General features: G+C 42.6%; 1 protein-coding gene across 2 annotated transcripts; it reads right to left on the bottom strand.

Annotated features, from left to right (window-relative positions):
• Nucleotides 1-2,634: 2,634 nt before the first annotated feature.
• Nucleotides 2,635-46,534, bottom strand: MSRB2 (methionine sulfoxide reductase B2). Of its 2 annotated transcripts, XM_004280950.4 has the most exons (5): nucleotides 46,345-46,534; nucleotides 36,861-36,961; nucleotides 31,514-31,590; nucleotides 25,512-25,659; nucleotides 23,869-24,627 (listed from the first exon to the last, which is right to left on the bottom strand). In XM_004280950.4, exons 1-5 carry the CDS (start codon nucleotides 46,460-46,462, stop codon nucleotides 24,523-24,525), a joined length of 549 nt encoding a protein of 182 aa, XP_004280998.1. In that variant the 5' UTR covers nucleotides 46,463-46,534; the 3' UTR covers nucleotides 23,869-24,522. The 2 variants fall into 2 exon arrangements, with proteins under 2 accessions (XP_049561328.1, XP_004280998.1); XM_049705371.1 differs by lacking the exons at nucleotides 23,869-24,627; nucleotides 31,514-31,590; nucleotides 36,861-36,961; nucleotides 46,345-46,534 and adding an exon at nucleotides 2,635-2,918 and having other exon boundaries at nucleotides 25,512-29,623.
• Nucleotides 46,535-68,540: the final 22,006 nt, after the last annotated feature.

Raw genomic sequence — 68,540 nt, forward strand, 5'->3', positions numbered from 1 at the left:
GAGAGGATAGCCTCCACCTCAGCGTAGTTAACTGTTCTGGGAGCTCCGTCATGCTGTTTGTTCATAATGCAATCCTGACCCCCCCTCCCGCTTTCCGTGGTGTCACTGTCAACACCTCTCTCCCCATCCCATCCTTGTGCAGAGGGTTTTCAGAGTCTGTGAGCTGGATGTTACATGGCGCGATGATGCATTTCATTTGTTAGTGGGAGCGCATTGTTCTTGCTGCTTATGATTTTTTTTTTTTTTTTTTTTTGGCCTCCCCACGAGGCAGGCGGGATCTTAGTTCCCCGACCAGGGATCGAACCTGTGCCCCCTGCAGTGGAAGCACAGAGTCCTAACCACTGGACCGCCGGGGAATTCCCATGATTTTTTAACAGCTTTTCTGAGGAATAATGAACATATCATACAAGCCCATTTAAAGTGTACAATTCAGTGGCTTTTCATATATTTAATATAGTCACTCTATACTATATCCATCGCCACAATCAACTTTTAACATTTTCGTTATCTTCCAGAGCAACTCAACACCCCTTAACTGTCACACCTCTCCCCAGCTCTAGGCAGCCACGAATCTGCTTTCTGTCTCTAGAGATCTGCCTAGTCTGGATATGCCGTACAACTGGAGTCATGCAGTATGTGGTCTGTGTGACTGGTTTCCTCCTCTTAGCTTAATGTTTGCAAGGTTCATCCATATTGTAGACGTATCAGTACTTTACTCCTTTTTAAAAAATTCGGAAGTACGTTATATAATTTATTTTTAACTTTTAAAAATTGAATTACAATATTACATTAGTTTCAGCTCTACAACGTAATGATTTGCTATTTTCATAGATGATACTCCATATAAAATGATTATAAAATATTATTATTCCTTTTTTTTTTCAAATAATACTCCATTATACAAATATATCGCATCAGTTGATGGACATTTGGGTTGTTTTCACAGTTTGGCTATTATGAATGATACTGCTGTGAACATTTGTGTACAAGTTTTTGTGTGGACGTATGTTTCTATTTCTCTTGGGTGTACACCTAGGAGCAGAATAAAGTAACTTTAAACTTTTGAGGAACTGCCAGACTGTTTTCCAAAGCGCCTGCACCATTTTCCGTTCCCACCAGCAGTGTGTGAGGGTTCCAGTTTCTCCACACCCTCGCCAATGCTTGTTATTATTTGTCTTTTTGATTATAGCCACCCTAGTGGGTGTGGAGTGCTGTCTCATGGGTTTGATTTGCATATTCCTGCTGGCTAATGGTGCTGAGCACTTTTCATGTGCTTGTTAGACATTCGTGTATCTTCTTTGGAGAAACTATTTAGATAGTTTGTCAATTAAAAAAATTGGGTTAATTGTCTTTTTATAACCAAGCTCTAATAGTTCTTTATATATTGTAGACACAAGTCCCTTATCAGATATATAATTTGCAAAATTTTTCTCCTGTGCATTTTCACTTTCTTGATGGTGTCCTTGGAAACACAAAAGTTTTAAATTTTGATGATGTCCAGTTTATCTATTCTTTCTTTTGTAGCTTGTGTTTCTGGTGTCATATCTAAGAAGTCATTTCCTAAGGTTATGAGTTTAAAAAATAAATCCTCATCTATCATCTAGTATATTTTTTCTCTTTTCTGTACTGGTGTCGTCCTCTAATTTCACGAGCAGATAACGTCTGTCCTTATGAAAGTGAGTAATAAAATGCTGACTGGCACAGGCCTGAGCACTGAGTGTGGTGGGCACAGCTAATTTCCTATCAAGTTTGCTTTTTTCCGTGGTAGTGAACTTGTCACCAAGTACATGGCTGCCCAGTGAGACCTCATTTTCCAGCAGTTACCTGTGTCTCTGTGACCAAGTTCTCTCCAAAGACAGGGCCAGTCCCAACTGCACAGAGGACCACAAGGCCCTTGGATGGAAGAGCCTGGGTCCCTGGATGACCACATGAAGAGAGCTGCCCGCTGGCCCAGAGCACTCACTCCAGGCTATTATATGAGGTAGAAATAAATATTTTGATCTTTAAGTCATTGAATTGCGGGGCCGGGGGGAGTCTTCTTGTTACAGCAGCTTAGACCTACCTAAGACATGAGGTAAGTTGCATGTTACTCCATTCAAGTTTTCCTTAACTGTGAATTAATTGGCACCCGTAGGGTATAGTCAGTGTGCAGGTACACATCTGCATAACCACCTCTAATTCCCGGGCCTAGTTCTTTATGGTAATGTGGCTGGAGTCCAGGTGGTGGCATCACCGTCCTGGGGTTCAAACCCCAGTCTCGGCTTATACCACTCATGACCTTGGGCAAGTTACTTAATCCTCGTCAATCTGAGGTCACTTTTCCCAACTTTAAAATGTAGGTGGTAGTAGTACCTGTTACCTGTTTCATGGGGCATTTCTGAGGATGAAATGAGCTCACACATATCTAGTGCTTAGAGAGAGGCTGGCACAGGGAAAGTCATTGCTTGCTCCTAGCTTTCATTATTTTACACCTTGTTCACGAGGATATCATTTATTCCATAAAAATTGATGAACTCCTGTGTGCCTTGCACTCTGCTGGGTTCCGGGGCTAAAATTTTCTCGAGAAAATCCAGACAAAATTCTTTCCTCAAAGCTTTGACAGTTTAATAAGGAATTCAGATTTTAAATAATTATATAATGGAATTGGAGCTATAATTTGTTACAAAGTGTGTGGGATCTCAGAAGGACCCACTAGCCCCTGGCTGTGCGTTAAAAAGGTTTAAGGGTGGGTACCAAGAAGGAGGGAGAGTTTTTTTTTTTTTTGGCTGCGTTGGGTCTTCGTTGCTGCACGCAGGCTTTCTCTAGTTGCGGTCAGTGGGGGCTGCTCTTTGTTGCAGCGCGCTGGCTTCTCACTGCAGTGGCTTAGTTGCTCCGCAGCATGTGGGATCCTCCTGGACCAGGGCTCGAACCTGTGTCCCCTGCATTGGCAGACGAATTCTTAACCACTGCGCCACCAGGGAAGTGGAAGGGGGGTAGTATTTTAAGAAGCTGGTTGAAATTCAGAGGCACCATTTTCCCAGCAGTTCCTGGCTACAGAATGCCTAGCCACGGCCAATACCAACGGGAGGATGCTGTTGACCTCGATGAACAGTCTCCTAGGTCTCAAGCAGAACAGAAGCAGGAAAGAAGTATTTGTCTAGGTGATTCTTAATGCAGAGCCAACCCCTATCACAGCATAAGAAGAAAAAAAACACTGTCAAGTCCCCTTTAAAACAGATGCTTAAAATATTAGTTGAAAATATATGAAAAGTGATCAGCTTAACCTGGTAATTGTTTATATTTATAAACCATTCTCCCATCCCCTAGCCCCCCAATATACCTGAGGATTTATTTCTCACTGTGCATCCAGTTAATGGTCTTCCTAAGGCAAGATTTCTCTAATTATTCTACTCCCTATTAAGAAGGCAGAGAATCTTCACATTGTTGAGTATGTCACCACAGCAGCATTACTTGTTTGTTTAAAGTCTGTGGGTAGCTAAGTAAGAAAATACAGAATATACAGTTCTGCTGCTATGATTACTTCTCATTTTTTTAACATCTTTATTGGGGTATAATTGCTTTACAATGGTGTGCCAGCTTCTGCTCCATAATAAAGTGAATCAGTTATACATATACATATGTTCCCATATCTCTTCCCTCTTGCGTCTCCCTCCCTCCCACCCTCCCTATCCCACCCCTCCTGGCGGTCACAAAGCACCGAGCTGATCTCCCTGTGCTATGCGGCTGCTTCCCACTAGCTATCTACCTTACATTTGGTAGTGTATATACTTCTCATTTTTAAAGGGGAAGGACGGTGGCCAAGAGGTATTCGGAAGCAGCTTCCCAAAGAGGAATCCCAACGGGCAGTGAATGGTTCTAAAGCAGTCATTTGGCTCCCTCTAGTGGACCTTTCCAGAATTACTCATTCCCCCACGTATAACCCGGTTACACACAACAAACACACTAGTTTGGACAATGGAAAGATGCAGTGCAACAGTCTACCAACCGAAACTCTCAGCTATATGCCAAGGGTGGGAGAATTGGCTAATGTCCTTAGGTCAGTCTAGCAAGAGGAAGAGCTTAATGGAAGAGAGAAAATTGATTCAACTCTATTCCATGCAAAAGAGACAGGGCGTTTTTGCAATATTGATATGTCAGTTTTCTAGTTACCAATCCCACCCACATCCTACTGCCTTAGTCTACAGCAAAAAGCCCATTCAGATTCAGTACATCTCAGGGTCTTGCCACCCTCAACCCTCTCCCCCCACAAAAAAGTGTTCAAGGGACTTGTAAAGGTGAGTGGTGCCCTCTATTGGCTCAGAGAAGTCCTACATGTGAGATTTTTTTTTTTCTTCATTTGGAAAAATCAGAATCTGTGCCTACACAGAGCTGTTTCTGAGCCTTTTAGAGTTCCAGGGGAACCCCCCCTCCATATTAGTTGTACCTTTATAAATAGGTTGATAAAAGATATTTAATGATAAAAATCAATGAAGTTCATGCACAATTTGCATTCTGTTCATCGTGTGTGCGTGCATGTGTGGTTTCTGAACTTCAGCCGGTCAGTGGGATATAGATCACAGGGGTCCAGAGAGCCTGACCCCTGGAGGACAAAAGCGGGTCAGGTGAGACACCGCTCACTACCTGGGCATTTCCTTCCACCTGTGGGTCCCCTGAACTCCCTCTTCAGCCCCCAGGACTGGGGGCCATTTCCCGCCCACTTTTCTATGATGCTATATTGTTAGATGGGACCATTGTGCCTGGAGCCCGTTGTGATGGCCGTGTCATGGGATGCTGGGGAAGGGGCATTTGTCCTTGGCCACATCTAGCTGTCCACAGACCTTGGCTTCAGTCCACTGACCCAGAGCAAACCGGAGGCTAGGTGTTCTCATATCAGCCCCACACGTATCTCCTCTCACCTGACTGCAGGGGAGGAGGGTTCACATCATCTCCAGGCAACCTCATGGGTGACCTTACAAATGCAGCTAGCTCTGGCTTAATTCAGCCATTCAGTTTTTAAAAAATGTGTTTAAAAAAAAATGGGTTTGACGTACCTACCATGCACGAGGGCCTGGATGCTGTGGCAGTTGAAAAGTCAGTAGAACACTGTCCTTGCTCTCACGGAGTTTCCTTTCTAGAAGACAGGTGGTGTATTCAAGGAGAAATCTAGTGACTAACACAAGCAAACCTGGAATATGGCACTCACCGTCTTGTTGTATTGAAATCATCTGTTTAAATGCCTGTTTTTTTTTTTTTTTTTTAAAGAGGATGTTGGGGCTAGGAGTTTATTAATTAATTTATTTTTGCTGTGTTGGGTCTTCGTTTCTGTGTGAGGGCTTTCTCTAGTTGTGGCAAGCGGGGGCCACTCTTCATCGCGGTGCGCGGGCCTCTCACTGTCGCGGCCTCTCTTGTTGCGGAGCACAGGCTCCAGACACGCAGGCTCAGTAGTTGTGGCTCACGGGCCTAGTTGCTCCGGGGCATGTGGGATCCTCCCAGACCAGGGCTCGAACCCGTGTCCCCTGCATTAGCAGGCAGACTCTCAACCGCTGCACCACCAGGGAAGCTCCTAAATGCCTGTTTCTTAAATGAAAGAGACCTAGTGCTTCCTTTTTCCCTCCCTCCCTCCCTTCCCTTCTTTCTTATCCACCAGGCACAAGGCCAGGAACACTGTAATGATCAGAGCAAATGCAAGTAGAGTGGGCTGGTTAGGGGAAGACTAGCTCACATATGCTGGTGGGGGAGGTGGGAGGTGGTGCCTCCCCTTCCAACGGGTGTTTAGCTGTGACAATGGGTGTCATACTCAGCACTGTACAACCATCTAACTGGGACTCCCCCCTCCCCACAATCAGGCCACAAACAGCCAATCCAGGCTTCTCTGCTGCCATCCTTTCCCTTATTCTTTCTGGTTCCACCCAGTCCCATCCAGCCCATCGATAGTTCTCGTCTTGCCTTTCTTACGTTGATTCCAGTTTGCCACTGTCATGAATATGGCGCTGCTGTGGCCTTTCTTGTATGTGCCTGTCGGTGCAGGCAGAGACGACTTGGTTAGCTATTTACCGGGAGTGGACCTGGTAGGGGGTAGGAGGTGGGTGTGCTCAGCTGTAGTGGACGCTACCTGTTCTGGTGACCTTGGCTGCTGAGACGATTTCCCCCCGCTTTATCGTATGTGTTTTGTGGGCCATGAATTCGGGCAGGTGGGGAGGTGACTAAGGTCACTGAGGGTCGGCGTCACGTGGTCTGGGGGCTCCCCCTCATGGCTAGTGCACGTTGGGACAGCTGTGAGGCTGGGACCGTTGGGTTCCTCAGAGAGGCCTCTCCCCACCTGGCAATCTTGGGGCTGGCGGCGGGGGAGCGACTGTCGACGTGGCAGCCGCCCTTCCCCTCCCCTCCCCCGACCCCGGAGTGAGTGGTCAAGACCCAGGCAGAAATCTGCCAGCTGCTTCTGGTGGAAGTTACAAGTTGCAAGTCACGTTTTGGGCATCACCTCTGCCACCTAAGTCCCTGTGTCCCTGCGGCTCAGATACCCGGGATGGAGGGTGAGCCCTCGCCCCCGCCGTCCGCCACATCCACGGGGGAAGGAGCAGAGGGCTTGTGGCTCCTGTGATTTACCGCACAGCCTGACACTTTCTTTTTATAAATTTATTTATTTATTTATTTTTGGCTGCGTTGGGTCTTCATCGCTGCATGTGGGCTTTCTCTAGTTGCGGCGAGCGGGGGCTACTCTTCGTTGCGGAGCACGGGCACGTGAGCTTCAGTAGTTGTGGCTCACGGGCTCACTAGTTGTGGTTCATGGGCTCACTAGTTGTGGCTCAGTAGTTGTTGCTCCGCGGCATGTGGGATCTTCCCGGACCAGGGTTCGAACCCGTGTCCCCTGCATTGGCAGGAGGATTCTTAACCACTGTGCCACCAGGGAAGCCCCCTGATACTTTCTTAAAGTGGTCTTGGGAGGTCTCTGGGAGTTCGAAGGCAGCCAGGGAGTGGGGGAGAAGCCCTTCCTGACGCTGACGCTGGGGGACAGAACGACCTCTGCTCCAGCCCCTTGAGGCTGGGCGTCCTGTGACTTGCGCTGCTGATGTCCCCACGCCGGCCGTGGGCCAGCAGCTGTGTTCTGTCAGGGCCCCTCTGCGACTTTTTACGAGCTGACTGGTTTTGATGTCCCCAACTCCCTGTTGCTGCTTCCTGTGTTAGGGTCTTATCTTTCAAGTGGCCCAGGAATCCAGCATCTGGCTGGGATCACAGTGATGGGGCCCAGCCGGGATGATCACTGAGACGGGGGCAAATCTGGTGCTGATGAAAACAGCCTTCTTGCCTCTGCCGGGCTGGCGCTGACATTTCTGCTGCGGCAGTAGTTTCACTGCCATGATCTTCACTGGAAGATCAATCTGGGATGTTTGATCCAGGATACATAACTGACCAGGGACGCTGGGGCCTTGCTTGCCTCCTATCATTGGAATGCTCCTTGTTTTCAGGCCTCTTCATGGACAGGGTTAGGAAATTATTATTTTTTTAAGATAAAATGAGTTTTATATGATTACATACTTGAATTTCCAACTCAAATCGAAAACTATAGGCTTTTTATGTCACCTTATCTATCATCCATTGGTTTCTCCTTTCTTCCACACCGAAAATCCCAGTTCCCAATGACACTAACGTAATTGCTCATCTGCCAACACTATGATACGAAAATAGCTTAATTTTTTCTTCGGCAGTTCTTTTTGTCCTAGGTAATAGCCCATTATGGAGAGACAGTCAGATTACCATGTTTTAAAATTACAATTGTTCCTCTCCCTATGGCAATGCCACTAACATGATAGAGATTTAGGTTCATTGTTTCACTTTATTCTTATTTGGGGACTGATTTTTTAAATTTAATTTTGTTTCATAGTTATGGAAAAATTTTCATGGTTTCTGACACAAATCTACAAAGGAAAGTTTATTTGGAGAAGTTGCCATCTTTGGTAGATGAAAGTAACCTACTATACACAGCCCTCCCCACTGTTACACAGCCTGGAGGTCATTTCATGCTGGCAGTGGAGACAGGCTTCATTCCTGTCTTTAATTGGACAGTACTCCTCGTGTGGCTGCATCATAGCTCATTCAACCGTCACCTGACTGATGTGCACTTAGATTGTTTCCAGTCTTTTGCTTTTACAAATGGCGCTGCAGTGAAAATCCTTGTACATTCTCTTTTTCTTATTTTTGCCAATACAGCCTTAGGGTCAATTCCTAGAAGTCAGATTGCTGGGTCAAAGGATAAATGTACGTTTTCTGGTAGATATCACCAAATTGCCCCTTATGGGGTTGTGCTGTTTTGTATTCCCCAACTGTTTCTCCACAGTCTCACCCACAGAGTATGTTACTGCATTTTTGGACTTTGCCAATCTCAGAGGTGAGAAATACTATCTCAGTGAAGTTGCTAATTTGCTAATGTCATTTTTTTTTTTACCACTGAAATTAGAATAAAGAGGTAAGAAATGTTTCGTCTAGATAATATTCTCTTTAGTTTAGCATTATAGTCATCACAGGTACGAGGGCTACATCCAGGCTTCACTAGCCTGTGGCTACAATATTAAGTCTCATTAACTTTTAATGAGGTTCCCTAAATATAGCTTAAAAGGGACATAGCTATCCTTATGTCTCCCAGTTGTTCTGGGGAGTCTCCAAAGGGGACCTTGAAGGCAGCCACCAACCAGCCTCTTTGCTGCAGTCACCAAGCTGGCTGCTGGCCTGCTCCCTCCCCTGCTATGCAGCTCCTGCCGGTGCAGGGTCCTGGGGTGCGATGATGCATCAGTGGTGGCTGCTGTGAGGACACCAGCGCTGACCACTTCCCCTCCCCCACCCCCGCCTGACCACGAGACAGTGCTAGGACACCGGAAGAGGCTGGTGGAAGGGCTGCCCCCAACACTGTGCTGGACTATCTCCTGACTCCTCCCCTAATTTCTACTATTCTCCTAAAGTATCTCCGGAAGACCTCAGTCTGCTTTTGGCCGCTGATTCTTGTCCAGAATCTTATAGAGATTTTCACGAAAAGGGATCCTTCCTTGGATGGTTCAAACTCCATCCAAGAGGACTTCCTCTACTCTATAACGCAAACGCATACGTGCATATGGATGACGCAAGCAGATACGGAAACATGGGTTAGGGCATCATCTCCATTCACAGCAACTGGTCAGCCCCAAACGTCCTGTCCCACAGGCACCTCCACGCATCTCACGAGCACATGGCAGAATACACAAGTAGCTGGCTCTGGCTTGTAACAGGAAGGCAGGAATTACTGATGGAAAACCAACTTACATCAGTTTAAAAGGCAAAACAACTGACAAAGTGGACAAAATTACTGGAAAGTACATTTAAATACAGATCACTCTGAAGTGCACCAACATTAACAATTACGATTACTAGTGATTCAGGGCTTCCCTGGTGGTGCAGTGGTTGAGAGTCCGCCTGCCGATGCAGGGGACACGGGTTCGTGCCCCGGTCCGAGAGGATCCCACGTGCCGCGAAGCGGCTGGGCCCGTGAGCCATGGCCGCTGAGCCTGCGCGTCCGGAGCCTGTGCTCCGCAACGGGAGAGGCCACAACAGTGAGAGGCCCGCGTACCGAAAAAAAAAAAAAAATAAGAGAATACTAGCGATTCAAAAGTTTCGTTTTGATCAATATTCTTTCGGAGATTTACTTAGAACCAGAGAGGAAATTTTAAATTCATGGAAAACACTGTTAAGCAAGCAGAATTAGGAAAAACATGCCACACTTGGGAAACAATTTTCTTAAAAAATACATGAAATTCACAGGACTCGTAAACATTATGAATCTCAACCAAACACTCCTACATTTTTCAGAAACAAATCACGGTAAGTGAAAAAAATGCTTAAAGGCTCATAAAGGGTTGCTAGAATTTTTTTGTTTGCATTTAATATTTACTGCTGTTTTTTTTTTTGTTGTTGTTGTTAATCGTTTATTTATCATGAGAAACTATTCCTTAGTCCAGATATTAGTAGTTCATAGTTCAGGAACACAGGTAAGTGACAAACTTCCATGGAACTCAACCCAAAGAAATTCTTTATATTCCAAAATCACTTTGCGCTCTGAAAGATACCAGCCTTCCTCATCTCCTCAGAATCTTTTACGGAATCATAATTTCTGTAGAAATCTGCATATGTCTTCTTTCTTGGTTCAGCCCCAGCAAACTTATAGAAAGCTGCAACTCCCAAGGAGACAACGAATGCTCCAATAATATGAAATTGCAGACGCTTGGCCAGAAGGCCACGCATCTGAGGTTTTGTCAAAGAACCGGAAGCCATGGTAGTTCTTCTCCTTGACAGCTCAACAACGACGTCCTTGGAGAAATCTGCTGGTTTTTTTTCTTTTACTATTTTTACTGCTCCATCTTCTACAATTGGTTATTCGGCGTCCTAAGCTATCATGTATTTGGTTTTAGGTCGGAGCCACTTTTGTTAAGTGCAGACCACTGAGGGGGTCCCTGGGTTCCTGGTGGCTTCCTGTCTATGGCAAAACAATGTGACTTTTTGTGCAGACATTCTGGAAGCATCGCTGAACTGAGACTGAACCATGGTCTAGATTTCACTGAATCCACTGAAGTCATTTTGGAGGTGGTTTGGTCACCATGTCACCACGCGTCATGGTGACAGGGGCCCCTCAGGCTGCCCTTGCCCATCCCACCTGCTTGTGGATTGCCCGAGGGTCTCTGGCCCGGGAAGGACACCCCAGGGAGCAGCTCTGCCCCTGCAGTCATTCCCATCCTGGAACCTCGCTTTAGCCTAGGATCTGGGGATGACACGTGTCTTAGGCTCAGTGGAAATGGTCACCCCAGGGCCTCTCAAAGGGGCTCATCCTTCCACTCCTGGCTCAGACCCCGGGCCCAGGTGAGGTAGGCTGCACTCCCGCTGAGGATGTTTCTTCTCCATTGCACCTCATCTTGGTGACTCTCCTCAGTGCCTACCCCCTGTGCAGGTCACCCTGCCCCTTGCGGTTTTTGTCCCCCTCTTCTTACATCGTTTGGGGCACCCATAGGGACAAGGATGAGGCCAGAGAGGCACCTAGATGTGAAATTTCAGCATCGGCTGCCTCTTGGGGTCTGCGGGTGAGTGTCTCCTGGCTAGTGTGGGCCCTCTCCCACCTCGTACAGCCTTGGCCGTGCTGCAGGTCTCGGCCCCAATCCACAGTGTTCGGGCTCCGGGGAGATGGGTGGGTCTGAGACGATGCAGGATGGCCACCCACTTAACGTGGAACGCTGCTGAAGACGGAGCACAGTTTTTGCAGCTCTCAGAGACTCCTGGTCCTGACTGTGGCCTTGAAAAGTCCTCAAGTCCATTCCTCTGCCTGAAATCAGGATTGTACCTGAACTGTTGTACAAATTTAACATCGTAGAGAAGCCACCTAACCCAATTTCCACCCGTGAAGACCGCCTGGGGAAGAGGCTGGCGTGAGGACTCAGGAACCTCGGGTGTCGCTATCGGCACAAGCTACTTCAGTCTCTCTGGGATTCAGTCTGTTTAACGGTAAAATGCACAGGGGTTGGACCCGGCGCCTTTTCATTCTCTTCTCTCTGTGGCATTTTATGGTGTTTGGAGTCTGTTACTCTGGGAACAGTCAGTCCTGATAATAGGATGTTATCTGTAGGCAAAGCTCATTGAAGGCTGTGGCCGGCGTCCAGGGAGAGCACAGGTGTCCCGGGCTCTCCGCCAGCACTCGCCCCGGCAGTTGGTTTCTTATCATTAGTCCCCGGCAATGGAGATTGGAGGGGAGTGCTGGTGACCCCCAGAAGCACGCCAGGTATAGGCATCAAGTCCAGTTCTCAAGTCAACGACGCACTAAGAGATTCAGGAACACCAAGAGCTTCCTCAACACTTGAGATGCCTCCAGCGACTCCAAGAGCTGGCAATCGGTGAAGATGGTGATCCCCAGCGAAGCAGTGCCCGGGGCTGAACTCAATCTAGCAGCGGTGCTTATGGAGTGATGTGTAGAATATAGATGCTTTTAATTGCTAATTGTTCTTGAGACGCCTACCAAGGTTTTTTGTTTTTTTTTTTAATGTGGCCTAAATGTTCTCCTCACAGGCACAGTGAAGGAATTACAGTTTATTCACAGGATGACACTTTGCTGATTGAAGTACAAAGAAGGGTAATCAAGGTTAGTTTTGTTTTTTTCATCCGGCTTTTAACATTTACAAAGAAAATGATTTCAAGGGGTACACGCTAGAAAGAAACAAGCTCTAAACAGTTACCAATCAGTCAAATACTCGGATTACTAAGAATATCACGCTCCACCCTCATCTTACCACCCCTCCCCCATAATCAGCATCTAAATGCAACAGGAATTACTCTTTTGTTCATGACTCTCAGGGGAGACCCCAGGACCCTGGCTTGGGTAACTTCATTGAGACAAACGTCCCTCCCTGACCCAGGCAGGGAGGCAGCCTTGCAGGATGCCCCCAGTTCAGATGAAATGAGCAGAAGTCTCTTTGTCTCCCATCCCTGTTCCCCAGAACTAGACTCGGGGGCCCCTCTAGAGTGAGTTTTAATATGGGAGAAAGGTCAGCAAGTATGAGGACAGGAAATTGGACCGATGTGGACGGCAAGCCTGCAGAATACCGGTTCTTTGATGAATTCCTCTCTTGCTGGTGTATTGAGAAAATGGCCTTTTCTTGGAGTCCTGAGGCTCCAGTGATGTCTCACGGGGCACCTTACAATGTCAGTGGGTTGACAGACCTGGGAAACTCAAGGTCACTGGTGATATAATGTGTTCAGATTGTCCTTGCATCATGGGGGATGGATAATGCTGTTTACGGCCTATGCCAGGGCAGAATCAAGCCATGATAACCCTTGAGAAACATCCTTGGGCTATTCCTAAGGACAGGCTTTCTTAAACCCCTCAGAGCAACGGTGAGCTCCAACATACAGGAAGAAGCCCTCCAGAGTCATCAACCAGCCTTTAGACTGAGGTCTATACCTTTTTAAGGCATGAGTGCCTATAGGTCACATTTTTTTTGAATTGATAGTTCAATTTTATTTATTTATTTATATTTTTGGCTGTGTTGGGTCTTCATTTCTGTGCGAGGGCTCTCTGTAGTTGCGGCGAGCGGGGGCTACTCTTCATTGCGGTGGGCGGGCCTCTCACTGTCGTGGCCTCTCTTGTTGTGGAGCACAGGCTGCAGACACGCAGGCTCAGTAGTTGTGGCTCACGGGCCCAGTTGCTCCGTGGCATGTGGGATCTTCCCAGAACAGGGCTCGAACCCATGTCCTCTGCATTGGCAGGCAGATTCTCAACCACTGCGCCACCAGGGAAGCCCTATGGGTCATATTTTAAACTCAGTTTTTTAGCCAAGCCTAACTTCATGATTCAGAACAAGATGTGTACACAGGTGGCAATGTGACCTGTCTGCTCCACCCTTTCCTAAGTCCAATTCTAGCCAACGGAACTATTAAGATCCTTCCATCGCTCCAAAGAAAACCATGGTTCAGAGGAACATACATGAACCAAGAAGAAAGTCAGAGAGCAGCAAGGAGGAGCTACAAAAAGCAGCCCTGCATCCTCCGCTTTGCTGCTGTTTTGTTTTTTATTCTAATTACTTGTTTCCAAATGTAACTAACCTCTGCCATTTTCCCTGGGATGGAGTCATGCTTCTGGTTCACTGTCTTGGTTGGGGTGCGCTGGGGGGCACAGTTTGAGGCTTCTGCTTGAACCTTTGTATCACGATTGTCCTTGCTCCACAGATGGGGTCCTGCCGGCTGGGAGGTATATGCGTCCTAAGTCCTCGGGGGCCGGCTAACTGACCTATGGGCTCAGTGATCCCCTGGTGAATGAATCTGGGCCAGGCCCACGTGCTCTGTGTATCCCCACTGTGACCACGGTGCTTTTGGGGTCCCTGGAATCAGTGACAGCTCAGATCCCGTATCCAACAGACCTCAAAGTTCGAGGTTTTCTTCTCTCCAGTGTACAGTGACTACAGCACAGGGCTCTGTGTCCCTTTGGGGAAAGATTAGGGGAATTAGTACCACCTTAAAGACTTAAAGGATACGGGGTGGCGTCCCCAGTTCAGCTCCACTTAACACACCATATTGGAAAGAACAGACAGCCACTGTATATTCAGACCCTATGTCATTCTTCTTTGGTTCCTCTTCCGCCACACAGGTCTCCTCAGTTTCTAAAGAACACCCCTCCACGTAACCTTTACAGTGTGCATTTCCTGCTGTCTGGAATAGCTTCCCTCATCTCCAGTTCTTTCCATGGTACCTTCTTAGTGAGGCATCCCTGATCACCCTATCTAGAACTGTAACCCACCCAACGTGTCCTATCCTCTTTCCAGGCTTAATTTTTCTCCATAGCACTTAGCACCACCTGAAATTTTATTGTATTTATTAATTGATTCTGTTGCCAGTCTCCCCTACTAGAATGGATGCTCCAAATGAGGACAGGGCTGAGATACCGTGCTGTTGACGGCTGGGTCTCTGGTACCTAGGAAAGAGCCCAGCATAGGGCAGGTACCCCTTAAATATTTGTTAAATAAATGACTGAATGGATGAGTGATGTTGGCTTAACCCCCCTCCACCCCCAGGCGACCCAGCCTTTTCTGAATGCTTCCTGTCTCACTTTCTATTAGAGTCCCACCTCCACTGCCCACAACATGCCTTGACCATTTCTCTTAGGTCCTGCAGGCCAAGCAATGTAATTGGAAACAGGAGTGTTTCATGCAGGTTCTATTTTTGTTTTGTCTTGAACTGGAGTGACCTCCAAAGAATCTTAATTTTTCATACTGCCCAAAGTAAAAGCTGAATGATTTTTTTTTTTTTTTTTTTGTGGTACACGGGCCTCTCACTGCTGTGGCCTCTCCCGTTGCGGAGCACAGGCTCCGGACACGCAGGCTCAGCGGCCATGGCTCACGGGCCCAGCCGCTCCGCGGCATGTGGGATCTTCCCGGACCGGGGCACAAACCCGTGTCCCCTGCATCAGCAGGCGGACTCTCAACCACTGCGCCACCAGGGAAGCCCCGAATGATTCTTTTAATATACCAATGAAATTATTTTGTTAGAAATTTGCTTAATGTTTTCACATCTATTTTCTTGGGTGAAACTGGTTTATAGATCTCCTTCTTTTGTGTTATCCTCTACCTTGGATGGGATTTGATGTTCATTGTTACGTTATTTTACCAACTATTAAATTGACTTTCTCTCCCCCTTCCCTCATCCCACCAACCCAGGAACTATGTCATGGCACAGGAATTACTGGAGATTTGAAAGAACTCGCTCATGAAACTCTCCAGGCCCAGAGTCATTTTTGCAGGTAACTATGAATAATTTCTAGTCCTCTATGCACATTAGTCTATTTGGGTATTACAGATTTTACTATAGTAATTTTGATCACTTAATATTTTCTGCAAAAATCATACACTTCTCCCATCTTTTTCAGTTGAGCTCTATAAGGGCATGTGTTAACAATTTTTAAATTTCCTGTATCTGTTTTTATACCCTGCATTTCATATCTAAGTTTAGTTCAGATATTCTTTTCTTCTAGATTAACTACTAGAAGTTTGTTTTATACTGTTGTTTTTCAGAGACCCATTTCTTTGATGTTTTACTCTTACTATATTTCTCTCCTAATTCATTAATGTCTCCTTTTAATTTGCCATTTCTTTATTCTATTTTCCTGAAGATCACCTTATTCTTTTTTTCTAACTTCTTTAAATGAATCATTAACTTCCTTTATTTTCTCTTATAAATAAAAAAAGCATTTAAGGCTATGAATATAGTATTAAAAACACCCTATAATTTTTTGTATGTAGTGTTACTTCCTAAAAGTCATATGATAAAGAACTTGTCTGCTCTTTGTCCTGGGTTCCTGGGATGGAGCCTCTAAACCATTGGAAATTCCCGAGGGATGTCTGAGTCTTTGTTATTCATAGACTGGACTATACCTGAGTTTATACTGAGGAGGTGACTCAGGTGGGAGCTGCTCTTGCTGGAAAGACCAACCATGTGACTAGAGGATTTCAGCTTTGAGCCACGAGGTATCAGCCAGCCCAACCTCCTGACCTCCAGGTAGGGAAGGGGGAATAGAGATTGAGTTCAATCACGTGAGCAATGCAATCAATCATGCTAGGTAGTGAAACCCCAATAAAAACCCTGAATGCTGAGGCTTGGGTGAGCCTCCTGGTGGCTGTGCCGGGACGGTGGTGCATCCTGGCTCCACAAGGAGAGGGCGCCAAAGCTCTGTGTTGGGACCTCACCCTATGTGTCTCTTCACTGACTGGTCTTGATTTGTATCGTTTAGAGTAAAACTGTAATAATAAGCATAGCACTTTCCTGAGTTCTGTGAGTCATTCTAGTGAATTCCTGAAGCTGAGGGGGTCGTAAGAGCGCCCCTGGATTGTAGCCAGTTGGTCAGAGGTGGCCTAGGGACCCTCAAAATGTGCCTGGCATCTGACACGAGGGCAGTCTTGCTGGGGATCGTGCCCCAAACCTGTGGAGAGGGTGCAACTCTGGATGGTTTGTGTCAGAACTGCACTGCAGCACTGCAGTCTATATGTTATTTAATATTTTATTTTTTAACACAAGTATATAATTCAATCTCTTTACTATAGTCATTTGAAATTCCTTCTAGATCTTAAGATATAATTCAAAACAATTATGGGGTGTTTTGTTTTTTGCTTGCTGTTGTGAACAAAGAGAAGCAGAGGTGCTCCAATCCACCCATACATAATCCAGTGATCACTTCATCAGTCATAACTCTCTGTAGTTATTCAAACAAGTCACGGTTTCAACTTCTTTCTGACTATATCTCCTTTATTTTTCACACTGTGTGTATGTGTGCTGATTTGATGGTAGGCATGAGGTTCCTGGATATGAGGTTAATCTATAAGGTTGTTAATTCAATAAAAAATGATTGAGGTTCTCTCCTGTGGCCAAAGAAGGACATGCCTGGAGAGCAGATGAAAACCATTTTCTATTAAATGGCTATTATTCCTCTGCATGCATTACTCGGTGCTTCAGTGTGAGAACGCTCACACGGTACTTGGTTGGAGTGAGTGGCAGAGGCCTCCAGAAAGCAGGGTAGACTAGTGCAGCAATCGATGCTTCTGTTTTTTAGGAAAGGTCCTTCTTAAAAGAAAATACGGTCAGAGTGGAAATGTAACAGATGTGGCAAACACACCTGAAATTAGGCAAATCACCTTGAGAAAGAATGCTCCAAAGGTAGGCAATGAATGGGGTGAAGAATCCTGTCTGATTAGTCATTATTTTCTGAATGGGTCTTTCCCACCCTCTTAGTCTGGGAGATTATATCTGAGATGCTATGAGAACCCAGGAGCCTGAATCATAGTCGCTGACAATTAGAGCAACTTCAATTTCTTTAGCTGTGAGAGGTGCAAAGAAAAAGAAAAGGAGCAGAGACAAGCAGAGTGGGCCCTCTGAAATAGAAAAACAAAAATGGAAATCAACATCTAATATCAAGGAAAAATGGCCACCATATAAATATACAACTATTCTTCCTGGAATTCTTTCTTTTCTAGAATAAATACAATTCCTCAAACTGTTATACAGGGATTAAAAAATAAAATATTAGAACCCAACTGACAGGCTAATGAAACTGGCACCAGGGATTCATTTTTTAACCCACACCGTAACATCCAGCAAATGGAATCTGTGGTCCTTAATAATGGTTTATATTTTTTATAATATGATAATAACCAGCTGTTAATGGTGATTTACATTTTTGCAACATGATCTCACCTGGCTGTAATATAATGAATATATTTTAAAACGCACAAAAGTTTAGGAGCCAGAATACAGCCCGTAAGTTGTATTCATAGCCAGTATCCAGCACAAAATATCTTGATTCATCACATACCACAAGAGGAGTTAAAAGGCCTTTGGCTGGAACCTCCTTCTTCCAGTAATTCACCAAAATTATAGGCACAAGAGAAAGAGAAGAGGAACCTGTTATATGTTCTCTAGGCCTTTAGAAAGCCTGGGGTTGTTACTTTGGCCACATACATGCCAATTTGCCAGAAAGGTGATACTGCAGATGTCGATGGAAGGGCACGGTTAAAAACACACGGCCCACCACTGCTCCCATCGGCATGCCTTTGGTGTCGTTGAAAACCAACAAGGGCAAGATTTTTGCCAAGAGAATCAATGTACATTCTGAGCACATTAAGCACTCCCAGACCTGAGATAGCTTTCCGAAACACGTGAAGCAGAATGACCAGAAAAAGAAGGAAGATAAAGACAAAGGCACCTGCATTCAACTGAAGCCCAGCCTGCTCCACCCAGAGAAGCCCACTTTATGAGAACCAGCAGAAAGGCGTCTGAGCTGCTGGAACCTATTCCCTAGGAATTTATGAGAAAAAAATTAAAAAAGGCTATTAGGTATCAAGGAAATCACAATATAAATTCCTCTGTTAAAGACCACCTGTTACATATTTCTGTGTTCTATAAGACCAATATATACATCTGAAATGTGAAATGCTTCAAATACAAAGCACGGATGACTGTGCTTCTGCAGAAAACAACCAGAAAACTGAACATAATACACACAGCAACTACCTGAAAGTACTGGAGAGTAAAAAGAAGCAAATGACCTCCAGTGAAGAATGCAAGCTCTGCTTGAAGAAGGCACAAGGGAGCCACAGCAGCTGGTCTCATCTGCCCAGATTTTAGCCTGGGGCTAAGAGAAGCCTGCGGTGCACTCAGGGGCGGTGGCAGGGTCGGGGTGGGCGGTGTCATGGCAATACTAGAAAATATGTTGATAGTATATCGTATAAATGTGATAATGAAAATACACATATCAAAATTTGTGAGATGTAGGCAAAACAGAGTATACAGGAAAATTTAGAATTTTAAATGCCTATGTGGGAAAAGAAAAAAAGGTGTAAAACTCAATGATCTAAGCTTCTACTTTAAGAAACTACAAAAAGAATAAATTATACCCAAAGCAAACAAAAGGAAGAATAAAGAGTAGAAATCAATAAAACTGAAAACAGAAAATAACAGAGAAAATCAGTAAACCCAAAACCTACCCTTTGAAATAAATCCAAGAAAATTAAAAAACTTCTAGCTAGAGTGATCAAGAAAACGGAAGACACAAATTCCCAGTATTAGGAATGAAAGAAGGAGCCTCACCACATGCCCTTCAGACACTAAAAGGATAATAAGAGACTATTATGAACAATCTAATGCCTACAAGTGTGACAATCTAGATGAAATAAACACATTCCTTAAAAGAAACAATTTACCAAAACTGGCTTAAGAAAACTTGACAGACCTATATAAATTAAGGAACTTGAATCCACAATTAAGAACCTCCCCACATAGAAAACTTCAGATCCAGATGGCTTCACTGGTAAATTCCATCAAACATTTAAGGAAGAAATAATACCAGTCTGAAAATGACTTTTTCAGAAAATAGAAGAGGGAGCATTTCCCAGCTCATTTTATGATGCTAACATTACCTTGATTACAAAATCAAAGACATCACAAGGGAAATGCGGAGCAATATCACTCATGAACAGAGATGCAAAAATTCTCAACAAAATATTAGAAAATAAAACCCAACAGGATTCAAAAAGGATACTACTATACATCATGTTCAAGTAAGGTTCATCTCAGAACGCAAGGTTGGTTTAACATTAGAAAATCAACCAATGTAATTCACCACATTAATAAAATATAGGAGAACCACATAATTATTTCAATAGATGCAGAAAAAAATCTGATAAAAATCAATACTCATGATAAAATCTCTCAGCAACTAGGAATAGGAGACTTCCTCATCTGATTAATGTCATCTATGAAAAATCTACAGCTAACATTATATTCAATGGTGAAGGATTTCATGTTTTCTATCTAAAATTAGAAACAAGGCAAAGCAAAGATACCCACTCTCACTATGTTGATTTAACTTTGTACTGTAAGGCCCAGGTAGTGAATAAAGCCGGAAAAAGAAATAAAAGGCAGATTGGAAAGGAAGAAGTAAAACTGTCTTGTTTGTTGACAATATGATTGTGAATGCAGAAAACTCTAGGGAATTCAGAGAAAAGCTAAGAAAGTCAATTTAGCAAGGTTGCAGTATACAAGGTCAAAACACAAAAGCTAATTGTATTTCTATATAACACCAAGAAACAATTTAAACAACTCAATTTATAATAGCATTAAGAAAATTAAAATACTTTGGGATAAATTTAACAAAATAAGAATCACACACTTAAAGCTAAAAAATATTTAAAGAAAAATTAAAGAAGACTTAAATAAATGGAGGGATATACCAGGCTCATGGATTGGGGGACCAAACATTATTATGATGTCAATCTCCCCTAACTGATCTAATATAATTCAAGATAATTTAAAAATTTATATGGAAATGCAAAAGAACCAGCACAGCCAAAACAATTTTGAAGAAGAACAAAGCTGGAAACCCATATTGATCTGATTTTACGACTTGCTATAAAGCAATTATTAATCAACATAATGCCATAAGGATAGACATATCAATGGAACAGAGGGTCCAGAAATAGACCCACACTTATATGGTAAATTAATTTTTGTAAAAATGTCAAGGACGTTCAAGAAAGTCTTCAACAAATGGTGCTGGGGCAACTGGCCATCTGTAGGGGAAAAAAGAGGAAGTGTTGACAAGGATGTGGAGCAACTGGATGTTCGTTTGTTGCTGTTGGGAATACAAAATAGAACAGCCACTTTGGAAAACATACACAGTACCTTATGAAGTTAAATATATATTTCACTCCCAGAGAAATCAAAACGTAAGTCTACACAACAGTGTGTATGTAAATGTTCATAGCAGCACTATTTGTAACAGCCAAAAGTGGAAGCAACCCAAAAGTCTGTTAGTTGGTGAATAGATAAATTGTTTACCCATGGATAGACTATGGTATACTGCTCAGCAACAAAAAGGAACAAATCACAATATAACATGGATGAATCTTAAAACTGTTAGGCCAAGTGAAACGCTTCAAATACAAACGGCTGCATGCTATATATTTCCATTTATATAGAAGGCTAGACAAGGCAATGCTCTAGTGACAGAAATACCAGTAGTTGGCTGGGGTCAGGGTGGGGGAGGGATTAATTCATTTTAGGGTAAGGGAATTGTTCTGTATCTTGATTGTGGTAGAGGTTACATGATTGTTTGAAATTATTAACATTCAGCAAATTTTTCACTTAAAGTAACTGTATGTAAATAATTTAAAATGTAGGAGTTCTTGATTCTGATTGTGGGTCACAGACATTATAATAATGAAAGGAGGACTGGCCGTGTTGTCTAGAGACCTGTGTTGTAGGCTTGACTTGGCTTTTTAAGCATTATCTGATTTGGAATAATTCACTCAACCTTCCTGAGCTTCCACTCCAAATACAAAATAGCAAAAAAAACATACTGTCTTTGTCTTCCTCACAGGGACATTTGTGAGGGCAAAGTTAAAAGCCTTCGGATACTAAAACCGTGAGCTATTATCCAGGAGCAATGGATAGCTAGCAGCATACCAGCACTCCCATCCAGGACAACGAGAGCTAGGCAAAATACAGAAATTATTTATTAATTTATAAATATGTGTTACATTTATTAATTTATAAATTATTAAGTAATTACAAATTATTATCTCTGTAGACAACAGAAAGGATCTGAGGTAACAAGAAATAAAGGGGCTAAGGTTCCTGTACTAGTTTTCTGTTGCTGCTGTGAACAACCAACCACAAACTGGGTGGCTTAAGACAACACATTTATTACCTTGCGGTCACATGGAAGTCTGAAAAGAGTCTCACTGGGATAAAGAAGATGTCGGCAGGGCTGTGTTCCTTTCTGAGGCTCTAGGGGAGAATCCATTTTCTTGCCTTTTCCAGCTCCTAGAAGCTATTCACATTCTTGGGCTCATGGTCCTACCTACTTCCATCTTCAAAGCCAGCAATGTGGCATCTCTCCGACCCTTCTTCCATCATCACATCTCTCCCTGACCCCAGCCAGGAAAGGTTTTCTTCTAAAGACTCATGTGATTAGAATGGACCCATCCAGAGAATCCAGGATAATCTATCTCCCTGTATCAAGGTCTTTAATTCATTCACATCTGCAAAGACCCTTTTACCATGAAAGTAATGTATTCACAGGTCTGGGGATTAGGATATGGACATCTCTGGGGAGCCATTATTCTGTCTGCCACAACTCCAGAGAGGGAAGAACCCCACAGAGCTCCTTTTATCCTGGGATCATTTGCCAATTCTAAACTCTGCCAAGAGCCTGAGAATTTAGGCTTTGTACCCACAAAGGGCATCTACTAGGGGACACAGAAATGAGCAGAGCATTTATAACAGAGACTTGGGGACCCTAAGTAAATGGCTAGTTTTCATCTCAGCACATTAGATGAATATGGGATCTGTGTAGGTCAGGGTGCTAAAACCCTAAGTGGAAAGCCTCTGAAATGCAGAGCACTGTTTTTCATCAGTTTTGTGAGCAGAGATTAAAAGTTCAAACTGTTTCAGGAGGAAAGGCCTCATAGAATTTTCTTTTTGCCTGTTGAAGACGGAGAACTTTAACAGAGAACTGGAATCCATAAAAAAGAATCAAATGGTTATTTTAGGACTACAAAAGTACAACACTTAAAATTAAGAATGCATAAGATGTGTTTAACAGCAGACTAGACAAGCAAAAGGATAAGGCTAGTAAATTAGAGAAGAGGTTGACAGAAAATATCCACATAGAAATACAGATATTTAAAAGAACGGGAAGATACAGAAAAGAGCCTTAGAGATACGTGGGATGCAATTAATGGTCTAAAATTTGTGTAATTCAAAAGGGGAGAGTCTAGGGAGAAAAAGAAAGAGGTAATAACAAAACTGATGAAAGTATCAACCTAAGATTCAAAGAGCTCTGTGAACCCCAAGCACAATAAATACAAAGACAACCACACCAGGGCACATTACAAACTGCTGAAAATCAAATAAAAAGAGAAAATCATAAAAACAGTTGTGGGGGAGGGGAACACATTACCTTCAGAGGAGCAACAATTGCACTGACAGCTGATTTCTCAGGAGAAACTATAGAAGCCATAAGACAATTGAATGAAACTGTAAAATGTCCAAATAAAATTTCTCCAAATTAGAATTCTACGTCCAGGGAAAAGGAGTCTTCAAAAATAAAAGGAGACCCAAAGGTATACATTAAATATGTGCAATTTTTAAATATATCAATTGTACCTCAATAAAGCTTAAAAAAAATGAAAGGCGAATAAATACATTTTCTTACCAATAGAAACTGAGAAGATTCACCATGAGAAATCATGCACTAAAAGCAAAAGAGTTCTTCAAGCAGAAGAAAAAAAATCCCGCAAGGAAACATGGGATTTCAGGAAGAAATAAAGAGCAAAAGAAACAGCAAATATGTAGGTAAAGATAAATGAATATCAACATATACACTAACAATGATTTGTGGGGTTTATATGTGTATAAAATTAAATTAAATACATGACAATAGTAACACAAAATATGGGAGAATGTTAATGAAGTTAAAGTGTTCTAAGGTTAACATTCTTGGAAAAGTAGAAAAAATTAATAATTTTAGTATGACTGTAATAAGTTAAGGATGGATGTTGTGATTTCCAGGGTAAGCACTAGAAGAAGAGTTCATAATGCATAACTCAGTAATAAAAATAGAATACTTAAGTCTCCTTTCTGTCCATAAAGTCTCAAAGAAAATGATTTAAACACTTTCAGTAACAAATTATTCAAGACTCTCAACGTGTAAAAAAAACACTTGAGTTGCTATCAGCATTGGTGTAACCAAACACCTACTACCACATGACCTAATTATTTTTTGGCATTTGATTTAGTCATTTTTATAAAAGAGCAAATTCACAGACTTAGACAAAAAGCAAACAGATTTTAGTAAATATTTTATTTGAACTAAATTAAAGTTTAACTTTGTAGCCACTTGTATTCATCATCACTGAAATCTAGCAAACTCCCATCGAAACTTAAGTTGCCCGTAGAGAAGCTGGAACTGGAAAGTTCAAGACAGTCTAAAGTTTTGAAAAAAATATCGTGCGTCCCGTGGATCCCCCAAAGCACAGCTCATCCACAACCCTCCTCCTCGTTGCTTCTTTCCACGCTGGGACTGTGAATTAGTCTAACCCCATATTTTCTTTCCTCTTTTCACTCGATCTCTCACCTATATATGTCCATGAAGAACTTAACTGCAATGGAACGTTCAGGGTGGTTTCGTAGGAATTCTTTGGTTTGTCCATCAGCCTCCAAATGTCCCCAAAGAGTCATGCCCTCTGGTCCAAGCAAAGCCCACCGAAGTCGATTTAATGGAAATGGTTGCCCCTCTGTCATTTTGTGAAATTCCAATCAAAGCCAGAGCCAGGGTTGGCTGACTCCAGGGAGTAAGTTAGAGAAGGTGTGACTTGCTTGGTGATAGCAGCAAACTTAGCCTGGTTTAGTAGGTGATAAAACTAGCTACTCACATAAATTATGAAAATTGAGTTTGGAAATGAGGGAGTGGCGAGGGAAGGGGACTCTTGGAGGTAGTCAGTGCTTGCTTGGTTTGAACTTGAGTGCCACACTGTTGATGCAGAACCTCTGACCAGTAGGCCCAGGTCCATCAGGAAACACATGGCCAAGGTGAGCTTCGCACTGCAAGGAGAGAAGCCTCTGTCATTCCTCAACTGGGACAAGGCTCTTTATGTAAAACCAGACACATGAATCCCGCATGGCCGCCCCACTCGAGTTTTTGACACTGGTGTGGGGAAAAAGTTGATTATACCAGAATTTGATTAAGAAATGAAAGGATGCAGAGCACAGTAGTGGTGAATATCTCTCTCCTTTATCAGTGAGAATGTGAGCAAGTGATTAAACTTTGGCCTTGATTTACTCATCTATAAAATGGGGATGATAATTATACCTACGTAATAGAGATGTTGTGATGATTCACTGATACGAAACATTTAAAGCACTAACAGTTCCTGGGTGAGTACTCGGTAATCTTGTAGCCAGTGTATTATTATTGTTTTTTATTGAAGACAAGACTAAGCTACATTTATCTGCTTACAAAACCAGAACGTTTGAGCACCCAAGGATATCAAAGTGAATATGCTGTCTGGATTTAAGCCACTGTCTCCTACCAAGCTCACAGGAGAAATATCGCGCTGGTGTCACCTGCAGCGCTGCTCCGCCAGTTGCTGACACGCTGCAGAGTGAGAGGGGGCATAGGGACGCCAGCTATGCTTGGCCTTCCTGCTGATTGTCTCTGTGCAACAGAATGTAAAGGGCCAGCTCTCTCTTTCAGATCCTTGCTTTGCTCCCATCTCTGCAAGGCTTGAACCAGGAAAGGCTCCTTCTTGGGTCTGCAGTGCCCAGAGTGATGGGAGATAGGGACCAGCAGCACGGGAGAAACCCAAGGTGCTTCCATGACAAAAGTGCTCCTGGCTATAACACCAGATATGCAAGGACAAGCGAGCTCTCTGTGGCATTTGGGGCGGCATTGGGGAAAGCCAATCAGAGAAAACAAAGACACCCACCTGCTTGCAGATGACCTCTGTGCGAGCTGGTCCCAACGAGGTGTCCACACGTCGCAGGATCCCTGTGTTACTCTCATCAGAGCCAGACGTCCCCTGAGCCTCAGAAAACGAAGGCCATCCAGTGCCCGAGCAGTACTTTTTCTCAGAGCTGTGTTAGACATCATGACATTACAGCTGTGAAGGCTATTACCATACAAAGAGCATTTTATGCCCCAAATCATTTTTCTTCCAAGCACGATTCGATTCCCTCCTCCTCTGCCAGACCCCAAGGCCAGTTCTGTGAACCACTGGTTCCACAGGAATCTGCCCACTGCATCTCCACTATTAAAGACGCCATCTCGGGCTTCCCTGGTGGCGCAGTGGTTGAGAGTCCGCCTGCCAATGCAGGGGACACGGGTTCGTGCCCCGGTCCGGGAGGATCCCACATGCCACGGAGCGGCTAGGCCCGTGAGCCATGCCGCTGAGCCTGCGCGTCCAGAGCCTGTGCTCTGCAACGGGAGAGGCCACAGCAGTGAGAGGCCCGCGTACCACAAAAAAAAAAAAAAAAGACGCCGTCTCATCAGGTCAAAGATTCCTTTGATGTCGAAGGCATCCCTCTCAAGGACTAAAAACATGAGGAGCTTTGTGAACTGCTGCACGTTAGGAAACAGATCAAATCCCTGTGTTCTAAACGTAGGAAAGGGGGAAATCGAAATGAAATAATAGTGGTCGAAGGAGGGCATTGTGAGTTTAGTGTATCAGAGAAGCGTGAGAACTGATGAAACAGCCGTCTTTAGCCACCGGAACTTCGGGTTATCGAAATTCAAAGCCTGACTGCCTTCAGGGGTTCAGGAGCTGCCTCTGTCGCTTCTTAGCTGTGTGAGATTGGACAGGCTGCTTATTCTCTCCAAGCCTAGTTTTCTCATCTGTAACATGCGGATAATCATATCTACATTATAGAGATGCTCTGAGGGTTTAAGGAGCTGTGCTGTGGGGCAAGTGGTGATAGATAAGCCTGGGCACCCAGAGTCATCACCGCAGGGCAGTGACCTTCCTGGGGAAGCGCCACAGGGACGAATGATGCTGGGGGTGGGTGATGGTGGTGGCAGAGAAGCCGGCAAGAGGAGGAGGGCAACAGGCAAATCTACTCATCAGAGACTCACTCTAAGTGCTTTGAAAGACGACTCCTTAAATCACACTAGGAAAACATTTTAAAGGGCAGGGAAATGGCTCTCTCTATCTGAGGAGGAGAGACAAGAAATGAATTGTAAATTCTTCAAAAAAAACCCCCAAAACACCAAAAACTGAGTAAAGAGGGGGGAAAAGTGGCAAATAATCAAATCCCTAGACTAGGAGCACAGAAGGAAGCTCAGTTTAGAGCACAAACCCCAGCAGAAAGAGTCTAGTGCAAGACAGAGACTCAAACGTTCTGGTCTTGGGACCCCTCTGTACTACAGAATTACTGAGGATCTCTGAGAACTTTTGTTTACATTAGTTTTGTCTATCGATACTTAACAAATTAGAAATTACAAGTGAGAATTTAAAAAATATATATGCATTAAATTATTTTTAAAAATAATAAATTCATTACATGCTAACATAACCTATTTTTACAACAATAATTCTATTTTCGAAACTGAAACAAACATTTAGTGGGAAGAGTTGCACTGTTTTATAACTTTGTAAATCTCTTTAATGTCTAGCTTAAAAAAAATGACAATTGACTATATATGCTCGTGCATTCAGTCTGCTGCAGTGCTGTTTCGACTGAAGTGTAGGAAGAGGATGTGGTCTCGCGGATACGCAGTTGCAAAAGCGAGCACCTCGAAGAGCCCTGAAATGATCCCAGGAACTCAGGTATAGCTCTGAGGTTGACTTCTGAGAGACTCGGGTGTGAAGCCAGGCTCTGTCTGTTATGTCTATGCAACCTTGGCAAGTTATTTAATCTTGTAAAGCCTCTGTGTCCTGATCTTCAGAATCATGATGGCATTGTTATTTCATGGGGTTACTGAGAGGATTAACTGAGATGCTTTCTACTTTACTGTTTTTAGCATAGTGTCAGACACGTGGTACTTAAGTCAGTAGCTATTATTTTTTAAATATCATTATTAGTAGTAGTAACAGGTATCCATGAAATTTGAGCAGCTGTGGGTCCAATGAGAAGTGTCTGCACATTCAGATTGGGTTCTCTGCAACCCTTTTTGTTTTCCAAGGGTTCAAAAATATTCATCCGAGCTACTTTGGTCCAGGGAAAAACACCTTAAGTATCTTTTAATCATAGCTTTTCCACACTGAACATTATATATAAACTAGTGATCATTAAAGGAATTTTGATGGAGAATTAGGAATATAATAATTTTTTTAATGAATGAATCTAAGACTAATAAAAAGTCATTTAAAACATTTGATGGGAAACAATAAAAGTTTTATTGATGCAATTAACAGAATCGGGAGATTTTACCAGGTAATATGAGAGGCCCATCATGTATCATTTAAGAGTGAAAACTTAAATATTAAGGTGAATTAGAAATTCCAACATACATATTTAAATGATTAGCAGATTGTAAGGCCCTCCCTTGAGAAGCTAAAACCATTCTGGACCATCTTTAGTCATGTACTCTTAGAGGTGCTTCTTTTGTTTAGTTTTGTTATATGTTTATTTGCTTTGTTTTTATCTTAGTTCCTGGAAATTCCACAGCCCCCCAAACAGCAGCAGAGGCACTTGGTGATAACTGACAACCCTCATGGTAGGAGAATTTCCATTCCTTTGAAGGAATGGGAGATCACAAAAGGTTAACAATGTTACTAAGTTCCTATTAACACCTAGGATGTCAGGATATTCTGTAAAAAGGGAACTAACATCAGGCTGTCAGTTTCCTTCTATTCTAAGATTTATGACCATGAAACATGTGATCTCACAGTAGATTTTAATAAACACTTTCAGAATCAGTGTGGTGGGGCGCAGGGGGAGGAGAAGGGAGGGGAATAGAGGAAGCAGGGGAGGGGCAAAGTCACAAAATTCCAAGGTTAAGGAAGCAACAGCCTGGAGTCCCCAGGGGAGTGATAAAATCCCTAGAGCACTCTTGACTTGGAAACCTTGGACTAAATGTCTCTGAGTTGTCTCCCCCAGAATGTGCACCATACTGGTTTGGCCTGAAGGGAAGTGTGCAGGCAGCAAGGAGCCCAGCAGCCAGGAGACAGTGATCCCTCATCCACTTGATTCCTTCACTGTTTAGTTTTGGTTGACTTTTCACCTGGTTTTGACTCTGTACAAGCATTTGAAGGAATGTTTCTTTTCTACTCCTGCTGTCTATTACTGAGGCTGGAGACTGGGGACAGAGAGAGAGGGAAAATGAGAGGTCAAACAAGAATCCCTACAGCTATCCACCCTCCTGAATGGGAAGCACTGTCAGGAATATAGTCTTCATTTATAGATTCTCATTAATTAGAAAAAATTCTCAAGAGTTCCTCATTATCAAAGACACATTCATGTATATGGCCCTAAGAAGGATCTGTCTCTAAGAATGTCTCATTGCTAACATGTATCCAGTGCTTGGCATGTGTGAGGCATTGCTCTGGTGCTTTCACATGTATTAACTCATAACTCAGTTAATCCTCCCAACAACTTTATGAATTCAGTACTACTAGCATGCTCATGTTACAGGTGGGGGAACTGAGGCACAGAGAGGTTAAGAAACTTGCCTGAGGTCACACAGCAGTGAAGCCAGGATGTACATCTACAGACTTAACCACTGTACTACACTGTCTCTCCTATAAATAAATGCATCTTTAAGAAGAGTACGTTCTGGAACATAAAAGATTCTTATGAATATATTCTTATTTTTCTCAGTCTCAGCTGCAGCAGCAGCAGCAGTGGGAGGAAAAAAATGGAACAAACTCAAAAGTCCTTAAGAAATGAAAATGGAGGGCTTCCCTGGTGGCGCAGTGGTTGAGAGTCCGCCTGCCGATGCAGGGGACGCTGGTTCGTGCCCCGGTCTGGGAAGATCCCACATGCCGTGGAGCGGCTGGGCCCGTGAGCCATGGCTGCTGAGCCTGCGCGTCTGGAGCCTGTGCTCCGCAACGGGAGAGGCCGCAACAGTGAGAGGCCCGCGTACCGCAAAAAAAAAAAAAAAAAAAAAGGAATGAAAATGGAAACTGCAACTAAAACTAAATGATTGGAAAGAAACAAACAGGTTGGTAGGTCATTAAACTGGCCACCTGATGAAAGGGCTTTTGGGGAACTGGCTGGTACTCTCATTAGTCTTGGCTGCTTTGGGGATGGTCACTCAGCTTCCTTAATTTGGACGAACACTGTGCTAATACAGTGGCTACTGGTCACATGTGGCCTTTCAAGATTAAATTATTTAAAATTATTTAAAATGAAATAAAAATTCAGTTTTTCAGCCGCATCAGCCACATTTCAAGTGCTCAACGGCCATGTGTGATTGGTGGCCACCGAAGTGGACGGAACAGATACAGAACATTTCCATCATCACAGAAAGTTCTACTAGACAGAGTTTTTTGCTCTGGTCTCTCCGGTCCCTACCTGCCCCCAACATTCTGTGATTTACTGACAGAACCTGGCTGGGCATTGGGTAGGAAGAGAGTGTCATCTTTACAGGTACAGAAACTGGAATGCCAATGAAGTTGAAAACAAAGACTCAGATGTAGGAAGGAACATGCTCTTGAAAGATGACCTCACATCTTTTGCCTTCACAGTCAAAAGATGGAAACAGAACATCTGGCTGTTTACTACATAGTCACAAGGCCGTGCTTTATACTTTTACAACACGGTTCTTTGGCTAAAAGCAGAGTGGCCATCTCAAGGACCCACTTCTCCCTTTTAATAGAACCAAAGGTCAAAGAAGAACTAATGGTTCAGAAATATGCATCCATTTTACTGTTCCTAGCTTCCCCCAGGCCATCTCAGCCTGACTGCCATCTTTCTTTTTTTTTAAAGATTTATTTTATTATTTATTTATTTATCTTTTTGCCGTGCCGCAAGGCTTGTGGGATCTTAGCTCCCCGACCAGGGATTGAACCCGGGCCCTTGGCAGTGAGAGCAAGGAGTCCTAACCACTGGACTGCCAGGGAATTCCCCTGACTGCCATCTCTGCTATCTCCTCACCAGCCACCGACAGAGTGAATGAATCCGGACAAAGGTCTGCCCTTCCGTAAGCGTGAAGGAAAATCAATCCTAATTGTTCCTCATCCTTGCAGGCGGGGTCTGGCTTTCCAAATTCAGCCCACATTAGCAGCCTAGGAGAGCCCAGGTCTGCTCAAAGCCCAAAGCACATAATGAAGCACTGCCTAATGGAAGATTCACAGAGCTGGCTTGATTTATATTTTAGTCTAAACCAATTTAGGGTTGATGCAAAAGAAAGGAAAACATCTTTGAAGTTCTGAAAAACAGGACTTCAAAGATGTTTTCCTTTCTTCTTCATCGAATCTACTTTTTTTAGACTGTTTCCTGCATGTCTAAACAAAAAAGCCTTTGTTGAGAGATTTCAGATCCTGATCGACTTAAAAGAGGCTTTGAAATCAAGGGACAATTAAATTTACTTTTAGCTACATAGAAGAGAGCATGGTATTCACTACCGTCAAGCACTGTGGGGAATCTCTCCTCATAAAATTCTACATTTCCTAAATTAAATTATAAACCCATTTCTCCCTGGGAGAGATACAGTTTTAATCACATGGCCAAGCAAATACCATTATGGTTTAGATTTATTTAAATACTTTCCCAGGAAAAAAACTCTAATAGCTTTATCGTAAGGTGCCCACCAAGTTTGTTTTGTTTTTAGCTGTTTCTTGGGGATACAGAAAGAAAGAATATAGGCTAAGAAGTTAATGCTCTAAACACTAGAAATAATCAAGATAGGCAAGAATCTTAAATGAACAGCCCTCCTCATAGCAACCAGGCCAAATGAGAAGGGCAATTAAAAACATCATGGCCCCAGAAGGCAGAGCTGTATGAATTTAGAGGCTTACTCTCCTTCGGTACCTTTTGATCTTTATCTCACCTGAAAAGCGGGCTGTCACAGCACACACAGTGATACATTCCTGATTCCTTGTTGTTCAGGTAGATCCCACTGAAAGGCTGAAAGTAAATGAGATACATCACCTTCAGGTTTCTCATAACGCCAGCAGGACACAATACAGCAGATCCAAATCCAAGATTAAGTCTCCCAATAAAGGAATTTTTGTACTAATCTGACAAAGTGCAAATATCACTGGAGAGAAAATTACAACACGCCCAGTGAAGAAGCCTACAGGCTTGTTTACGACCGGGCTTTATTGTGCCAAATATTCAAATTATGACATTAATAATGCTTTGTATTTATATAGCATGTTTCACCCAAGAACATCAAAGCCTGTGAAAAAGCAAGAGAACCGCACCTCTGGATTGTGTAAGAGCTTGGTCACCATTTCAAAAGAGTTATTAATACAACAGGAATCTAGTCCACTGTCTAAAACACTTTGAAATCTCCAATTAAAGACAGGATATAGGTATATAAAAAGCAAAGCTCAGTGAGATTAGCTTGTGCCTTTAATATGCTTCACGTGGTGTTTAGGACACTGCATACTTAATAAATGCTAAATAATGAGCTAGATTCTCCCAGGGCCTAAGTTACTACTTAGATGAAATTACCACGTTAATTGTGGCTTAGGAGTTTGCAGGTTCCGAGAGGAACACAAGGAGACTTGAGGCAATGAATGAGCCAAGACTAATTTTTTTTAATGTTATTTTGTAAACTGATCTCATTGTTTGAAAAAAAAAAAAAAGACTATTTTTGCCCAGTTCCTTTCGTCATCTCCTGTCAAAGGAATGTTAAAAAAAAGAAACTCTTGGGCTTCCCTGGGGGCGCAGTGGTTGAGAGTCCGCCTGCCGATGCAGGGGACAGGGGTTCGTGCCCTGGTCCGGGAAGATTCCCACATGCCGCAGAGCGGCTGGGCCCGTGAGCCATGGCCGCTGAGCCCGCGCGTCCGGAGCCTGTGCTCCGTAATGGGAGAGGCCACAACAGTGAGAGGCCCACGTACCGCAAAAGAAAAAAAAAAAGAAACTCTTGAACAAGCCTAGTGTGAAAATCTACAAGCAGTGGCTAGTGGCAGGCACTGTCCCATTTTATGGAGAGAAGCTGAGGCACAGGGTGGGTCACTGAGTCCCAGCGCTGACTCAGGAAACGAGCAGCCCCCTTGGTCCTCTCGAGACGTCCTACCTCGACAAGTCCACAGGTCAAACATTCACACTCCTCGTGGTAGGATTAACAGCACATTTTCAGGGAGCTGCATAATGGACAATTTCAAATTAACCTACTGAGCCCACCATCTCAGCACACTTGGATGTTTTCCCTCTTTAAAAACCCTGAACTTGGCTGCAGACATCCGAACGGTGGTGAGCTGGTCTTTTTCTGGCCCGTCCCCTCGAAGGCCTGTACCCAACGCTGGCATGAATGGGCATCTGGAATGAAAAGGAAGTTTCGCATCCCCCCCACCTGGGCTGATGAGGCACACATGCCAAAGGGCTACCCAGACCTGAAGGTGATCTAGAGAAGCCTACTCATGCGATCGGGACAGCCTGATAATATTCAAAATATAATTCTGTCATTGCAGGGACAGTTGGGCAGAGGAAGTGACGGGGAACTGATAGCACAGTAAGTTAAAGAAAAAAAATCAAACATAAAAGAATCCTTAGCTGATGTATTTTATGAAATGACATCTCTCCTCCGCCTCCTTACCTGATTTCCTCTGTCTGCCCTCTCACCCTTCCTCCCCAGTTTTATACAAGGCCTATCACTTATTTAGGGCTTCTCGCTTGTTCATTCCAGTATTTACTTGAAAACCTAGTATGTATCCAGTGCTGGACTGGGTACTAAGGCTGCAGAGATGGAAAAACAAAATGAAACCAAACCAACCCACAGTTCCTGCACTTGGAATCTGCTACCAAATTGGGAAGAGACACGTGAGCTGGCAGCTGTCACACCACATGACAGGAGCTCTGATGGAGAGGTTAGTAGGGACTGAGGATAGCACTAGGCCCTTTACTACTAGGGGAGTTTTCACCAAGGCTTTCTGCACCAGGTAACGTCTGAGATGTCTGAGATCAGGGTTTTCTTTTTCTTTAATCTTCTATCATCATTATTTTTCATTGCATGGCTGATTGGTGTTTATTACAGGAAATGCCAAGACACTAAACTGAGTTCTGAAGGATGAGTAAGAGTTAATCAGATGAAGAAATGGAAGAGTATTTCAGACAGACAAGCAGCCTGGGCTGGGCCCACGTGACAGAACAGGGCAAGGTGGAGAAGGGAGAAGAGGTTGCTGCAAAGGTGGGGAGGGCCAGATCATAGTGGCTTTGTCAGACCACGCTAAAGAGTTTTTGTGCCATCCCACTGAAAATGGAAAGCCGTTGGAAACTTTTAAAGTGGGTGTGCACACGATCAGAGCTGTTTTTTATCAACAGAAGGAGTACTTGACATGCACATGAAGAATGGATTGGAATTGGGGCAGGAAGACACTGGAGGCAAAGGACAGTCAAACGGCCACCAGTTCAAGCCTAGATTTAACTGTGGCAGGAGCAGTGGAAATAAAAAGACTAGAATAGATTCAAGAATTATTTAGAAGAGAGAACTGAAATGCGTGACTGTCAGAGTCAGAGACGTAATGACTTTCAAGATACACCTTCCCCTGGGTTTTCAAAGTCTGTCCTAAGGACTGAGTATTGTGTACTGCCCCCACCAAGTTCAAGTTTAAGCCCTGACCCGCAATGTGATGGTGTTAGGGGGTGGGGCCTTTGGGAGGTGATGAGGACATGAGGGTGGAGCCCTCAAGAATGGGATTAGTGCCCTTATAAGAAGAGACATGAGAGAGATGACCTCTTTCTCCACCACGTGAGGACACGGCAAGAAGGTGGCCATCTGCAAACTAGGAAGAGAGTCCTTATCAGGAACTGAATTGGCTGGCACCTTGATCTGGGATTTCTCAGCCTCCAGAACCCTGAGAAATGAATGTTTGTTGTTTAAGCAGCCCAGTCTGTGGCATCCTGCTACAGCAGCCCATGCTAACACAGTCTGTCTGCACCAATGCGAGTTCTCTCTTCTTTTATCTTTTCCATACTATGAATACATACCTGTTGGAAACAGATGACACACTCAAAAGGAATGATTTGCAGATAATATCACACAGCACTATTTACAAAGGTGGGGACAGGGCCGATGGAGACCAACAGGGAAGGTGAAGCACCCCTGGGCCAGTGACTGAGAACACGCTACTGGCCTGTGGGACACAGAGCGGGCAGGACCCGTGAGGCTGCAGCTGGAGGGGAGGGCTGCCTGCAGAAGCTGCAACCTGCATGGGAGGAACACAGTCCTAGGGGGACCCTGGATGCCTGTTTCTCCACTGTGCCCTCTGATCTTGCTGGCATCTCCCAGGGGCCAACCCAATCAGGAGTCAGAGGGCAAGGGAGCCGGTTAGTCTTCCCAGAACTCAGAGCAGAGTGAGGCATGTGGATAGCGGATGTGGAAGGCAAAGAATGACCTGCATAAAACCTACCTTCTATTGATATTTGACTTTTAGTTATCGCTTGACCAGGCTGTAAACCCCTTCGTCGTACCTAGCAGAGTGCTAGCAAATTACTGCTGTCCAATAAAAAGCATGTGCAACTGAATTTTAATTTTGAGTCACCAAATAGAAAGCTGAGGTGTTTTACTTCTCTTTCCTTACCCTCATGGAGCTAACTAAGGCTTATAGTTCTGCAGCGTTCTAAAAAGTTAACTGTGGAAATGGATCAACTGAAAGGGATTTATAACATTACTTAAAATAATAGATGATGCTCATTTTGTCAAACGGCCAAATGCACAGAGTATATTATACCATTTGTTTGAAAATCCCACATATTTATTCTCCTAAACATCTGGCAGCTCATCTCCAGGCTGCCGTCTCCAGCTCCACACCCTGCGTGGCTCTGTCCCTCAGAATAGGGCCGGCTTACAATGCTATGGGAATGCACACAACTGCACAGGGAATCACGTGTGGCTCCCCTGTGCTATCTGCACTATGGCTAATGTAGTCTCTTTCCCAGTGAAGCCTTTCTTAAAATCCCACCCACAGGAAGTTTTCAAAAATACCAGTATTTCACCAGAATCTATTGGGATCTGCTGGCCTAACGGCTTTAGCATCGATGGCGAAGTTGAGGGTGAGACCACGGTTACACGGTCATAGCACATGCACAGCTTACCTGAATTTTGCAGGGACTGCTAAATTCAAAGATATAAATATTCTACAGCTTTTGAAACCGCTGCACTGTGGTCCACTCCGTGGGGTCTGCTTCACCAATGAAAATATCTAATAACCTGGTTCAATAACTATATTCCAGTGGTCATAATTGGGACTAAGACAGACTACTTGTTGGGAAATGCAGCACAGTAAACACGGTACATACTATAATGAGGAACCACTGAGGGCTGTTCTCTCAGGAAATGAAAGAAAGCTGAGATTACTGAAGGCGGCTTCAATAATGTGTCCTTCTTATGGCCTGCAGTCATGTGACAGTCACCACGGTTTATTTTTTGAGCGCCTGTTATCTGCAGGCACCATGCTATGTGCTGGGGTATATACCAAGGATGGCAAGTGCTAAGAAGAGAAAGTACTGGTAAAAGCAAACCCATCGGGGCTGAGGAAAGGCTTCCCTGTGGCAGTGAGAGTGGGGCTGAGAGCTGAAAGGTACGTGTGAATGGGTCCAGGTGTTGGTGGTGGGGGAGGACACAGGGTGTAAAGGCCCGAATGGAGGGGAAGCCCAGGGTCTGAGAGCTGAAAGAGGATAGTGTGGCCGGAGTGCAGCGACCAGGGGGAAATGTGGCCAGATCTGAGGACAGGGGGTGGAGGTAGGGGCCAGAGCCTTTAGGGCCTCATTAGCCACTTTTCAACTTTTCTCTTTACTTTGAAAGCAGTGGGAAGCCACTGAAGAATTTCGAGCAGGGGGTGATGTGGTCAGATCTGTTTCCAAAAGAGAATGGCAGCTGTGAGGAGGGCAGCTGTGAGGAGAGCAGCTGGAGGCAAATGCACACAAGCCAGGGCTGGGGGGAGCCTGGACCAGCCTGCAGGTGAGAGCAGCGGAGGGAAGCCGAGGATGGGAAGGTTCTTTAGGAGGCAGAATGGGTGGGCGAGGTGACGACGGAGGGCAGTGTGTCCAGAGGAAGGATTCTGGTTTGCACAACTGGATAGATATTCATGGCCGAAGAAGGAGAGCAATGAAAGGCACCAGATTCGCAGAGCAGATGATGAGTTAGGTTTGGTAGCGAGATAGATTCCAACCTGTCCTGCCCTGCCCCCAACACATCTACTCAGAAACTGTCAGTCGGTGTAGCTTACCGGTTCCGTCCCTTTTTCTCTCGTGACATGGAACTGCTCTGGAGTCAGCTTCTTCTGCCACTCACTCTTGGAGAGAACTGGCTTCCGCTTTGTAAGGGACCCTGTGTCGTTAAATAGGGATTAAAAAAAATTAAAACAGCAAGGCCCAGAATGCTGAGGTTGACTTCCTTGGATTTGTCTAAGAAAATTTAGTTATTTACCCAAAGAATTAGAGTCATGCCTTTACTACAAATATTTATATTTTTAATTGTTTTTCGTATTTCATTGCATTGTTCAGGATCTCAAAATAACTACTGTATAAGAATTTATTTACTTTAATAGCAATGGTTGACAAATTGCAAATTATAAGATGGGTGCTACTGACTTTCAAATGATGTCTGTGATCAAGTTAAGGACTTTTATATTTTCTATATTATTAAAATATATTTTGCTTGGAAAAAAACCAGTAAGGCACAATGACCTTTTCTTCCCTAGCCTCTCTACTAAAGTGCACCATCTCCCAGCAAAACACGCCATCCCTTCCCCTCATCCCTTCCACCCCTTCGTTCTTCACAGAGACCAGAAAGCTCAGGTACAAAATACTGTAACTGACTCATTAGTTTAATAAGAAATGAGTAACAAGTAGAGAGCCAGTTTTCCAGTCCTGCTGGGGCACAGAAGATAAGAGCACCTGAAATACGAAATAAGGTAGAATAAATTCTCCTTGGGTTACTAAGGGTAGAAATTCATCTTTCTTCTATTACTACGTTCAAAGGAGTGTTTCCTGTCAGGATACAGCTGGGAGTAGCTGAGTGATTGGAGAGAAAAGATCGTGGAGCCAGTGGGTTATTAAACCCCTCCTCCGTGCTGGTTTATAAAGATATCTCTGATTTTGTTTGTCAAGGGAGGTCTTATTAAAAATTCTTTTGTGTGGAAAAAATAAGAGACTCCTATAGCACATACTCCTGAACGGGAAACTGAGACCTACCATAATCTATTATCATGCTTCATGGGTTTTTTCCACTTTTGTCTTCCTTTCTTCTGCTCCCTTCAGCTTCTTTTTTACAACTTTTTTTTCCAGTGAGTGTAAACATAATAACTTTAGCCAAAGAGAAGTAGGAAGCCTAATGTATATTATAATAAATAAATGTTTTAATCATCCAAACGTTTTAATCATCCAACGTTAAGAATATGAGAGGACCTTATCATCTGCTTACACCTCAACTTACAAAGGAGAAAATAAGGCCCAAAGGGTTAGTAACTTGACCACAGCACTGAAGATGAAATGTTAACTACCTGTGATGTCACCACCCACATAACAAACATGTCAGAAAATCGTAGCTGAATTTCATTTTTGGTTACAAAAAAGAAAGTCGTAAATAATCTTTCAGCAAGAGAAGACTTGTATCTTCATCACGAGTTCATAACACTGCACAATGTGGTATTTTCAGTATTATATATTATTGACTGCTATGGTTGTCTACATTTTATTTAAGGGTTTTTATCTGTTAAATATATTAGAAGGTGTCCTTTCTTAAATACTTTTTATAAGGCCATGGGGATTTCTTTTTTCCAATGGAAATATACCTCTGAAATACTCCTATGGAAATATTGCTCAGTTACACACAAATTTTTCAGGAACTCAGCTCCTGGGGAGCAAAGCAAAATGTATTCATGTGATCATTATTACTGCTTAGTGACTTTCAGAGTTATTATGCAGAATGCCAAGTAACAAAGGGAGAAGGAATGATGAAATTTTTTAAATCACCATTTTTGCAATCACTAAAATAATAGACGGATTCAAGCAAGAATCATCAGGGAATTCTAAAACCCTTGGGTGAAAAGACTGTTGAAGAATGGAATAGTTACACATTTTCAAAATATGATCCCTCAAATTATCAATTTTACAAGTAAGAAAATGTACCTTTACAATGGAAAAGTCTAGAAATCACCACCTCAACCAAGTAAGCAAGGTTAGCATCACTGACAGTGGGGCCAGCTGACATCATGTGCCTCTGGGTGGGACGCGCTGCACTGAGTCTGCTCTCAGAGAGCTCACCAGGACTTCTTAGGGACACCCAGGAACACTTCATCCTCATCCCATCTACTTCTCCATAGAAGTGACACTAGACATTCTCTCTTGCTGGTATAGTCTACTCCCTCAGCTTGCATGACACCAAATCCTCCCATCTCTCCAGTTCCTCCCTCTCAGCAACCTTTCTCAGCTCCCCTTCCTCTAGCCATCCTTGAATACTGGTGTTCTGTAGAGGAGTCTGTCTGTCTTAGGCTTTCTTCTATCATTCCTCCACACCCCCTCCCCCACCCTGGGAGATTTTATCCTTAAAGTACCATCTACATGATGAGACTCCCAACCTGTTTTTTCCCTCCATCCTAGATCTCTCTGCTGAGTACTGGATCCATACACAATCCACACCTGGATATCTCCACTAAGCCCATCCCAAACAAAAGAATTTCATGTATCTCCTCCACCCCAACCCACATCTGGTCCTCCTCTCATGTGCTCCAGCTCATCAACTCCATGTTGCAAACCAGAAAGCCAGGCCACCATCCATGACTCTTCCCTTGCCCTTGCGCCAAGCCTGTTGGTTCTACTTCCTAAATAACTCTAGGATCTGCTCATTCTCACCCCTCTGCAACTGCCTTGGATCAGGCCACCATTACCTCCAGCACAGAATATTACAGATTTTTTTCTAATTTGTATGCTCTCCCCTATTCCAACCACTTCTTTTTCCTCACTGCCCAAAACTGTTCAACGTGACATAATACCCTCAAGATAAATTCCAAACTCCTTGATGTGACTTCCAAGGCTCTTCATGGTTGGCCCTGCTTACCACTTCCAACTTCTCCCTTCTACTATGCTCCAGGCCCTCTCAACTGTGGTCCTCTGAGTTCCCCCAGAAGACATCATAGTTTGTTTAGCTTTTTACTTGTTGTTAAGATGGAGTGAAGACTTCTAAGATCCTTACGTGCCAGGACAGAAACCGAAGTCTCCAATCTCTGGTCTCAGTTTACATGTTATCTTCTCCAAGAAATATTCCCTGACCCCCTAAGTCTGGGTTGCAAGCTCCTCCTCTGGGTTCTCACGGCCCTCAGTGCTTCCATGATAGACACGACAATCGCAGGTTAATTTGTCTGGATGTCTCATTCAACTAGAAGCTGAAAGTCTGAAAAAACTGTGTCTTTGTTCAGTGTACCCCTATTTATCAGTGCCTTGGCATTTGATATTCATTTCTTCATTCATTTGGTCATATTTATAGAGCACCTACTATATGCCAGACACTATTCTAGATGCTGGGGATACAGACGTAAAGAAAACAGACAAGAGTCACTGCCCTTATGGAGTTGAGGTAAAGTAACTAAGAATGTAAAACTTTAGATGATTTTTTCAAAAATCACAAAGGATATTAGAGAGTGTGAGGATGCTTGTGTACGTATTTATGTGTGCGCATGCACACACACAATTTAAAATAATGAGGGAAGGCCTTATTAAGAAGGCGACATTTCAGCAAAGAGTTGAAGGAAATGAACAAACACACAACATGAATACCTAGAAGAAACGCACTGCAGGCAAGAGAAGCACGAGGCTGGGTGTGGCTGGCGCATCTGATGAACAGCAAGGAGGCCAGAGCAACGGAGGTGGAGTCAGCAGGGAAGGTTAGTAGAAGTGGCAGCAGACAGATGATGGGGGCCAGATCATTTAGGGCCCTGAAGGCTATTGTAAGGACACTGGCTTATGTTCTGAGTGAGTCTGGAAGTCATTGGAAGGTTAGCTGAGGCATGACATGATCTACCATATTTTAAAAGGATCAGTGGTAGATATACTAAAAAAATATTTGAAGCAGGGTGAAGTCTGAAGCAGGGGAACCATTACAGAGGCTACTTTAATCTGGCTGAGAGGTGGAAACCTGGATCAGGGTGGCAGCAGGAGAGTGGCTAAGTAGCGAGACGCTGGACACAGTCTGATGGTAGAGCCGGGGGATCTGCTGATGGGTCAGATGTGGAGGTAAGAGAAAGCAAAGGGCCAAGGGTCATACTCCACAGCTTCTGGGCTCTGAAAGATGGGGGAAGACTACAGAAGGAGTAGGTTTGGGAACTTGGTTTTGAATTTGTTAACTTTAAAAATGCCAATCAGATATTCAAGTGGAGATGTCAACTAGGCAGTTGGATATATGGATTTAGAGTTCCAAGAGAGGTCTAGGATGAAAATATAACTTTGTGACTCCTCAGCCTTTAGATGTTATTTATCTTGGACTGGAAGATCCCCAAGTCAGTGAGTGTAGACAGAACAGAGAGAGAGGCCTGAGGGCTGGACTCTGAGGCTCTCCACAATATACACATTGAAGAAATGGGGACAAGCAGAGAGGTGGGAAGGAAACCACAAGAATGCAGTGTCCTAATGAAATGGAGCAGGACCCTATGGTGCTTGCCCCCCATGTCCTCAGGCTGCCTTTTGTCTGTGGAAAAACTTTAGCCAAAGAATAAGTTTAATCAGAGAAGTGAGAAAATGCAGAAACAAAGGAAAACAGTCCAACAAGACCAAATAATAATAGGTTAGTCATTAAGCAAAGTCAAGGACTTTTAGTTCCTCCTCAAGGGCTATAGGTAATATTCTGAGCCATACCCTGTGAGTTGTCTTACAGATACTGAAACCCCGCAAGGTGGAAGAAGTTACATGATGACCAGGCTATAGCCACGACATAAGCAGTCACAATTCTGAGAGCTGGCCTTAAAGAAATGGAACAAATTGACCCTGGAACTGAACATTAACTGCACTTAAAACAATCAAGATGACGCTGATCAGACCACCGATGACCAACGTCAAGATGACTGTCAGAGCTGACTGCGCCCGCTCCCAGCATGTATAAAAGCTCTTGCCCACTGATTGTCAGTGGGGGGAGTCGGCCTTTGGACAGGCCTCTGCCCCCTCCCCCGCCAGGCTGCCGGCCTCTGAAATAAAGCAAACTTTCCTTCCCACCAACCTGGCCTCTTTATTGGCTTTAGAGCGGCGAGCCCGACCCTATTTTCGGTTACAGTTTCTGGCTCCCAACCTAGGGCTGCTGCACTCTCGCGATATCTGCTCCCGGGGTTTTCCCGAGCTGAGCCGCCATGATGACGCGCCGGGATGGCTGTGAGGAGCCGCTGCTCGAGGCTCGCTGGCCCCGGGAAGGGGGTTTGGGGGGACGCTCCTAGCAGCTGCCGAAACCGTGTGTTTGGGGGTTCCTCCCTGTTTCTCCCCTGCTCGGCACTGGCTGTCAGCGTTCGATTTTCCTTGGTGGAACGGAAACATGCTGGACAAACTGACGAGCTCCATGACCGAGTAAGTCCACGGGTGTGCAGCCGGCCAAACTTCTCTTTTGAGCACGAAGTGCTATCTGCGTATTTTGCCAATTGGTTCTGACGTGTCTGACATTGAGGGCTGTTTGTGAGCACTGAGTGTGTCATTTGGGCATTTTGCCAGTTGGTTCTGACGTGTGTCTACTGTCGAGGACCCTTTGTGTTGGGGAAGTGTTTGGGACGCCACATGGGTCACTGTCTTAGAGGATTGTGACAGTTGTGTCTTCTGGTATGTCAGTGTGTATTTCATTTGTGTGATTGGTATCTTTGCTGTCTTTTGTAAAATGGTAAGGTCAGGTTCAATTCATTAGAAAAATTTTAGCTATGAGATTACGACTAAAGAAAAAGGAAGATAATTTTTTTTTTGGAAGATAATTTTTTAAACAATATATGACAACAGTATTCTTTATACTTTGGAAAAGAATGGATAAGATGAAACTCTTTTGAAATTCCAAAACCGATTCTTTTTGCATATGCAGTTAGAGAAAGCTGGCTTGATAAAATACTGTTTTCAGAATTCTGACCCTGAGAGAACCAAAATATGCATAGGAGAAAGCTTGATGTTAACTCTTACCATGTCCTTGAAATACAAACACAGCCCACTTTGCCTGAGACTTCAGCCTTGGGTTAAATAGTAAAACTTCAAAAGATGTTTGGGTTTATTAAACACACATCTTGTACCACATTAAAGAGAAATTATGCTATGAGAAAAATGTAAGTTTTTAGAGGTTATGGAATATGTTCTTAAGTTTGCCAATCAGTAAATGCTGGTATAACAGTTCAATTACTTGTTTCTTGGTTTTGTTAAGGCTTTTAAGGGTTAAAAATTGTAATATGTAATTAAAGCTACTAAAAATGATAAGGGAAGCATTTCAGTGTGGAAAGCAAGTAGGATATGTGTTGTCGGCGAGAGAAAGTATAAAGAATGGAGATATATTTGTTGAGGAAAAATGAGGATAATAATTTGTCCTACAGTTGGTTGTTTTTGGATGGGCAAAGAAAAGGGACAAATCATATGGATACAAAAAGTGATAAAAGGTTTGCGAAAAAAGGGAATTTTGAGAAAAGAATTTTGTACATTGAAGGAGTGATTAAGATTAGATTGCGGGGGCTTCCCTGGTGGCGCAGTGGTTGAGAGTCCGCCTGCCGATGCAGGGGACACGGGTTCATGCCCCGGTCCGGGAAGATCCCACATGCTGCGGAGCCGCTAGGTCCGTGAGCCATGGCTGCTGAGCCTGCACGTCCGGAGCCTGTGCTCCGCAACGGGAGAGGCCACAACAGTGAGAGGCCCGCGTACCACAAAAAAAAAAAAAAAAAAAAAAAAATTAGATTGCAGGCTTCCCTGGTAGCGTAGTGGTTAAGAATCCATCTGCCAATGCAGGGGACACGGTTCAAGCCCTGGTCCGGGAAGATCCCACATGCCGCGGAGCAGCTAAGCCTGTGCACCACAACTACTGAGCGTGCGCTCTGGAGCCTGTGTGCCACAACTACTGAAGCCTGTGCGCCTAGAGCCCCTGCTCTGCAACAAAAGAAGCCACTGCAATGAGAAGGTCATGCACCGCAGCGAAGAGTAGCCCCCGCTCTATGAAACTAGAGAAGGCCCATGCACAGCAACAAAGACCCAATGCAGCCAAAAAAAAAAAAAAAAAAAGATTAGATTGGATTTAATTAGGTAAATGAACTTTGTTATTAATAGTAAGCTGGTACAAAACTGGAATTAGGTTTTCTTTCTCCCTGTTAAGAGAACAAAATTTTTCAGGAATATTGAGGTGCTTTTGATAACAGTAAGTTTCTTTCTCAAGCTAACTTCGAGTATTCCAAAGGGCCCCTAGACATCTCAGAAGAAATATTAAAGTAACTAGGATTATTTAGTATGTTAAATTATATGGAAAACATACGATAACTTTCAGATCATACTGCTGAACTGGGTAAGAAATTTGAAGAATTCTAGTGGAAAGCTACTGTTTTGCTTTCAACCACATTTTTGACCCCAGTGCTTGGGATGGAAAAAATTGCCTAGTTATCACAGAGTATAATGACTTATGAGGTGTGTCACTGCTGGCTTTAAGTTTACTGCTAAAAGCACATGTACAATGCTTGTGTGATAATTGGCTATAAGTGATAAAATGTATAGCCTATAAAATGTTTCCCCATCAGCAAACCTCTGTACTTATGTCTCACTAGTCCTCCCCACAACATGGATAACTAGGCCAATATATAAACAAGGCCCCAAGTCCACAACACAGGGTTGAATGCAGCTGCACTTTCAACCTTTCCATTTTTTATGTAATTATAACTAATGCTTACTGTATGCCTACTAAGCACCAATACTGTGATAAAACATTTTTAGGTTTGTTTTTCATTTATTCTGTAAAACAACCCTACCATTATCACTATCCTTACAGAAGAAAAAAACAGGCTTCAGCGTACCAAGTTCAAGACGTGCCCAAAGACACAGGGTCAGTGATTGACACTGTCGACTCTGAAACCCCCTTAACCACAGAACTATTACCTGCCCATCATTCTCAGTGGTTGCCTACTAGTTGTTGAATTGAACTTTCATGGTTTACTTAAGCATTCCTTAACTGATGGATGTTTGGGTTAGAGCCAGTTTCTAGTTCTTAAGAGTAGTTCTGTTAAAGACATCTGTGCACATATAACTTTGTTCTTCTTTAGAATTATTTCCTTAGAAGGAATTCCCAGGAGGGGGTGTCTGATAAGTTAGCAGTTCCTGTATTGGTGTCTGGCCAAATTTTTTTTTTTTTTTTTTTTGCGGTACGCGGGCCTCTCACTGTTGTGGCCTCTCCCGTTGCGGAGCACAGGCTCCGGACGCGCAGGCTCAGCGGCCATGGCTCACGGGCCCAGCTGCTCCGCGGCATGTGGGATCTTCCCGGACCAGGGCACGAACCCATGTCCCCTGCATCGGCAGGCGGACTCTCAACCACTGTGCCACCAGGGAAGCCCTGGCCAAATTTTAACGTTGCTGAAGAACCTCAGATTCCAGGGCAATTCATTAGGCTGTTTTTGACAGCACCAAGTACAAACATGGGACAAATTTCTGCTGAAACCACCACCCTATAAACGGGAATGAGAAGAGCTCCAGCCCACAGCTGTGATGTTTCCATCACCTGTGGTTCTCAGGAAACCAATGCTTGGCACACAGTAGGCACAGAACAAATAATCAGATTGGCTGACTAGAGACACCAAGAGGTTCTGAAGGCCATGGCCCCAAGTCATGTTGGATCAGCTCCCACTGCACACTGCCAGGGCTTTTATTTATTTAACACAGCATTTTGAAAACTTCAAGGGATAAAAAGCATTCCAAGTGACTGGGTACATTTTCAGCACAGATATGTAGCTTTAAATGTCTTCAGTGGACACATAACAAATGGATTCAGAGACTGGATGGCTAGGCATCTGCCCATAAAGCCAATGTACACGAGGCACTAGATTCCCCTGAAATAGGCCTGAAATACAGTGCCAGCTAACGCATGTCTCCACAAGTGATTCCGTACTAAAGGATGAAATGTAAACGTGCCCCAGTCCCACAGAGCAGCCAAAGGCGTTTTGTAGAAAATAGACACACTTTTCCCTAGTTTGTATCACAGCCATTGACTAACGATGGTTATCAGGTTAAAGGAGGTATGGTACTAGTCCACACGTTTCCCTGGGTCCTGGAAACACAGAAATAGAGCAGGTCAGGGAGCAGATCCACAGGCATGCAAAGTCTGAACCGCCTGCTTCTCAGACGCGAAAAGCAGCATACATAACTGGAGAAGGTGGACAGTGTAACAGAGCAGGGGCCACTGCAGCAGAGAGCGCGCGGGGTGGGCTGCTGACCCAACACCTTGAGGCCCGGCTCTAGAGCGTAACATTTTATGCAAAAAAAAAAAGTGTGTGCACGTTTGGAGAGAGGATCTGTAGCTTTACACAAATCCTCATAGGGTTCAGTGACCCCCCCCCGCCCCTAATAATATACAACCAGCTGTCGCAGAAGTAAGGAGGTGGGCGGGCAGGGGCGTCCCGAAGGAGCTTTCCGAGAAAGTAAGCGCCAGGTCCAGAACCAGCTGTCGGGCTCCCAAGTCCTGGCAAGTGAAGGGAAACCGAAAGCTGGGAAGTGGCGGCGGGGCCTGCAAGGCCCGCGTCCTACCTGCGTCCTCAGGTCCGGTACTCGCGCCGAGGCCGACCCGGTCCGCTCGGCCCCGGACCGCCCACCCGGGCACTTCTCGGAAGGGAAGGCTCCTAAGCGCGCAGAGGAAGCGCGCCATGACGCTGTACACGACCCTTTGGGGCCCAGGCCGCAGGACCCGCCCACGTCCGCAGGGCCCGCCCACGCCCGCAGGACCCGCCCACGTCTTCGATGCTCCGCTCCGCCCCGCCCCCTCCCACCTCCCATCCTGTCCGGTCTCCAAGCATCGCACCGCGCTGTGCTCCGTACCCCACTATTGCCCTTTCCGCTTTCCTTCTCCCAACCGCTTCTTGCTCCTGCCCCTACCGTCTCCCCTTGCCCTTCTTTGGCCCCCTCAACCCATGTACCGCTTACCTCCCTGCGCTGCTCCCCCAAACCTGCCTCTCCCCTTGCAGGCTCTTCCCCTGGTCCCACCCCACAGCACCCATTCCCACTCTACTCCCCACGCGCTCTCCCCCCACCCCACTGATCTGTTTTAGTTTGTTTGCATTTTCTAGAATTGTTTCTAAATGGAACTATAGATTAGTTTGCTTTTTCTTGAGTTGCACATAAGTGGAACCATTTTTTATTTTGTTTGGCTTCTTTCACTCAGAATAACTATTTTGACAGCCCTTCCTGTTCTTGCATGTAACAACTGTTCATTCCTTGTTGGTGCTGAGTACTATTCCATTTATAGATATACAACAATGTGTTTACCTAGTCACCTGTTGATAGACATTATCATTCCCAATTTTTCCTTATTAGAAGTAAACCTGCTGGGAATATTTCTGTGCAAATCTGTGTGTTACCGACCAGAGTTCTTGGACTCCTTAGTCAATAGAAATTGATGAGAGGCCAGACAAGAAATTCAGGCAAGGCTTTATTGGCACTCATACTGCAACATGAGGGAGCGAAAACAAGTAACAGGTTCCCTTGCTCGCTTCCTGAGGCAGGGCAAGCTATTTCCTTACATGGGGTGAGGGTAGGTGGTGGGTCCAGGGGCTGTGCTGGAGGGGTAGCTTGGGTGGTCTGGCCACCCCTTTGGTGGTGCTGTGCGCAGGATGCCTGTGCAGGACCCTGGTTTTGCTTCCAGCTCCTCAGAAGTGGCAGTTGTATTTTTGGTCTTTTTGTATGTGTTGTTCATAATTTGCCCCAACTCACAGTTAATTTTACTCCCTTATAGTTTCTTTGTATTTTGTTTCTGGAGGAGAAAGTTTGTCCAGGTGCAAGCACTACAGCAAAGGGTCCCAGGTCCCAGCCTGCCTCATTTATATGGACATGTGATTTCTTTCTCTTGGGTAAATAACTGGAAATGGAATGGCTAGGTCATAAGGTAAGTGTAACTTTTTAAAACTACCAAAATGTTTTCCAAAGTGGTTGTTTCCCCTTCCATTCTGGGGAGGACCACCAGCTTTACAGAATCCACCAATGCTCCTCTCTTCCAGAAACACCCTCACAGATACATCCAAATAACGTTTAACCAGTTATCTGAGTATCTGGTGGCCCAGTCAAGTTGACCTGTAAAATTAACCATCACAGTCCCAAATTGGATAAATAAATAGGAAAACAACAGGGGGAACACTGTAATAACCTACAAACATTTACTATTATGAATTTAAGGAAAATTAATATTATCTATTTGGACAATACTCAAGTCTGACTGGACAGATGGTTAAAGGATATGAGGAGATGGTTTGCACAAGGGAAACTACAAATAGTGTACAATCACTTGGGAAAATATTTAGCTTCCCTAATAATTAAGAATTGCAAATTAAAAGAGTCCAGTATACTACCTCCTACATGTTAAATTAATAATAGGTTTTTTTTTTTTAAACCGAAGTTAACAGTGCTTTGGAGACTCAAGTATACTCATGCATTGCTTGTAGAAATAGTGGAATAATTTTTCTGGAAAGAAATCTGACAACATGTACCAAGCATCACAGAATTCATTATATCCTTCCATGTGGCAAATCTGCTCCCGGGAGCAAATCCCAGGGAAAGAATTCAATAAAGAGAAACACTCGATTTCTGCAAAGATGTTTATGCTTTTCATAATAATAGAAGGATCCAAAATCATTAGCAGCTAGGAAATGGCTAAGTAACTCTTGACAAAGTAATACAATGAAACATCATATAGCCATTAAAACTTCAAATATAAAGATTATCTGGATTTATGGAATGATCTATATGAAATAATGCCAATGGGAAAAAGTAGAACACAAAATAGTTAATACTTAAGAAAAATAACGTAAAAATATGCGCTGTGAAACTGATCTGAAGCATAAAATTTTGGAAGAAACTTTTTTGATGAAAGATGTTTTTTTGTATTTTTCTCTTCAAATGATTTTTAATTTCACCCATGCTTCGTATTCCTTTTAGATATATTAGAAAATAGAAGTATACACAACACAATTCTTTTTTTTTTTTTTTTTTCTGTACGCGGGCCTCTCACTGTTGTGGCCTCTCCCGTTGCGGAGCACAGGCTCGGGACGCGCAGGCTTAGCGGCCATGGCTCACAGGCCCAGCCGCTCCACGGCATGTGGGATCCTCCCCGACCGGGGCACGAACCCATGTCCCCTGCATCAGCAGGCGGACTCTCAATCACTGTGCCACCAGGGAAGCCCCACAACACAATTCTTGAACACTATCTCAGAAATCATTACTGAGAATATTTTGATGTGTATTCTTTCAATCTTTTTCACACATACTGTAGTTGATATGTTTTAATTACTTCCCCTTTCCCTGAACTATACTCTTTCTTTTTTTTTGAAGAATACACTCCTGCCTCAATCCCGCATTCTCATTTATATAATTTGGATAGGATGGCTCTAGAGCAAGATTTCTCAAACTCAGTCCTTTAGACATTTGGAGTCAAATAATTCTTTGTATGTATTGAGGGTTGGGGGATGGTTAGGTAATGCTTTGCAGGATGTTTAGCAGCATTTCTGGCTTCTACCCACTAGATGCCAGTAGCATCCTCCTCCAGTTGTGACATTGCCAAATGTCACCTGGGGGGAATCTCTGATAGGATACAGATGACTGTATCCTAAAACAGTTTAGGTGTTGTTTAGTGTGTTTTAAAATCTGTCAGTATGTTTTTACAACTTGATTTTATTATTCAGTATTTTGGTTTTTAAAGATTTATTGCTGTAGATAGATAGACAGGTTTAGATCTACTTCATTCATGTTAACTGCTGTGTGGAATGCATTGTGTTGACAAACCTGAGGATATCCATTATTCTACTTAGAGACAGTAGGATGTTTTCATTCTTCAGCTGTTACAAACCATGTTACCATGCTACAAATGAACGACTTTGTACAAACCTCCTTGTTCACCCAAGTTTACTTTAGAATAGACATGTAGAAGTGGAACTACTGGATCAAAGAATAATGCATCTTCAGCTTTCCTAGGACTTCATCAGTTGCTCTTCAAAGTGGTGGTACCTACAATGTGCATGAGTCCATTTCCCCACATCTTCACCAATATTTGATGTTATGAGATTTACTAATTCTTGCCAATATGATGGATGCAAAATAAGGTTTCATTGATTTCTAATTTTCATTTCCCTGATTGTTAATGGGGTTGAGAATCTTTTCAGATGCTTAATAGCCACCAATTCACAATTTTTGTGAATTGTATGCATTCTTGTCTCTTTTTCTTTTAGATTGTTTCTCTTTTTGTTACAGCTGTGTTGGAATTCTTTATTATTATGCATACCAATTATTTGATGATTGTATGGGTTTTCATTATTTTCTCCCATTATGTGAATTTGATTTTTACTTTGCTCATGATATCTTTTGTACAGAAGTTTTAATTTTTAAGTAATCAGATTTATCTACCTTTACAGTTTGCTTATGTTCTTTTACTGTGTTTGTTCCCATATATGTGTGTTTATAATTTTGTACAAACAGTACATACTATTATCATCAAAATGTATGCATTCTTTCCAACTTGCTTTTCTTACTCAATATTTTGTTTTAACATTTTATTTTATTTCATTTATTATTATTATTTTTTTTTGTGGTACGCAGGCCTCTCACTGTTGTGGCCTCTTCCGTTGCGGAGCACAGGCTCCGGACGCGCAGGCTCAGCGGCCATGGCTCACGGGCCCAGCCGCTCCGCGGCATGTGGGATCTTCCCGGACTGGGGCACGAACCCATGTCCCCTGCATCGGCAGGCGGACTCTCAACCACTGCACCACCAGGGAAGCCCCACTTAATTTTTTAAAGATAGATTTTATTCATTTAAAAATTTTTTGGTTTTTATTTATTTTTGGCTGTGTTCTGTCTTCGTCGCTGTGTGCAGGGTTTTCTAGCTGTGGTGAGTGGGAGCTACTCTTCGTTGCGGTGCACGGGCTTCTCATTGCAGTGGCTTCTCTTGTTGCGGAGCATGGGCTCTAGGCTCACGAACTTCAGTGGTTGTGGCTCATGGGCTCTAGAGTGCAGGCTCAGTAGTTGTGGTGCACGGGCTTAGTTGCTCCGTGGCATGTGGGATCTTCCCGGACCAGGGCTCGAACCCGTGTCCCCTGCACTGGCAGGTGGATTCTTTTTTTTTTTTTTTTTTTGCGGTACGTGGGCCTCTCACTGTTGCGGCCTCTCCCGTCGCGGAGCACAGGCTCCGGACGCGCAGGCTGAGCGGCCATGGCTCACGGGCCCAGCCGCTCCGCGGCATGTGGGATCTTCCCGGACCGGGGCACGAACCCGTGTCCCCTGCATTGGCAGGCGGACTCTCAACCACTGCGCCACCAGGGAAGCCCATGGCAAGTGGATTCTTAACCACTGTTCCACCAGGGAAGCCCTGTTTTAACATTTTACCTGTATGGATTTTTTAAATCTATCTTATTTCTTTTAATGGATTTTACATAATAATGATATTCTCTTGTGTTATCTTCTAAAGCTTACAGTTTTTATTTTCACTTTTAAGTTTTTAGTCCACCTGAAATTAATTTTTGTGTATAGTTTGAGGTAAGGGTCTAATTTTGTCTTTTTCTACATGGAAAGACAGTTGTCAGAACCATTTATTAAATGTTCATATATTAAACTATTTATTTAAAAGTCTGCTCTGTTCCATTAGCCTCTTTGTCTATCCCTGTACCAAAACCACACTGTTTTAATACTATAATTTTATATTAAACCTTACTATCTGGCAAATATAATTCTCCCTTCTTCTATAATGTATTGGCTTTTCTTGGCTCTTCATTCATCTAAATGAAATAAATTTCACCTTACATGTGAAATTTAGTTGCATAAAAACAACTCTATTGATGGGACTTCCCTGGCAGTCCAGTGGTTGAGACTCCGTGCTTCCACTGCAGGGGGCATGGGTTCAATCCCTGGTCAGGGAACTAAGGTCCCCCATGCCATGCAGCGCGGCCAAAAAAGGAGAAGAAAAAACCAAGCCTCTATTGAAGTGTTGGTTGAAATTGCGTTGAATTATTGAATTTACAAGTTAAAGAGCAATTTCTATTTTTGATAATATTTATTAAAGTAATGTAGCTTTTCATTTATTTAGGTTTTATTTTATATTTTTCTTCAGTTTTATGTTATTATTGAGAAAGGAGTTGCCCATCTTTTGTTAGATTTATTGGTAGAAAACTTGTAACTTTTGTTGCTATTGTGTGTGTTTCATGTTCTAATTTCTAATTATTTGTTGCTTGTCTATTTGAATGCTATTTTAGTACATTGATACTTTATCCAGTAATCTTGACAAATTCTCCTCTTATATTCCACAGTTTTTCTTGAAGAGTTTCTTGAATTTTTTATGAAAAAAATCTTATCATTAGATCATCTTTCTTTCTTTCCAGTCCTTATATCTTTTATTTCTTATTGTGCTGACTTGGACTTCCAATAAACTTCGAATAGATGTAGTGAAAGCAGGCATCCTTTTTTTGTTCCTGACTCTAAAGGATATGCTTCTAACATTTCTCCAGTATGCATGATATTTATTGTAGATTTTTGGTAATCTTTACTAGGATGTAGATGTTCCCTCCTATTCCTAGTTTACTAAGAGTTTTTGTCATGAATGAGTGTTGAAATTTATTTGTTGGCTTTCCAGTATCTAGTGAGATGACCGTATGTCCTTTCTCTTTTACTATGTTAATGTAGAGCATTACATAATAGACTTTCTACTAATGTTAAGCCATCACTGAAATCTTGAGATCAACCCAACTTAGTCATTATGTATTTTTTTTACACATTTTTAGACAGTTTGCCAATATTTAATTTATGATTTTCACATTTATATTCAAAACTGAGTTGACTTTATAATTTTCCTTTCTCATGGTGCCATTGCCTGGTTTAAATATGAAACTTATGCTAGCCTCACCAAATGAGTCTAGAGGCTTGTGGATATTGTTCAAAATCAATCAGTGTATCATAATTTTAATGGCTTCACTATTGTTTGTATCATAATAGACTTACAAATTGAAGAAGATACTATGTATCTAGTTTGTCAGTAATTTTAATAGTGAAGATAGTAAGTATTTAATAAAACCAATTTTTAAATAATCTGTTATTTTCCTGGTCTGATTTTGCCCCCATATCACAGAGGTTTTGAGGTCAGATTGGTATGGCTGGCACTTACTTTTTTCACTGAGGTTCAGCTCCTCTTCCAGAGAACTGACATTCTTATGGCTCTGAAGACTTGGCATCATTTCAGATGACCTGGGTTGGCCCAGGGAACTTGAGGTTGGCCTTTGACCTCCTGGGCCATCTTCTCTCTATCCTCAGACTATGCTAATTCATTTTCTCCCATTAAAATATAAAGGCTTTCTCTGCCTTCTGTGCTTCTCTGGGTCCTCTACTTTCTAAGACTAATCTATATTTGTTTCTGGGTTCTTCAAGGGAGCAGGCCTTATCTCTAGCGTGATCCAGAGAGCTGAATTCTGACTCATAGTAATTTCCCTGTTAGTCCCTCCCTCTGCTCACTATCCTTTTCATGAGCCTTTCTCTTTATCTAGGCAATACAGTTTCAGGACAGTTTCCACTGGCTTTTCGTCATATCTTTGCAAGACCTCAAGCCAGTCCTTGCAATCCTGGTATCACCCTCCTGCGGAGGAGGAATATTAAAGCACAAAGGAAGGACTAGATTTTCCTTCAGTTGCGTTTTAATTTCACTGGGTCAACTGAACAAGGCTTTCAGAGGAAACATCATTTGTAGCTTTGAGCACCTTCAGCAACTTTTTCAAAACCATGGTGGTAAATCTCTGAACATAATTACAGGGGAAGGTGAATTCTCTCTCCAGATGGCTCTCCACCACAAGTTAATCCCACTTAGTGTTACTGGTGATTGAATTCTCCTGCAAGAAGGAAATTATATGAGATCCATGAACATTTGATGTATGGATATTTCTAAACAGCCTGACTTGGAAAAGATTAAAACAGCCTTGTATTCCCAATCCCTCAAAGCTCCTCACCAGCAGGACCCAGGTTTTAATCTGCTCCAGGTGGCTAAACTCAGGAAGGCTTATAGCTCTCAGCATCTTCAATTAATGCCAAGTGTAATCACAGTTGGCAGAGTGCAGGGTGTTCTGACATATTTCAGGGATGGGCATAGAACTTCTCTGCCAAGTCCTCAGAGTACTATCTTTTGGATTGCACTTTTCATAATCAAATAGGTACCATGCGGGGCTTCCCTGGTGGCACAGTGGTTAAGAATCCGCCTGCCAATGCAGGGTACATGGGTTCGAGCCCTGGTCCAGGGAGATCCCACATGCCACGGAGCAACTAAGCCCTTGAGCCACAACTACTGAGCCTGCATGCCACAACTACTGAAGCCTGCGAGCCTAGAGCCCGTGCTCTGCAACAAGAGAAGCCAACGCAATGAGAAGCCCACACACCGCAACGAAGAGTAGCCCCCGCTCACCACAACTAGAGAAAGCCCGCGCACAGCAACGAAGACCCAACACAGCCAAAAAAAAAAAAAAAAAAAAAAAAAAAGCTACCATGATTAATGAGCTACAGGCAGTGGATAATCCCCTACACTTAAAAATCAGAACCATGGAAAAAAAAGTAAGAGCAAATTATTCCACATAGCTCTGGGTTTCTCAACCTCAAAAGCTTTGTGCAGAGCCCTTCTTTGAGGACCTTTGCCATGAAGACAGCTGAGTATGATTGAGTTGTGTTATATCTGAGTGTGAGAGAGGTTGCCCACTGTTCTGCGTCAGTGTGTGTATTTATTTTGATTTTGCTCATGAGTCCAGAGGCATTTGGAATTGGCCACACTTAAAGCAAAACGAAAGCATCAAAATATTGGATATGGGAAGTAATCACATAGCTGGGCTCGCCTTTTCCTGCTTGATTGGCTTCTGGTCTGGGGCAATCTGAAACAAGATGTTTCCAGAGCTTGTCATAGGGACAGCTCTGCAATGGAAACCGAGAGCACCTTCAACAAATCATAAAAGTCCAAGTTATACTCCAGTACCAAAAAGAAAGTTCTACTCAAAAAAAATTAGGTGTTGAATATATGCTTTTCTTTAATCTGATGGCTATTGCGAGGTTAAAAAAGTGAAGCTTCCTAAATTCCACCGGAAAAACAAGGAATTCAGAGTTACAAAGCAGATGAAGGAGAGGATAATCCTTGTATTTAATGCCTCTTTAGATACACTACCAAGATGATGGAGTAAAAAATCACCTCCGGACACTATAAGAAACGTACAGCATTTTTGATGTAGGTAATAGCTTGGCTTTTATGACTATCAACAGGTCATGAGAGAACAAGAAAACAGTGTTCGTGTGTTTGGACTAAAGTTAAAAAAAGCTTAGTAAGTCCTTGGCATTTCTCTCAATTTTATAAATTACTAAAATGTGTATTTAAATTAGATTTTATTAGTCATTGTAAAATGGTGCATTGACTTCATTACACATTGTTTTTAAAAGCTGGAGAAATGGATTTCTAATTCTGTTTTATCACACATGACACAAAAGTGTTTGTAATGACTTTGTGTCATGAGACTCCCCACCAGTTGGGAACATTGTCATTCTCCTATTCCACGGTTTATAGACGGAGATTACAAAGCATGTGGATGTTAAGTTGTTCGTGTTCACATTACGATAGCAGTGACGGGATTAAATCCAAGACATTATCTGTAACGGAAGAATTTGCCTCGTTATATGAAACCAGAAGCCCTCTAAGTGTTTTGACAGAGAAGAGCTGTAGAAATGATATCTCCCAACCTAGAGTGAGCCCACACATGGGTCTCAGTTTTGTCCCGTTGGATGTGGCCTGCCCGCTTTGTCTTGCTCTGCTGTAAACAACAACAAAAGAACGTGTTGGGCTCCCCTTAGCACAGCTCAGGCAGAAGGGCAGTTTCTAAAGAATGTGAGAAATGCAGAAGGAAAATCAGAAGGAACAGAGAATTCTGTTCCCTCATTGGAACAGAATGCTTCCTCCATTCACCCATCGTCTCCCACAATCTGATTTCACTGTACCCAGACTCCCCCACCCTCCCCTGGCTCCCCTTCCACATAAGCTCTTCCAATGTGCCCTCTGGAACTCTTTCTACCATAAACAAGCCCCTGCTGTGAGGCTCACGTTACTTATGTCTACAACACCCGTGACCTGGTCCTCAGTCCTGCCATCTGTCAACCTTCAGGTCACTCTCCCACATTCACTGAGGACATTTGCACCTGGCCCATTGTCTGTCTTTCCAGCCCCACTGCTGGGTGACCTGAGTTCATGCAGGCGACTGTTCAACACCCTAGCCGCAGGTCTGTTTGGCTCCCAAGTTTAATATCGTCCTCTGCTCCCTTCAGGAGGCTGGAACATCAGAATCGCTAAGCCTGGCAGCTTAAATAAAAGGTGATACCCAAAGCCTTTTGTCTCAAGCAACCACTGGAACTCCCAGTCATAGAATCAGAAATACCTCGATGATTGGGGAAATTGTTCTTAGTTCTAAGATGTATTATCTGACACAAGGCAGATTTCCAAGCTTCTTGTTGAAACTGCTAGGAAACAAGGTCCTAAAAATTTCTCTTGAGTGCAATATAGTCAGTGGGAATTATTAAGGACCCATTCATACTAATTTAATATGTATAAGTAATCATAGATATCACGATTGATTTTGTGTGCAGCTATGCTTATGTGATTTAGTGAATATAACAGATTTGTAAGGTCTTTTCCCACAGGAACTGAGCTACCCCCAAGAACCATTACACTTGGCCTGGGGCATTATTTGCTTTTGTTTTCTAATTGCTCCATCTGTTTTTGTCCGTGAATTTTTTTGGATTGAGTTTTTTCGTATTCCATTTTCCCCTTTCTGTTGGCTTTTTAAGTTATACCTCTTTGTTTTATTTATTTTTTTAATGGTTGCCCTAGGGATTACCATGTACATCCTTAACTTATCACAGCCCATTATACCAATTCCCAGATAAAATCTTTTTTAAAAAAAATAAATTTATTTATTTTTGGCTGCGTTGGGTCTTTGTTGCTGTGGCTCGCGGACTCTAGAGCGCAGGCTCAGTAGTTGTGGTGCACAGGCTTAGTTGCTCCGCGGTATGTGGGATCTTCCCAGACCAGGGCTTGAACCCATGTCCCCTGCATTGGCAGGCGGATTCTTAATCACTGCACCACCAGGGAAGTCCCTCCCAGATAAAATCTTAAACCATACACATCCACTTACTACCCTCTCACTTTGTGCTATTGTTGTTATACATCTTCAGCATAAACTATAAACTCCACAGCACATTGTTTTATTTTTGCTCTAAATGGTCAATTAACCTGTAAGTAAAAATTTTAAAAACAACCAAAAAAAGTTTCTAAATGTATCATTTCTGGTGTTCTTCATTCCTTTGTGTAGATTTGAGTTTCCAACTGATATTAGTTCCCTCAGCCTGAAGAACATTCTTTAATATTTATTGTAGTACAGACCTGCTGGCAACAAAATCACTTTTTCTTTTTTAAATCTTTTTTCACCTTCATTTTTTTTGAAGAATTAGATTTCTTTTTTTTTTTAAGAATTTAAAAAAATTGAAGTATAATTTACAATGTTGTGTTAGTTTCTAGTGTAAAGCAAAGTGATCTGGTTATACGTATATATATTTTCATATTCTTTTCCGTTATAGTTTATTACAAGATATTGAATATAGTTCCCTATGCTATACAGGAGGACCTTGTTGTTTATCTAAATATTTTATATATAGTAATTGTATCTGCTAATCCCAGACTCCTAATTTATCCCTCCCCGCCTTCATTTTTGAAAGATATTTCTGCTAGTTATAGAATTTTAGGTTGACAGTCCCTCCAGCCCCCCTCACTAAACACCAGCACAGTAAAAATGTCATCCTGTTTACTTCTGGCTTCATTGGGTCTTATGAGAAGTCAGCGGTAATTTTTATTCTCCTACCTCTAATGTAATCCTCCTGCCATCCCCACCAGCTGATGTTAAGGTTTGGCGTTCAGCATTTTGACAGTGATGTGCCTAGATGTAGTTATCGCTATGTTTATTCTACTTGATGTTTGTTGAGATTCTTGAACCATTGGGTTGAAAATTTTCCACATTTTTCAGCCATTATGTCTTCTAATGTTTTTTTCTGCCTCAGTCTCCTTCTTTCCTCTTCTTCTGTGGGATCAAAAGCAGACTGACAGATTGTGTTTTCTTACTTATAGTGTAGACTCTTATGTTTCACTATGCAAATGAAAGATTGACCTATTCTGGTTCCCTTGTCTTATCAGAGGTAGATCTGATTTTCAATAAGTTCTATTCACTGGAGAACTCTGTAGACAGCCATGATGAAATAGAAATGACTCAGATGATCATATCTATTTTGTCTTGACTATCTTGATGCTTTTTAACCTTCTTAATTCTTGGTGTAGTGTTTTAAAGGCCCATGTTTTAATTGAACATACTCATTTTTGTTATAATGAATGCATACATTTTATTTAAAGTATCCATTTTACTGCATATCTTCACAGCTGAATAAGCAGGCCATTGCAGGCTATTTTCACTACATTTTATCTTGCTTCTCTCTGCTTACCCAGATCTGTCTGGGCTTTCGGATAACTGAATTGCAAATTAAAAAGCAGAACATCACACGCCATTTCTCTGAAAGCCAAGTTCACACAAATCTCATAATTATCCACACAGGATGTCATCTATTTTTATGCCTTTGTAAATAAATAATCTTCCCTTGAATAAAAATCATTTACTTCTTGATTCCTTAGCATTTATAATTTTCTAGAACTTTATTTGTTCACGTTATGATTTAAGAGGCATCGTGTGTAGACGCTCAATACTATAACTGCTACCTCGTTTAAGGACTTAAGTCAACAAGTCTTTAGTAAGTGCTTGTGAAAAGTCATAAAATAAAGGACTTGATAGTATTTCTGTCTTCATGATGCCTCTAACCAAATTGGGCAGTCAACCAACCCACATGAATGGAAACATCCTTGTGGAGAAGCTGGGAAAGTCAGGGATAGTTTTATAGCAGTGAGATTGAAGTAGGTATGGAGAGAGAATTTGGAAGCTGGAAGGAAAACATTCAAAGCAAGAGTACCACAGCAAACAGACACAGAACCAAGCACTCTACCCGTCCCTGTACATGCTATCTCGTTTAACTTCCCCAAGGATGAGGCATTAGTCGTTAACTGACTTCTGTAGGAGATGGATATCATTCCTGCCCCTCTTTCATAGATGAAGAAATTGAAGTTCACAGATAGAAGTGATGTGCTGCAGGCTCCACAGCCAGTGGAGGGGGGGAGGGGTGTGGGAATTTGATGGTCTGAATGCCTGGCTCTACTTCCTGTGCTCTTCTTAACCATTGTGCTCTCATACTGCTTCCACAAGGGGGATTGGATATAATAGCAGTCAAGTATCTATTCTTATTAACTGTGTGAGACTGTGGGACTGATTTTGATTTAGGATTTTGCAAATAACACTAACCCTGTATGCTTTCACCTGCCTTGCAAACCAGAAGGTTGCGAAGATTTACACCCATTTAATAGTATATTTCAGTTTCCACTCAACGGGAAGTGCCTTAAATTCACCTTCACTCCAGTTTCCAGCCTTAGCTCTGCCCTCTGCCCTGCATTATTTTAAGATTACTGTTTAGTTGTGGATAAAGTTTTATCATAACCATGATTATTACAGCTTCCAATTTTGAATTTATAATTTCCATTTCGTAGAAGAGGTGAGACTTGAAACAGGTCTTGAAGAAGTCAAGTTGAAGGAGTAATGAGCATTACAGGCATGAAGGAAAACCCTCATCAAACCCCACTAGTTGTAAAAATATTGAATTACTGTGTTGTACACCTGAAACTATTATAATATTGTAAATCACCTGTACTTCGATAAAAAAGAAAAACCATTGGTTGGACCTGCTGCACGAAAAATCCTTTTGCTGGCATTAAATTTCTAGTTTACTGTACAAATTTACATCTAGGTTAATACGTGTTGGAAATCATATCTTCTGATTAGGTGGTCAGAAGTCCTTTGCAGCCAAAGTTTGGCTTCAGCAGAGTTCTACAGAATTCTACTCTGTTACGATAAAGAATAAAACCTGAGATGTGATCACATCTGAATTTCTACCTGTATTCTGCAGATGTGTCACATTACATATAAACAAAGAACATTAAGCTTTCAGATGGGATATCTGAGGTTAATGAGATTGCCAGCAAATAATATCAACATACTAACCAGTATTTAATTAATCTCCAAAAGGCAATACATTGGTTAATACTTTAATCCACCAAAGTTGTGGATATTTACTCATGGAAGTAAAATTTTCCTAGTACATACATACAAGAGTAAAAAGCCTTTTTCTTTAAGAAAGTATAAGATAAGAGTATCCATGTGGACTAATAATGTCAGCAACATTTTTGGGGTGCCACCCTATACTGAGAGAGGTATATATATTTAGTAGTTGATATAAAATGCTTGCATTAACTTTGGTTTGTTGGGCCATCTCGTCAATGGAAAGTTCTGTTATTTACTTTCTAACTTGACTTGAGTCATTGACCAAACTGTATAAGTCAGAGTTTTTAAACCATCACCACACACACACACACACACACACACACACACACACAGAGAGAGAGAGAGAGAGAGAGAGAGAGAGAGAGAGAGAGGGCACTAATGAAAAGCTTTAGTCACGAATGCATATTCATTAATTTCCCCCTGAGGAACACTCCATCAATCCTGACATACTAATGCCTGACAAGTCAAGGTAGTTGAAGGTTCTCTTTGGGCCATGAGGCAATATTTTCCTGTGTCATACGACATGATGCATAAAGAACTTTTCTTCTCTAGGGCTAAGAGACAATGAAAGAGAAAACCACAGCACGTACCTTATGATAAATAGTGGAAATCTGAAGATCACAAGTGTCTCTTTTTCTTCTGTATAGTGAACTTTTTAGGAGTTACTCTAAGAGAAGTGAAACAACATTCTAGTTCTTTCCCTGAGGACTGTGGTTCTATTCCACTTCTTGATCCAGTCAAATGTATTCCAGAAGAGGACTTAAGCAAACTCTGACTCCTTTTTCTTTTCTTTAACTTAATTCTCTCCTTTTCCCCAGGATAATTACTTACAGAAATTGCAGTACTTGCAAGAGACTTGCTTCTGATCCCCTGGCTGGAGGCTTAACAAGTTAGAGCAGAGGGTGGTGAGAGAATTCTTAAGAGTACTTGATGTGAATTCTCTGCAATTGGGGGCATACAAGCATAAGGGAGCTGTCGTCAGTTTTTGGTCAGGAGTGCCCAGTGGAGTACTCTGTACCAGCAAGTCTTGAACCGTGGTAGTGGCCTGGAAGAAGTAGGATACAGCTCCACCCCAACCAAACTCTCTCTGCCCCCTGAGAGAAGGGAAAAGTATCCTAGTCATACCCATGGCTCCACATGAAGGAGTATGGAACCCAGAGAAAGGGTAAGAGCTGTGGGGCTTCCCAGGAGACCCCCAAGTCAAGTGATGGTGTGGTCCATCCTGAGAAAGGGTTGGACGTGTGGACTACTAGAGAGGCAGAGAGGGAGCTTAGACTATTGCTCTGAGTGGTCTTCAGTGACAGAGGGGGCTGAGATGGAGCTGAACACCACCCAACTAAAGGGGAGAAGCCACCTATGAGAAGTCTACCCCATCAGTCTAAGTCACCAACTATTAGACCAAACCAAAGGCAAGCCAGAGGGCCGCCGTTCTGAGTTCTATAAAACAGCATGTCAAACCCATCTGTTCACTTGCACTTGGATAAATATCCAGCTATATACATTCAAACATCAGTTCCTGAAAAACATTTTATTATCATAACAACTGCTGCTTATTAAGTGCTGTGAGCACAGTGTTTCAATGGTACTTCCCTTGTCCTTCCTCTACCTTCCCACCGGAGAGCAGCTGGACCCAGCAGTGGGGCCAGCATCCTCTCCATCATCTACCAAATCAACATGCTAGGGTGGGAGAAAGAATGAATAAGCAAACCATGGCCCAGACCCCACTCCTGGCTTTTGGCCCCCAAACCTAGCCTGTGTCAGGTACAGAGGGAGCTTTGAATTTAGCTAGGTTCTAATAACTGAAAGTAACCAGAAATTATAGATTCTGCCTAAGACATCATTAGGAGAATGGAAAAACTCATTTGACATAGCACCACTGAAAGTCGGGACTGAGGGGAAGGTGCTGCCTTTACATTCTCAAAGAATTGAAATTCCTTAGTAAATCATTTACATATATAATTCATTTTAGAAAGATTGCCATCCACGGTGGCAGATTTTTTTCTAAGTTTGGGATTTTAAAGAAGCAAGGTTACTCTATCTAGAAAATTAATTTATGAGTTACCAACATTTTTTTCGGATAAAGTATTAATATACTTCTTATTTCATCCCTTGTCTTAGAAAATAAAATACAGGGAAATTACTGGACTCTGGGATGGATATTGTCATAAATGAAATAAATTCCTTAATTAGAAGACATCTTATCTCTTTAAGTATGAAGAAAGTACCACTTTTATTCATTCACCTGTGATTAGTGCCTTGAAACAGCAGTTTTCCACATGGTGACCTCATTGATAAAATGCACTCATGCATCTTACAAATTTGAGCCATTGAATCTCTCTCACCTGGAGAACCTATCCCCATATGTCATGAGAAAGAGGAAGCAGAAGTGTTAAAAAATTACATAACAAGAAATGGATAACCGTTCTCCTTTTGTATGAGTTCCTTTGCTTTGAGTAAAGAGATTTTATCATCTTAAGAGGTCCAGTCACTACCACCAATACCAAAGTAAAAATAGACAAATTCCCATAATGTTAGCATACTAGTTACAAGTCTGAGCCTCTGTTTTAATGGTCATTTGGTAAAATTTTCATCTTGGCTTTGTAACACTTTTTCTATAGTTTGTATTTTATCTTTGGTATTTGAGAATTTGGGATTAAAGACAATCTTTCATTATATTGAACCTTTCAAATTAAGCAATTGATGTCATCTCTTTTGTGACTTTAGGAACAAAGCATAATGACTTTTAAAGAAATGAATATACAAAATAAAATTGTAGTCATTGCCGATGTTCTGCTTTAGATTTTATGTAAGTGCAGAGGCTTCCTGGGATGTGTGTTAGTTCTTCACCGTGAAGAAAGAATGGTGAGAAAGGACGATGGAGTGAGCTGGGCAAAAAGTAGAAATTGTGACAAATGAACACAGAACAGTTTTTTCAGATTAATCTCTGACTTGCTGGTCAAGAGATTGAACTTGAGAAGGGCTGTAATAAATCAGGGACTGTTCACAGTTACTGATTATGGAGAGCAAGCCCCCGAAGTAAATCAGCTCTCCAGGATGTAGGCTGGTTTTGAATCCAGAGATGCACCTGTGGACCTCAGAGACCCAGGAGGATGTGTGTGGGGTATGCTTGACCGTATGGCAAGGGAAACTAAAAGAGTAATAAAGAAAACATGATTTTAAAATGTTTTCTCCTTGAACAGCACTTTGTGATTTCTCAAGATCTTAATTCTCATGCCAGCTGTGGAGTATGTTTTGCTGCTTTATAAGAGGCAAGTGACTAACCCAAGATCAACTGGAACAGCCACTCAGACGCAGGTTTTCTGACATCAATTCCAGTGTCCTTTCCCTGATGGGCTTGACTGGAAGGGTGAGGTTAATGCACCATGACCAGGCCATCTCCCATAGGAATGTACTTTCAACCCAAGAATTGGGAAAAAGCCTTTCTTTGGATGAATTGTTATGTTTCCTTTTGATAGACAATATGAATTTTGCATTTCTATTATTATTATAATTATTTTGGCTGCTGAAAAGCTCAGAGCCCAATTTCTGGCCTAGTCTTCAATTTTGGAGATTGCATGAGGCCTTCTGATCATGTCTTTCCATTCTATCTATATTATTCCTCACCTTTTTTATTCACACTTTCGTATTTTAAGGTGGCATGCATATGCCTCTTCAAATTATTTGTGGAACAAGGTAGGATATAAATATATCAACAACAACAAAAAGCAAATTTGTGGCATTTGACAGCTTTAGGTTTCTGGAGGCAGAGCCATCGTTCTTTTTTTTTTTTTGATTAATTTATTTTTGGCTGCATTGGGTCTTCGTTGCTGTGCACAGGCTTTCTCTAGTTGTGGCGAGCGGGGGCTACTCTTCGTTGCGATGCGCAGGCTTCTCATTGTGGTGGCTTCTCTTGTTGTGGAGCACGGGTTCTAGAGTGCGGGCTCAGTAGTTGTGGCACATGGGCTCAGTAGTTGTGGCTCACAGGCTCTAGAGCACAGGCCCAGTAGTTGTGGCACACAGGCTTAGTTGCTCCGTGGCATGTGGGATCTTCCTGGACCAGGGCTCGAACCCGTGTCCCCTGCATTGGCAGGCGGATTCTTAACCACTGCGCCACCAGGGAAGCCCCAGCGCCATCATTCTGAGTCCTGGAAAACAACATCTACCCCATCTATTGAACTTGGATGAATATCCAGCTATATTCAGCTATGTTGCAAAGCACTGGAGCATCAGTTCCTGGCAAAAGTTTCATTATAACAACTGCTTTTTATTGAGTGCTGTATAAACTGCTGGGGGTGCCTAGAGATGGGCTCATGTACCTTGGGTTCAGACAGGAAGCATCGTTCCCTTCAATACTGAGAAAATTCCTGCTGGGAAGAGGTGTAAGTCTGGCCTTTCCAAATAACCACCTTACGTGGGGAAGGAACACCCAGAGTTGTTTCATCTGTGGATTTCCATGCCCTTCCATCTTCTGCTCCCAGTTCCTGCCTGCACCCGTGAAAACGCCCAGCTCGGAGCGCCATGCTCTTACGATTTCTTCTTTCCTCTTCCTCCTCTCAGTTCTGAAGAGCAGGACCCCAGACTTCATAATCTCACTAGCCCATGACATACAGTCTTGAAACTCAAAGGCAAACATGGCCATTCCTCCCTAAAAACCCAGTCTCACCATGTGAATATAGCAACGATGTAATTAAGTATGTGAAACAATATAACGTTTCACTGTGAAGTATTGAATAGTTTGACAGAATTTTTAACACACTGGAACTTACGCCTCCAGCTGAATTTGGATGTGTTCATTCTGTCATTTTTTTTAAACAATCCAATCACCGAGTCCCATCTAGGCAGTTATAGAGGTGGTCTTTGGTATATTGTCACCATCATTAACTATGCCAATGGAAATTATCAATGAATGAACATGGACTGGGGCTAAGCTCTTTGCTGAGGTTGCCAAACCTTCAGAACCCTGACTGCAGAGTTCATGGTTGAACGCATCTTCCTGATACAAAGGACTCAGCTAAAGCTGCACCCTGAGCATATAGTTACTCATTAGTTATGCATATAATTAAACAATAGCCCATTTGTATCATCAATCTACAAATCTGCAAAGCTGAGGGCCAAGGAGTGAATGAAGTGTCATTGTGATGCAGTTATAGGTAGAATTTGCTATCTCTTTTCCAATTTAAAAATCCTGTGCTAAAATGGGCAGTTTAAAAAATGATAAAGCTGTTGGGTGCTTCTGAATCTCTTTCCTTGCTCTTGAATTGTTGCATTTAGATCTTAACTCTTTACTTTTCCTTCTTAGTCCTAGACATCTTAGAGATTCTACTGATATAGAATATATCAGTATTCTTCGGATATATTTGATGTGAAGAATAGGGGAAATAGTAGTTGTGTACCTTTATTTGGCTCAGATGCCCTCAGTGTGGTGGCAGCTGTGACCCATTTCTGAATGTAGTGTTTTCCTTGTTTCTAATGACAATCTTTCCAGGGCATGAAGAAGATTAAAATTGAAATCCCCATGGGTTATTAACGAAAAGACTTTAATTTAGAAATTCTCAAAACTGCCTGTCTCCTTCATTTATAAGTCAAAATGGTAGTTAACTTTTCAGAAGTGAGTAGCATCTGCTGTGTTACCATATATTGGGAGAGAGTCAGCCTAGCCTAAGTGGGAGATTTCTTCTGGTTCTAGGTCAGTGGTTTCCAAAGGGTGGCCCCAGACCAGCAGAATCAGTACAACCTGGAGCCTGTTGCAAATGCAGATGCTCACGTTTTACCCAAAAACTACTGAATGAGGAACTTTGAGAGTGAGGCCCAGTAATCGCCAGATCACAGGTGATTCTGATGCCACTGAAGTTGGAGACCACTGCTCTGAGTCTAGAGTGAGAACAAGTGCTTGTAATCGAATCCTGCTATGAGAGCAGTGAACTCACTTTCCCTTCTTGTACTGGAGTATGTCCAGGTTTGGCCAATGCAAAGTAGTAGTAGTTAATGAATGGAACATAAAGGATTACTTTTCTTTTAAAGTGGTTTGTGGTTTTGGGAGGGCACAACTCCTTGGCCTACGTTAATGGTGTCAGTAATCGCTTAACTGTTTACAGTTAGACAATGATGTCAACAAATTGACTGGTTAGTAGCCAGTATTCTGGAGAGATGCCTAAATGTGGGCACATCCCACAGCTAATTCCCCGAGCATGACCAAGGGCACATCAGCGATAAAGAACAAAATCTTTTTTTTTTTAATTGAAGTATGGTTGCTGTACAATATTTTGTAAGTTACAGGTGTACTATATAGTGGTTCGCAATTTTTAGAGGTTATACTCCATTTATAGTCATTATAAAATATTGGCTATATTCCCTGTGTTGTACAATATATCCTTATTTTATTTGTAGCTTATTTTATACATAATAGTTTGTGCCTCCTAATCCCCTACCCCTATATTGCCCCTCCCCACTCCCCTCTCTCCACTGGTGACCACTAGTTTGTTCTTTATATCTGTGAGTCTGCTGCTTTTTTGTTATATTCACTACTTTGTTGTATTTTTTTTTTTTTTAACATCTTTATTGGAGTATAATTGCTTTACAATGGTATGTTAGTTTCAGCTTCACAACAAAATGAATCAGTTATATATATACATATATTCCCATATCTCTTCCCGCTTGCGTCTCCCTCCCTCCCACCCTCCCTATCCCACCCCTCCAGGCGGTCACAAAGCACCGAGCTTATCTCCCTGTGCTATGCGGCTGCTTCCCACCAGCTATCCACCTTACGTTTGGTAGTGTATATATGTCCATGCCTCTTTATCGCTTTGTCACCGTTTACCCTTCCCCCTCCCCATAGTCTCAAGTCCATTCTCTAGTAAGTCTGTGTCTTTATTCCTGTTTCACCCCTAGGTTTTTCATGACATTTTTTTTTTTTAAATTCCATATATATGTGTTAGCATACGGTATTTGTCTCTCTCTTTCTGACTTACTTCACTCTGTATGACAGACTCTAGGTCTATCCATCTCATTACAAATAGCTCAATTTCGTCTCTTTTTATGGCTGAGTAATATTCCATTGTATATATGTGCCACATCTTCTTTATCCATTCATCCGATGATGGACACTTAGGTTGTTTCCATCTCTGGGCTATTGTAAATAGAGCTGCAATGAACATTTTGGTACATGACTCTTTTTGAATTATGGTTTTCTCAGGGTATATGCCCAGTAGTGGGATTGCTGGGTCATATGGTAGTTCTATTTGTAGCTTTTTAAGGAACCTCCATACTGTTCTCCACAGTGGCTGTATCAATTTACATTCCCACCAACAGTGTAAGAGGGTTCCCTTTTCTCCACACCCTCTCCAGCATTTATTGTTTGTAGATTTTTTGATGATGGCCATTCTGACCGGTGTGAGATGATATCTCATTGTAGTTTTGATTTGCATTTCTCTAATGATTAATGATGTTGAGCATTGTTTCATGTGTTTGTTGGCAATCTGTATATCTTCTTTGGAGAAATGTCTATTTAGGTCTTCTGCCCATTTTTGGATTGGGTTGTTTGTTTTTCTGTTATTCAGCTGCATGAGCTGCTTATAAATTTTGGAGATTAATCCTTTGTCAGTTGCTTCATTTGCAAATATTTTCTCCCATTCTGAGGGTTGTCTTTTGGTCTTCTTTATGGTTTCCTTTGCTGCGCAAAAGCTTTTAAGTTTCATTAGGTCCCATTTGTTTACTTTTGTTTTTATTTCCATTTCTCTAGGAGGTGGATCAAAAAGGACCTTGCTGTGATTTATGTCATAGAGTGTTCTGCCTATGTTTTCCTCTAAGAGTTTGATAGTTTCTGGCCTTACATTTAGGTCTTTAATCCATTTTGAGCTTATTTTTGTGTATGGTGTTAGGGAGTGATCTAATCTCATACTTTTACATGTAGCTGTCCAGTTTTCCCAGCACCACTTATTGAATAGGCTGTCCTTTCTCCACTGTACATTTCTGCCTCCTTTGTCAAAGATAAGGTGACCATATGTGCGTGGGTTTATCTCTGGGCTTTCTATCCTGTTCCATTGATCTATCTTTCTGTTTTTGTGCCAGTACCATACCGTCTTGATAACTGTAGCTTTGTAGTATAGTCTGAAGTCAGGGAGCCTGATTCCTCCAGTTCCTTCTTTCGTTCTCAAGATTGCTTTGGCTATTCGGGGTCTTTTGTGTTTCCATACAAATTGTGAAATTTTTTGTTCTAGTTCTGTGAAAAATGCCAGTGGTAGTTTGATAGGGATTGCATTGAATCTATAGATTGCTTTGGGTAGTAGAGTCATTTTCACAATGTTGATTCTTCCAATCCAAGAACATGGTATATCTCTCCATCTATTTGTATCATCTTTAATTTCTTTCATCAGTGTCTTATAATTTTCTGCATACAGATCTTTTGTCTCCTTAGGTAGGTTTATTCCTAGATATTTTATTCTTTTTGTTGCAATGGTAAATGGGAGTGTTTTCTTGATTTCACTTTCA

This window comes from Orcinus orca, chromosome 2 (assembly GCF_937001465.1).
Source record: "Orcinus orca chromosome 2, mOrcOrc1.1, whole genome shotgun sequence".
NCBI classification, from domain to species: domain Eukaryota; kingdom Metazoa; phylum Chordata; class Mammalia; order Artiodactyla; family Delphinidae; genus Orcinus; species Orcinus orca.

Bases quoted from the DNA above. Each gene is read 5' to 3' on its own strand.
- MSRB2 (XM_049705371.1), bottom strand. From the start codon at position 26,233: ATGCCCTCCTTCGACCACTATTATTTCATTTCGATTTCCCCCTTTCCT. The intron at 2,919-25,511 runs GTGGGTGTCTTT...CTGCCAATGCAG, and splicing joins CAGAGGTCATCTGCAAGCAG to GGGACACAGGTTCGAGCCCT.